The sequence below is a fragment of the Xenopus tropicalis genome, chromosome 2 (genome assembly GCF_000004195.4).
Source record: "Xenopus tropicalis strain Nigerian chromosome 2, UCB_Xtro_10.0, whole genome shotgun sequence".
Classification (NCBI taxonomy): domain Eukaryota; kingdom Metazoa; phylum Chordata; class Amphibia; order Anura; family Pipidae; genus Xenopus; species Xenopus tropicalis.
This window is the reverse complement of record NC_030678.2, coordinates 172,155,261-172,226,064: the sequence shown is the minus strand read 5'-3', so window position 1 is coordinate 172,226,064 and position 70,804 is coordinate 172,155,261. Positions and strand designations below refer to the sequence as shown.

The 70,804-nt window shown below is 45.1% G+C and overlaps 4 protein-coding genes and 4 non-coding genes across 13 annotated transcripts in view; 7 read left to right on the top strand and 1 right to left on the bottom strand.

Annotated features, from left to right (window-relative positions):
• The window catches only part of fchsd2 (FCH and double SH3 domains 2), a 148,479-nt gene extending 138,742 nt beyond the window's left edge, over positions 1-9,737 (top strand). For 4 of the 5 annotated variants that reach the window (XM_031895578.1, XM_031895577.1, XM_031895580.1 and 1 more), the window contains 8 exons: positions 1,677-1,838; positions 3,255-3,389; positions 3,989-4,072; positions 4,600-4,777; positions 5,015-5,235; positions 5,746-5,875; positions 6,343-6,425; positions 6,655-9,737. In XM_031895578.1, coding sequence (XP_031751438.1) covers positions 1,677-1,838; positions 3,255-3,389; positions 3,989-4,072; positions 4,600-4,777; positions 5,015-5,235; positions 5,746-5,875; positions 6,343-6,425; positions 6,655-6,738 — 1,077 coding nt within the window. In that variant the 3' untranslated portion in view covers positions 6,739-9,737. 5 annotated transcript variants of the gene reach the window in all.
• Positions 9,738-24,396: 14,659 nt separating this feature from the next.
• LOC100489685 (NACHT and WD repeat domain-containing protein 2) lies at positions 24,397-33,771 on the top strand. The gene is made up of 6 exons (XM_031896240.1): positions 24,397-24,426; positions 25,672-25,872; positions 27,480-27,612; positions 28,984-29,534; positions 31,058-33,505; positions 33,694-33,771. Exons 1-6 carry the CDS (start codon positions 24,397-24,399, stop codon positions 33,769-33,771), a joined length of 3,441 nt encoding a protein of 1,146 aa, XP_031752100.1.
• Positions 33,772-40,296: 6,525 nt separating this feature from the next.
• Positions 40,297-50,184, top strand: rps3 (ribosomal protein S3). The gene is made up of 7 exons (NM_203788.1): positions 40,297-40,361; positions 42,279-42,409; positions 42,788-42,881; positions 44,908-45,002; positions 47,170-47,357; positions 48,732-48,937; positions 50,113-50,184. Exons 1-6 carry the CDS (start codon positions 40,332-40,334, stop codon positions 48,932-48,934), a joined length of 741 nt encoding a protein of 246 aa, NP_989119.1. The 5' UTR covers positions 40,297-40,331; the 3' UTR covers positions 48,935-48,937; positions 50,113-50,184.
• On the top strand, positions 44,047-44,189 carry LOC116409354. Its single transcript, XR_004221795.1, has one exon. It is a non-coding gene; the product is annotated as a small nucleolar RNA SNORD15 (small nucleolar RNA).
• On the top strand, positions 46,321-46,467 carry LOC116409353. The gene has a single exon (XR_004221794.1). It is a non-coding gene; the product is annotated as a small nucleolar RNA SNORD15 (small nucleolar RNA).
• LOC116409352 lies at positions 47,724-47,870 on the top strand. The gene has a single exon (XR_004221793.1). It is a non-coding gene; the product is annotated as a small nucleolar RNA SNORD15 (small nucleolar RNA).
• Positions 49,030-49,175, top strand: LOC116409351. The gene has a single exon (XR_004221792.1). It is a non-coding gene; the product is annotated as a small nucleolar RNA SNORD15 (small nucleolar RNA).
• A 6,966-nt stretch (positions 50,185-57,150) lies between the features above and the next one.
• serpinh1 (serpin peptidase inhibitor, clade H (heat shock protein 47), member 1, (collagen binding protein 1)) lies at positions 57,151-61,857 on the bottom strand. Of its 2 annotated transcripts, XM_004912223.4 has the most exons (6): positions 61,742-61,857; positions 60,469-60,512; positions 58,889-59,640; positions 58,571-58,669; positions 58,233-58,465; positions 57,151-58,067 (listed from the first exon to the last, which is right to left on the bottom strand). In XM_004912223.4, exons 3-6 carry the CDS (start codon positions 59,604-59,606, stop codon positions 57,765-57,767), a joined length of 1,353 nt encoding a protein of 450 aa, XP_004912280.2. In that variant the 5' UTR covers positions 59,607-59,640; positions 60,469-60,512; positions 61,742-61,857; the 3' UTR covers positions 57,151-57,764. The 2 variants fall into 2 exon arrangements, with proteins under 2 accessions (XP_004912280.2, XP_002937290.2); XM_002937244.5 differs by lacking the exon at positions 60,469-60,512 and having other exon boundaries at positions 61,742-61,856.
• Between the last annotated feature and the right edge of the window lie 8,947 nt (positions 61,858-70,804).

Here is a 70,804-nt window from a genome sequence, read left to right as displayed (position 1 = left end):
CAAGAACTTGCAGCAAAAGTCACTGGTTGCTGATGAGTATTATGTCCCAGTAAGGGTTAAGGCCTTAGGCAAGAATATGAGGACTCTATCTGTCTCTGGTTTCACGACAAAGGGCAATATTCTTTGTCGCCTGATTCTCTTCCTCAGGTGTGACATTGTTTAGCGTCCCTGTGTCTGGTTGCTGCAGGGGTTAGGTTACCGTATGCCCTTTCAGATCAGAAACTTCAACACTTCATTGGCCTGGTTACTTTCCCATGGCTGGGGGAGGCTGTTTCGTAATGCACCTATGACTTTCTGGTCCGGTATTTCCCATACCTAGAGTGTAAAGTCCATAAATATTGGATGCAGATCTACCATCTGTACCGCATTGTTAAATAAAGGGGAAGTAAGAAAGATAATCTAGGCTCTAAATTGCCCTATTGCTGCTGCTTATACCTCAGATTCTTACTTTCATTATCTAACTCGTGTTTCCTTATCTAACTCGTGTTTCTCCAGTTTCCTTAATAAAGATTCACCCAGATCCATTTGGTTTTGCCCAAATGCTCCACGAGCAATTACAATTACTAGCAACCGCTTTCAGGGGGCATTTACAGCTGAGGGCACTAGCGTATCTATATAGGGGGCAAATCCAATGACCTATTTTGTGTTGCCTTTCTAATAAGGTCTATATTTGGATTTGTAATATAGCTGTGAGAACATTAGCAGCATGGTGGCACGCACATGAGGTTGCAGGAAGATACTGGATACCTAGGGCAGCTAATGATTATTTGTGCTTGATTAGACAGTGAGAATTGCCAAGCAAAAGCTCTACCCTCCTACCCTTTCACTTAACATGTAATTTATCTATCTGGTTATAAGTTACTTATCTGTCTTTGGTAACTGATGCCTTGTTATGCTTCATTATTGCTAAGTCTAATGTCCCACAGGGAGATTAGTCACCCACAATAAATTTCTGCTAACGTGGGCAACTGCTCTCCCCTAAATACTTTTCCACCGGCAGTAATGTGAACTGCCGGTGAGAAGGCATACGCATCACTAAGATGCCCGACGTTTCCTCGCAATTGGCAAAGCAAATGTCTTCCCACCAGGAAGCCAGTGATTTCTAATTCAAAATTCAAAGGAAATGTGTCCATAGAAATGGTTAGCACTGCTTCTGCCTCTGGATCCTAAGTTCCTTTGTGACCTGGAAACCATCTGCAAGGAGTTTATGCTTTTTCCCATTGTCTGTATAGGTTTCATGCCAGTACTTTAGCTTCCTCCCACATACCAAAAGCATACAAGCAAGTTAATTGGATGCAACAAGATTGGCCACGTGAATGTGATAGGGACCTTGGAATGTAAGCTCACTGGGGCAGGGGCTGATGGGAATGTGATAGGGACCTTAGATTGTAAGCTCCACTGGGGCAGGGACTGACGGGAATGTGATAAGGACCTTAGATTGTAAGCTCACTGGGGCAGGGACTGATGGCAATGTTATAGGGACCTTTGAGTGTAAGCTTCACTGGGGCAGGGACTGATGGGAATGTGATAGGGACCTTAGATTGTAAGCTCCACTGGGGCAGGGACTGATAGGAATTTGACAGGGACCTTAGATTGTAAGCTTCACTGGGGCGGGGACTGATGAAATATGCCACTATATAAAAAACAATAACAAATAATGTTCTATTCCTGTACAGATTACAAAGCTAAAAGCTGAAGCCCGACTGGATCTGTTGCGGCAAATCGGTGTGTCGGTGGACACGTGGCTGAAGAGTGCAATGAATCAGGTGATGGAGGAGCTGGAGAATGAGCGCTGGGCAAGCCTCCCAACCCTGATGAATAATGGCTCCTCCCATATGGTATAGTCACATTACCTCTATATATAATATAATATAAAATATATTATATTAAAATGCACCTTATTTACGGTTGCAGCTACAGTCACTGCAAAAAAATGGCAACCTGCAGCTCATGAATGACTTCTTTTTCTATTATTGCCCAGTGGGTTCTGTTCCAGCTGTTGCCAATCTCCTATTCGATTGGGCCACATATGTGCTGTCTCATGTGTGCTGGGTATATCATTTGGGTAGTTACTAATACTAAGATCCTTGTCATTCTGTGATTGCATTAAAATGGAAGTGAATTAGGATTTACAGTACTTACTGTAATTAAATCTCGCCATAAAACCACAGGCAGGAACAACCCAAAGCAATGTATTTCCGAGCTGCTGATTGTAAGTTAAATCTATTACCGGCCTATTGCCCTTTAACATGAGGAATTCTCTATATTACAAGTTAATGAGCCAGTGGGTGTCTCACCATAAATCATGCTCCCAGGTTATGAAACGCTGGCCGGCAGTCTGATAAACTGTCTGGGAGGCACCGGCCGATGAGTGGCACCTCATTTACAGCAAATGTAAATGAAAGGAACACAAGGCTGGGAATGTGTAGTAATTGCAGCGTGAGTCTCCGGTGTCACAAGGGGAGCGTCTCGCTTACTCATTAACTCCGGCTTCTTGTGCTGAAAGGCAGAATTCTCTAAATGCCAGTGCTGAAAACACTGCAGTAAATAAATAAAGTTGTACAGTTACACATCTGTTTAAAGAGACAGCAGGCCTTGTACCACAAAGCTTACAGTCCAAGCAAGATAGACACAAATACTGTAGAAGGGCAATAGGTGCTACCATTCATCGTGTACTATGGATATCTGTGGATTTGTCAGGTTTTACACTTTTTTACACTTCACCTTTAAGTATGTTATAGAATGACCAATTCTAAGCAACTTTTTAGTTGGTCTTCATTATTTATTTTTTATCGTTTTTGAACTATTTGCCTTCTTCTGCAGCTTTCAAATGGGGGTCACTGACCCCGGCAGCCAGAAACGATTGCTCTGTGAGGCTCCAGTTTTCTTGTTATTGTTACTTTTTTTTATAACCTTTTCTATCCAGTCCCTCTGCCATTCATATACCAGCCTTCTCATTCAAACCAGGCCTTGGTTGCTATGGTAATTTGGACCCTAGCAACCAGATAGCTGCTCAATCTCCAAACTGAAAAGCTGCTAAACAAAGTCAAATAACTAAAAAAAAAAAATACAAATAATAAAAAATAAAGTCCAATTACAAATTTTATCAGAATATCACTTGCTACATCACACTAAAAGTTAATTCAAAGGTGAACAACCCCTTTAAGGTGAAGAATAGCCACAGCGTTAGGTGTGTTGTTGGTTTTGATGTTCCCCCGACAGAAGGCCTGATTTCTTTGGTTGTTTGCTGACAGGGAGGCACAGATGTGGATCGGGAGGATGGAGAGGAGTTGGAGGACAGCATGGATGCCTTTGATGACAGCAGCTCCAGTCCTTCTGGCACCCTACGGAACTATCCGCTGACTTGCAAAGTCATCTACTCTTACAAGGTTTGTGTGAGTTCTTGTATCCACAGGCCAAATCACCAGCAGGGTTCACCATGGGGCATCTGGCAAGTTATCAGGGTTGTACAATAAGTGGTGCTGGAACCAGTGCTAAATAGGAGTTGTGCTTTAAACAGCAGAAAATGCCATGAACAATACTGAGAATTGCCTCTGCAAAACACACAGAGATAATTATCAGTAAATGATCAGCATTGTCTTTTTTAGTAGCCACGACAAGTAGCTGCTACTAGTAGCTCTGTGTGTCTTCACCCATAGCCTTATAAATGTACAATATTCGCTGTTGCTTCTGGGATTTACATCTGAAGGAAAAAGAAATCATATCTGCCCAAGTACTGTAACATCAAAAAGAACTATATTGCCAGGTTTCCTTTATCATGGTTAAGTCTGTAGGGCAGACTGATTGGACACTATGGGTTTTAGACCTAGGGCCAACTTTGTTCTTGTTACTAAGTTTCATCCTAAAGTATTCATTGGGATCTGGGTATAGAATTGATTTTCTGCTGCCAAAATCTCTGCCAACCCCTGGTAAATGGCAGCAGGTTCTCTATAGGGGCTTCTCTAATCTTTAACTGCTCGCCTTGTAGGCCTCTCAGCCTGATGAGCTGACTATAGAGGAGCACGAAATGCTAGAAGTGATTGAAGATGGAGACATGGAAGACTGGGTGAAGGTACGTTGGTCAGACACATTATATTGGCCACAGCAAGAATATGTATTGATCATTAAAACATTGTAGTTGCTTTAAAATGTATATCAGATATTCTATGTACTACTGAGTCATTGCATACCCTATTATTGTGCACCCAGAATAAATTTGGTATTTATATCTATGGGTGGGAGGCACCATATTGTCTCTCTTTAACATTGCAGTTTAAGGGTATCTAATTGCATGCACGGAACATCACCTTTGTATATTATTTTTTTACATAATGCCATATAGGTTATGTCTGCTAAGGCATTCTCAATAGACATTGAGTAAACCGCACTTTGATAGCCTGGCTTGGTTTCCAACAAAGTCCGTAGGAAACAAACTGTATTGTGTAAGGGTGTAAGTACCCAGATTTTCAGGGGATACTGGTTGGTAGTGTTATACTGTATGTCTCCCATTAACTCCCATTGAAGCCAAACAGATCACAGGGTGAAGTGCTATATTCACAAGGCTAATGAGATTATACAACGTGTTTGTCTCCTTGGCAGGCGAGGAACAAGTCGGGGCAGGTGGGGTATGTACCAGAGAAGTACCTCCAGTTTCCTGCATCCAACAGCCTACTGAGCATGCTCCAGTCCTTGGCTGCACTCGATAGTCGCTCCCACACTTCCAGCAACTCTAACGATGCTGATATGGCCTCAGGGAGCCTGAATGGAGACACCAATGGTAAATCCGCTTTCCTGCTACTTTATGTTCCCAATCAATGTTATTAATCATTACTCTTTATTTCCAGTTTACAGTGCCCTCCTCAGGGGCATTTGAGCTTTGAGGTTTTGGCAGCTTGAGCTATATTTTCATTTAATAGGCCTTATAGGCCAGTAACTTGCTGATATTCCTATTGCTAGGCCACACTGGCTACCCTCCCTTTCAGCATTTTGACTCTGCATTTTCTTTGTTCCTCAGTCTGTTTCGTGAAAGCACTTTATGAGTACGATGGCCAGACCGACGATGAACTGTCATTCCCAGAGGGGGCGATCATTCGAATCCTGAATAAGGAGAACCAGGACGATGATGGATTCTGGGAAGGAGAATTCAACGGACGCATCGGGGTCTTTCCTTCTGTGTTGGTGGAGGAACTCACTGGGTCTGAAAATGGAGACGCCCAGTGGTTTGGCGATGTTCAGGTAAGCAACATTGGCTAAATAAGATGCTATATTTTTATTTCTTGGCTCAGCTGCTCAACAGCACCCTCTAGAGGCCACACACACTATAGCTGGCCATGAGCTCTGGGTGTGGGAGATTCTCTAAATATAGAATTCACTACTAAATATAGAGAAGATGATTTAACTGTCGGCACGTGTAACCTCTTGTTCACAGTGCTGGTCTCCACCCTGGGAAATGACTTTTCTATAGATGCCATAATAACTACCCTCAGAACAGGGGTGTGCTACATATAAAGCAGCTTTTGGGCAGGAACGGATATATCTTCTTCCTCGAGTTGCACCTTTCTTTTTATTTAGAAGCTGAACCACAGATTTTTTTTGCAGCAGGAAGAAGAGTTCCTACATCTAACTTGATCCTAGGCTTGTAAAGGCTGATGGGAGTTGTTGTTCTGCTTTATTGCCCCCTTATAAACATAGGTCAAAAGTATTTTTCTTTTATCCAAAAAATATTTACTTATTTTTGTTTCCCAGATATCGCCATCTCCGAAGCCGCAGAACTCTCTTCCCCCGCTGCCTCTATATGACCAGCCTCCCAGCAGTCCCCTTTACAGCCCAGACAAGAATAACGCCCAGTACTTTCCTCGCTCGCCTTCTGGGAATGGTAAGTATCTAACTCTTTCTATTAGTAAGTGAAATAACAGATATTTTGCCTTATCAGTGTTGTAAACCCTATCTGCCAAGTTGGGCAGGCTCATTTAGGGTGAAGTATTAAAGGAGCAATTTGGTAAGAAATAGGGATGCGCCAAATCCAGGATTTGGTGTGGGATTCAGCCAAGACTTTATCTTTTTTGGCAGGATTCTGATTCGGCTGATTCTGATTCTGGTCACATGAACAGAAGTAAAAAAAAAAAAATGTAACTCTTCCATAGACTTACTTGCATATGCAAGTTATCTATTTTTTTAATTTATTAGGAGTCCAAGTTGGTACAATTTTTGCCGACTCCAGGTACCCACAATTGCTTCCAACTCCACAGCTCTGTATAAAAAAAAAAAACAATGCAGGAATGATCAATTCTGAGTTTGATCTCAGTATTTATTAAAAAGCTCTATATTTCTTTCTTTGTTTAGAAAACAACATGAGTTTGGATTCCCCAGGGACGTCCCACCCACCCAGAAGCATGCCGGAGACTTACCATAGCAAGCTGCGCCCTGTAAGTTATCTTTTCTTCTATCTAGGTTCTCTGTAATACTGATGAATCTAGTTATCTGGACTTACTACTGAAATCTGTCTGCTTCTGTGTGCATCTACCCAGCAGATATTTAATTTAAGAGTAGCTAATGTTACATTAGGCCATCTGCTGGTAGAAGGTAGTATAGCGGTTTATATGAATTACTCCTTAAAGACACACACTCTAACCCGTATTGCTCCTCCAATCACAGGTGCGCGCTGCCCCTCCACCACCCACGCAGGCACAGAGGCGGCCGGCCGAGAAGGCAGAAGATGTCGAAATAACGTTGGTGTAACCACGGGTTTCCCAAACTCTGCTGACATCAAGGCCAAAGGACCTGTTTGGTCGAGACGTTCAGGCACCTTCTGCATGTAGCGATCCATGTCATATCAAGGGAGGAGGATTTTCTACGGCCGCGGACTTACATTGGACATTTTGTGCCTTTTTTTTTTTTTTTTTTCTTCTTTTTAATATAAATGTTATCAAGCCTCTTTTAGCACAAGAAGCAATGAGGTTAAAGTCGTGCAATGTAGGTGAGATCAGCTTTGTACAGAACGGCAGGGGCGTCCCTTACCTGCTTAACATTAGATGGAGACGTTGGGTACCCGTGGATACTGTTAGGCAGTAGCCTCTTCTCTGCACTGAATATTCCTTCTCTGCATGTTTGTACCTGGGAATGGGTGATGCCATAGTGCTTGCCTCTGTAGACTCATAATTCATCTCCTTGCTGTTCTAGCGAAGCTGGCAAGCAAAATGGCAGCACTTGCTCTAATATATAAAGGCTAACAAGCAAATATGTAATTCTGCTTATAAAGGCACCCAAGAAAATGTTGACCATCAGTCCGCCATCTTCTGTTAAGCAGTTTGGGCACCCCTGTTCTGAGCATAGACGAGCCCCGCAGAGGTTGCACCAATGAGGACGCTTGGAAGAAGCACCTCCCCCGGCTCCTGTGCCAAGGCTGTAGAATGACCCAATACATGCAGCATAGTCATAGAATACTTCTATCATGCGCGTTAGTACAGTATATTACTGTTGCCATAGGAATGTGTTAAGACTGTCCGATATCTCCGGTTCTCTGTATATTGAACGGATACAAACTCATGGCACCTCCTTCCTGCCCCCAGAATCCCGCGGTGCATTGCAGAGCAAAGTGCTGCCAACGTGGCAGGAAAGGAAGGTGAATTCAGACTAAAAGGGGGGGCTGGCTCCTCTCGATTTTATTCCCGATGATACATAACACTGTACCGTGTCTCTGCCCATTTCTTCCATCATTAATCATTCAGATACTATGTAACAAAGTGATGTATGGATATTTAAGCAGCTCCAGAGCTTTGGATAGTGTGAGTCTGAGAACCCACTCTGTAACTTGCACGCCTCTTTCTGCTGTTGGACTACGTTTCCCAGCATTCTCTGCTGGTTGAAACTCCCGGGGCCAAAGGCTCTGCCGGACCATAGGAAGCATATATATATATATATATATATTTCAGAGGCTTTCTCTTATCTGCTTGTACTTTATTTTTCTTCCTTCTATTGGAAGCACTTACGGTGCTGCTTGTGTAGGCAAATGACGGAACTCTGCAGAAAAGCATCCTATCAGCATCTGATTGTAACTGTTTCCCATTCCTGCTCCCTTCCGACTTCCTGACAGATTTCCTGACTTATCTGGGACTCTTCTTATTGTTTATTTCCCCTTTATCTCTCATTGGATGAATGCGACTGTGCTCACAGACGCCCCTTTACTGGCGCAGAGGATCCATGGGCACAACTGAAAAGCAAAGAGCCAATCAACACATGGATTTTTTTTTCCGGCTATCTGAATTCCACGTGTTCTGTGCCAACCTGGCTGAATTAACTGCTTTTGTCCATTAAAAAAAACACAAATGGAGGTACTGGTGACATCACAGTGACATCATTGTGACATCATTATACGCAAGCAAGTCTCCATAAGCGTTTTGCACCTTGTGGTCTTAAAAAACATGGAGCAGAGACCACAGCCGGGTCCGGAACCAAGTCCACCAGGGGATAAACCAGTGACGCCAGTATACGATGATAATCCACGTGGGATTCGTTACGTCTAAATTACATTTAATTACAGTGCAAATGTTTTAACCCTGTATATAGGTTTTATTGGAAAAATCCACAGATCGATGAAACTCTATTTCCCCCCCCCCCCCTATTATTTTGTGCCAATTGTAATTTAGGAACATTGGCTCCGCCCCCACACCCCGACCCCCCCCTGTGCTGATTGTAGAGAGCAGAATGTATGTAAGTGGTTGGCCGGCGTGGCGCCAACTGATTGTGCAAGGCTTTTTTTTATAGAGCCAGGATTTTCCTTGTGCAAAGGAACGGCCGTGTTGTTCTAGGTTGATCATTGTTCTAGGTTGATCATTGTTCTAGGTTGATCATTGTTCTAATGCTTGAATGGTATCTTCTTGGAAGATTCACTTTAAAAAAAAAAGAAAAAATATCTTATTTCCCCTCGTTCGTGTCTTATTTTCTTGTCCCTTTATCGACTGCACCTTCTGTAAATGTGTTTATCCGACACGATTTGTACATTAATCCTATAGAATGGAAACGGGACTGCAAGTCCCAGCATGCTTACCCCAGCTGAGCTGGTAGGGGATGCTGGGAATTGGAGTTCCTATTACAGCTGCAGTGCTATTAACTTGTGTCTCTCGGACCCCAGCAATCTACCAACCCCTGTAGAGGATTCTGGGAGCTGTAGTTGCAGCAACCGCTCGAGCGGCACCAGTTAGTGATCAAATTTATAGGCTTGGAAATGGGTCGCCTTCCTGATATTGTCCAACTTCCAGCATCGGGGCAGTGATTGGACAAAATCTAGGAAACGCCCACTACTGCCTAAAGTCGCCCAAACCCTGTTATCCCCCAGTGGCCCTATATCTTGTAATTTCCTCTACTGTCGGTGGGATAGACAGGGCCCCCAGCTTCTCTTCTGTTAATCCCCGGCCAATTCTAGTCTATTCATAGCAACGGTTTTGTCAAAACAAGTGTTATTTGAAGAAAAAAAAAAAGAAAAGAAAAATCTTTATATTTAAAAAAAAAAAAACAAAAAACGGAAAAAAAACATTTCTGTATGAGCTGCTACTTTATTTAACAGAAAGATGTACAAAAGCCTCTTTTTAACCTCACGTAGGACATTTAACCCATTCCCGCCATGTACAGTGTCAATACACCCTTAAAGCAGAGGTGCAATTCTTCTTTGTATTGGCTGTAAAAAGTTTGTATTTATTATGTATAAAAATGTTGAATAATAAAAAAGTGGAATATCTCTATCCGGCCTGCTGTGTCTTTCTATTGGTGGAATAGAGCCTTGCTATTTGTCCTCATTTTTTATTATTTGTGGGTAATATAAGAGTTTTTGTTCAGAAACTCTTCAATTACAGCAACTATCTGGTTGCTAGGTTTTGTTACCTTAGTAACCAGGTTATAACCTGGTTAACCTTGTTATTATTTGTCCTCATTTTTTATTATTTGTGGGTAATATAAGAGTTTTTGTTCAGCAACTCTTCAATTACAGCAACTGGTTGCTAGGTTTTGTTACCTTAGTAACCAGGGAGTGGTTTGAATGAGAGACTGGTATACAAATAGGAGAGTACCTGAATAGAAAAATAAGTAGTAAATAGTAAAAATAACAAAATTGTAGCCTCACAGAGCAATCGTTTTTTGGCTGCCAGGGTCAGTGACCCCCATTTGAAAGTTGGAAAAATATACAAAATAAATAATGGCCAATTGAAAAGTTGCTTAGAATTGGACATACTGAAAGTTAACCTAAAGGTAAACCACCCCTTAGACAAAGGTTGATATTTCGGATACAGTAGATAGTTACAGATAGTTGCCTTGTCAGTAAATGAGAAAAGACAAATGGGTTGGTATTAATACTTGTGATACAGAGTTGCCCCAGGGACTGACTTGGTAGCCATAATGAAGTCAGGGAGGAGTTTTTTTCCCCATTGGTGGCAAACTGGAGACGACTTCAGACTTTGTACCCTGGCCCAACAGGAATCTAGGTAGAAAATATAGAACTTTATGGTTGTGTGTCCTTTGTCAGCCTTGGCTACTAATATGTATCTTCCATTTCTGGCAGTTGATATTGTAAAAGATTAGCTTTTATACGTGTGGTCCTTGCAGTACCTCCTCTTGCCTGTTTTGCCTTCATATCTACCATAGGCAGCAGTGGAACAGCACCCCCATCTGTGATTTGTGCTGCACCCTGAGGCTTAGCTGACTGCCCCTATGTTTTAACCCATTGTACAATAATATTCAAGACCCTTATGGTTAAAAGGCCCCTATTTATTATACCATTTGCATTTGCCAAATATAAAGTCTATTTGCAGATTCTGCCTTGCACTGAAGTGCCATTGTCTCTTTCCCAAACTTCACTCCGCTCACAAGCAGGGGCTGAGTCCTGTTGGCCAAAATAGTGCAGTGAGGACATTTAGAGGTTAAAAGGATTGTTCACCTTTAAAGTAACAGACAGTGATATTCTGAGATAAATTGCAATTGGTCTTAATTTTTTTATTTGCAGTTTTTTTTAATAATTTAGCTTTTTGTTCAGCTGCTCTCCAGGTTGGATTTTAAGCAGCTATCTGGTTGCTAGGGCCCAATATAACCTAGCAACCAGGCAGTGGTTTCAAAAAGAGACTGATATATGAATAGTAGAGGGACAAAATAAAAATAGAAGTACAGGTATAGGACCTGTTATCCAGAATGCTCGTGACCTGGGGTCTTCTGGATAAGGGATCTTTGTGTAATTTGGATCTCCTACCTAAAGTCTGCTAAAAACATTATTTAAACAGTAATTAAACCCAATAGGACTGTTCTGCCCCCAATAAGGGGTAATTATATCTTAGTTGGGATCAAGTACAGGTACTGTTTTATTATTACAGAGAAAAGGGAATCATTTAACCATTAAATAAACCCAATAGGGCTGTTCTGCCCCAATAAGGGGTAATTATATCTTAGTTGGGATCAAGTACAGGTACTGTTTTATTATTACAGAGAAAAGGGAATCATTTAACCATTAAATAAACCCAATAGGGCTGTTCTGCCCCCAATAAGGGGTAATTATATCTTAGTTGGGATCAAGTACAGGTACTGTTTTATTATTACAGAGAAAAGGGAATCATTTAACCATGAAATAAACCCAATAGGGCTGTTCTGCCCCCAATAAGGGGTAATTATATCTTAGTTGGGATCAAGTACAGGTACTGTTTTATTATTACAGAGAAAAGGGAATCATTTAACCATTAAATAAACCCAATAGGGCTGTTCTCCGCCCAATAAGGGGTAATTATATCTTAGTTGGGATCGAGTACAGGTACTGTTTTATTATTAGAGAGAAAAGGGAATCATTTAACCATGAAATAAACCCAATAGGGCTGTTCTCCCCCCAATAAGGGGTAATTATATCTTAGTTGGGATCAAGTACAGGTACTGTTTTATTATTACAGAGAAAAGGGAATCATTTAACCATTAAATAAACCCAATAGGACTGTTCTGCCCCCAATAAGGGGTAATTATATCTTAGTTGGGATCAAGTACAGGTACTGTTTTATTATTACAGAGAAAAGGGAATCATTTAACCATTAAATAAACCCAATAGGGCTGTTCTGCCCCAATAAGGGGTAATTATATCTTAGTTGGGATCAAGTACAGGTACTGTTTTATTATTACAGAGAAAAGGGAATCATTTGGCGGGGTCAGTGACTTTGTAGCAGAAGTCTGTTCTTCTCCAGGTATGTTATTTAGCTATAATGATTCAGAATCAGCAGTGCATGATGGGTCCTGGGGTTATGCTATGGGTGCCCTACATAAGAAATATGCCAAAAATATATATATATTCATTAGTTAATTTCTGAACCCAATCCTAGGTCTCAGCTGCACAGGGACTGTACGTTGCGTGAGTTGCACATATTGTAGTAAAGCCCCTCTCCATCCATAGTGATCCCTTTGTGCCGCCCGCGCAGCCCCGACATACAGTATTCTATTGTACGGGGGACAAAGGAATATCTGCTACACATTAAAGTCACTGACAATGCCCGGCAGTCGCTTCCAGCCATAAAAGGGATTAGTGGCATTTCCATTCCATGGCCAGTAAGCCACCTGCCGCCATAAATTTCTCATCCCCCCCCCACTCCCGGCTTTGTCTCGGGCTTAATTAGAACAACGTTTCAGCCCCCTCTTGTCCTTGTTGAAAGTTTCTCATTCGGGAAAAGATAAAAGAATTGGAGAATTGGTTCTCTGCAATTTCATTTTTACTGTTATATTTTTTTTTTGGGGGGGGGGTCAGCAGCTGCCGAGATAAAGATTTCAATGTTTAAAATATTTCATAATAAACTGTTATTGTTGGGCTTAGCAGTGAAATGAAAAATAAATGGAGGGTAATATGAGGATATGAGTTTTCCTATACCACATTTTAGCCACCAGGGGGCACTGTATTGTGTGTGTGTATATAGCTAAGCCTCCCCCACACCTTCATTAAAACCCACCCATGGTGATAGGATCTATTCATGTTTATCCAAAAGCCTTATTTACAGCACTGCTGCCTGGATAAGCCTGTGACAGATACAAGCATAATCATAAGAAATCAGCAGCCCAAGAGAAGCTCTCTTTCATGAACAAACCCCACCCTTCCCACAGGATTCATTCATGTTTATCCAAAAGCCTTATTTACAGCACTGCTGCCTGGATAAGCCTTTGACAGATACAAGCATAATCATAAGAAATCAGCAGCCCACAGAGAAGCCCTCTTTCATAAACAAACCCCACCCTTCCCACAGGATCCATTAATGTTTATCCAAAAGCCTTATTTACAGCACTGCTGCCTGGATAAGCCTGTGACAGATACAAGCATAATCATAAAAAATCAGCAGCCCACAGAGAAGCCCTCTTTCATAAACAAACCCCAGCCTTCCCACAACTGCAGCCCGTCAGGCTGTAAGATAAGGAGCAGCTCATTATACAGAGGCTTGTTAGTGAGCTGCTCGTTTGATTTGCTTGTGCTTGTAGGAACCAGGAAGTAGAATGTGACTTTACGTTCAGTTTCAGATTTTGCCCTTAGTGCGAGAAATAACAAAAGTAATATTTCTTAAGACAATAAGCAAAAGGTATGTTGGGCCCCGCCAACCCAGACCCGACCCCCTGTCAGGGCTGCCAGTTGACCTCCCTCCCCCGTTCGCGTCTAGTTAAGTATATGGAAGTGTGTAGGTGGCGGGGGCCCCGCACACCCCAGTCTGACCCTGGCTTAGGCGCAGCAAATCACCATTTACGTTACATAATATATTTGAATTCTGAACCTATATCTAAGGAACATTGATGTTTTAGCTGTTTGCAGCGATGCCATTATCCAAGGATTTTAGCAGAAAGCATTTTCTGCTGTTAGTTTTCATGCTATGCTCCCCCTAGTGGCAGAATGCAGAATCTTTTCATTATTTAATCATTAATAATTAATACATCTTACCCTCCTAAAGCCCTGTTCCTATGCCAGCCTATGCCAGAGCCTTTGTGCACTGATATTTCCTGGATGCCGAAGGCATTTCCCTTTTGGGAGTTGAGGAGACATCCTTATTAAAGGCAGACAATGCCAGGAAGAGCGACAAGTGTTAGCCATAAGGCACTCTATGTACATGGGGGTATAGATTGTATGGAGATCTGGCCCACAGAATGGAGGGGAGTGAGGGGCTGCACAGAGCGGTGTTACAGGGGGACTTCACTCGCATCCCTGCTGAGCTGGGGAGGCCGGGGGTGCAGATATTCCTATGTGCTGATCCTGTAGGTGAGTAGGCCTTAGCACTGCATGGCTTCTACCCAATGGAAGTCGGACTGGGGCAGTACTGGGGCAACACTGTATTTAACCACTGCTGATCCAAGCAAAAAAGCAAGAAGCAGAGCAGAAATATAGGTGTGTCACTGAGTACAGCATTCTGATTGGAAGGTACAGTTTGCATATTAACTAGGCACAGAATAGACATACATCACAGATCCCACCGACAGGCAAAGTAAAGAAAACCGCAAACTTTATTTTAAGCAAATTTATATAATAGCCTTACTATGGGGTATTATACATGGAATTGGCACTGTATTTATCCTGCTGTGTGTTCTGGGGTATTATACATGGAATTGGCACTGTATTTATCCCACTGTGGGTTCTGGGGTATTATACATGGAATTGGCACTGTATTTATCTGCTGTGGGTTCTGGGGTATTATACATGGAATTGGCACTGTATTTATCCTGCTGTGGGTTCTGGGGTATTATACATGGAATTGGCACTGTATTTATCCTGCTGTGGGTTCTGGGGTATTATACATGGAATTGGCACTGTATTTATCCTGCTGTGGGTTCTGGGGTATTATACATGGAATTGGCACTGTATTTATCTGCTGTGGGTTCTGGGGTATTATACATGGAATTGGCACTGTATTTATCCTGCTGTGTGTTCTGGGGTATTATACATGGAATTGGCACTGTATTTATCCTGCTGTGGGTTCTGGGGTATTATACATGGAATTGGCACTGTATTTATCCTGCTGTGGGTTCTGAGGTATTATACATGGAACTGGCACTGTATTTATCCTGCTGTGGGTTCTGGGGTATTATACATGGAATTGGCACTGTATTTATCCTGCTGTGGGTTCTGGGGTATTATACATGGAATTGGCACTGTATTTATCCTGCTGTGGGTTCTGGGGTATTATACATGGAATTGGCACTGTATTTATCTGGTGTGGGTCCTGGGGTATTATACATGGAATTGGCACTGTATTTATCTGCCATGGGTTCTGGGGTATTATACATGGAATTGGCACTGTATTTATCCTGCTGTGGGCTCTGGGGTATTATACATGGAATTGGCACTGTATTTATCTGCCATGGGTTCTGGGGTATTATACATGGAATTGGCACTGTATTTATCCTGCTGTGGGTTCTGAGGTATTATACATGGAATTGGCACTGTATTTATCCTGCTGTGGGTTCTGTGGTATTTTACATGGAATTGGCACTGTATTTATCCTGCTGTGGGTTCTGGGGTATTATACATGGAATTGGCACTGTATTTATCCCGCTGTGGGTTCTGGGGTATTATACATGGAATTGGCACTGTATTTATCCTGCTGTGGGTTCTGGGGTATTATACATGGAATTGGCACTGTATTTATCCTGCTGTGGGTTCTGGGGTATTATACATGGAATTGGCACTGAATTTATCCCGCTGTGGGTTCTGGGGTATTATACATGGAATTGGCACTGTATTTATCCTGCTGTGTGTTTTGGGGTATTATACATGGAATTGGCACTGTATTTATCCTGCTGTGGGTTCTGGGGTATTATACATGGAATTGGCACTGTATTTATCCTGCTGTGGGTTCTGGGGTATTATACATGGAATTGGCACTGTATTTATCCTGCTGTGGGTTCTGGGGTATTATACATGGAATTGGCACTTATATCCTGCTGTGGGTTCTGGGGTATTATACATGGAATTGGCACTGTATTTATCCTGCTGTGGGTTTCTGGGGTATTATACATGGAATTGGCACTGTATTTATCTGCTGTGGGTTCTGGGTATTATACATGGAATTGGCACTGTATTTATCCTGCTGTGTGTTCTGGGGTATTATACATGGAATTGGCAACTGTATTTATCCTGCTGTGGGTTCTGGGTATTATACATGGGAATTGGCACTGTATTTATCCTGCTGTGGTTCTGAGGTATTATACATGGAACTGGCACTGTATTTATCCTGCTGTGTGTTCTGGGGTATTATACATGGAATTGGCACTGTATTTATTCCTGCTGTGGGTTCTGGGGTATTATACATGGAATTGGCACTGTATTTATCCTGCTGTGGGTTCTGGGGTATTATACATGGAATTGGCACTGTATTTATCTGGTGTGGGTCCTGGGGTATTATACATGGAATTGGGCACTGTATTTATCCCATGGGTTCTGGGTATACATGGAATGGCCGTTTCCCTGGGTCTGGGTATTATACATGGAATTGGCACTGTATTTATCTGCCATGGGTTCTGGGGTATTATACATGGAATTGGCACTGTATTTATCCTGCTGTGGGTTCTGAGGTATTATACATGAATTGGCACTGTATTTATCCTGCTGTGGGTTCTGTGGTATTTTACATGGAATTGGCACTGTATTTATCCTGCTGTGGGTTCTGGGGTATTATACATGGAATTGGCACTGTATTTATCCCGCTGTGGGTTCTGGGGTATTATACATGGAATTGGCACTGTATTTATCCTGCTGTGGGTTCTGGGGTATTATACATGGAATTGGCACTGTATTTATCCTGCTGTGGGTTCTGGGGTATTATACATGGAATTGGCACTGTATTTATCCTGCTGTGGGTTCTGGGGTATTATACATGGAATTGGCACTGAATTTATCCCGCTGTGGGTTCTGGGGTATTATACATGGAATTGGCACTGTATTTATCCCGCTGTGGGTTCTGGGGTATTATACATGGAATTGGCACTGTATTTATCCTGCTGTGTGTTTTGGGGTATTATACATGGAATTGGCACTGTATTTATCCCGCTGTGGGTTCTGGGGTATTATACATGGAATTGGCACTGTATTTATTCTGCTGTGGGTTCTGGGGTATTATACATGGAATTGGCACTGTATTTATCCTGCTGTGGGTTCTGGGGTATTATACATGGAATTGGCACTGTATTTATCCTGCTGTGGGTTCTGGGGTATTATACATGGAATTGGCACTGAATTTATCCCGCTGTGGGTTCTGGGGTATTATACATGGAATTGGCACTGTATTTATCCCGCTGTGGGTTCTGGGGTATTATACATGGAATTGGCACTGTATTTATCCTGCTGTGTGTTTTGGGGTATTATACATGGAATTGGCACTGTATTTATCCCGCTGTGGGTTCTGGGGTATTATACATGGAATTGGCACTGTATTTATCCTGCTGTGTGTTTTGGGGTATTATACATGGCATTGGCACTGTATTTATCCCGCTGTGTGTTTTGGGGTATTATACATGGAATTGGCACTGTATTTATCCTGCTGTGGGTTCTGGGGTATTATACATGGAATTGGCACTGTATTTATCCCGCTGTGTGTTCTGGGGTATTATACATGGAATTGGCACTGTATTTATCCCGCTGTGTGTTCTGGGGTATTATACATGGAATTGTCACTGTATTTATCCTGCTGTGGGTTCTGGGGTATTATACATGGAATTGGCCCTGTATTTATCCTGCTGTGGGTTCTGGGGTATTATACATGGAATTGGCACTGTATTTATCCCGCTGTGGGTTCTGGAGTATTATACATGGAATTGGCACTGTATTTATCTGCCATGGGTTCTGGGGTATTATACATGGAATTGGCACTGTATTTATCCTGCTGTGGGTTCTGGGGTATTATACATGGAATTGGCACTGTATTTATCCTCCTGTGGGTTCTGGGGTATTATACATGGAATTGGCCCTGTATTTATCCTGCTGTGTGTTCTGGGGTATTATACACGGAATTGGCGCTGTATTTATCCTGCTGTGGGTTCTGGGGTATTATACATGGAATTGGCACTGTAATTATCCCGCTGTGGGTTCTGGAGTATTATACATGGAATTGGCACTGTATTTATCCTGCTGTGTGTTCTGGGGTATTATACATGGAATTGGCACTGTATTTATCCTGCTGTGGGTTCTGGGGTATTATACATGGAATTGGCACTGTATTTATCTGCTGTGGGTTCTGGGGTATTATACATGGAATTGGCACTGTATTTATCCTGCTGTGTGTTCTGGGGTATTATACATGGAATTGGCACTGTATTTATCCTGCTGTGGGTTCTGGGTATTATACATGGAATTGGCACTGTATTTATCCTGCTGTGGGTTCTGAGGTATATACATGGAACTGGCACTGTATTTATCTGCTGTGTGTTCTGGGGTATTATACATGGAATTGGCACTGTATTTATCCTGCTGTGGGTTCTGGGGTATTATACATGGAATTGGCACTGTATTTATCCTGCTGTGGGTTCTGGGGTATTATACATGGAATTGGCACTGTATTTATCCTGCTGTGGGTTCTGAGGTATTATACATGGAACTGGCACTGTATTTATCTGCTGTGTGTTCTGGGGTATTATACATGGAATTGGCACTGTATTTATCCTGCTGTGGGTTCTGGGGTATTATACATGGAATTGGCACTGTATTTATCCTGCTGTGGGTTCTGGGGTATTATACATGGAATTGGCACTGTATTTATCTGGTGTGGGTCCTGGGGTATTATACATGGAATTGGCACTGTATTTATCTGCCATGGGTTCTGGGGTATTATACATGGAATTGGCACTGTATTTATCCTGCTGTGGGCTCTGGGGTATTATACATGGAATTGGCACTGTATTTATCTGCCATGGGTTCTGGGGTATTATACATGGAATTGGCACTGTATTTATCCTGCTGTGGGTTCTGAGGTATTATACATGGAATTGGCACTGTATTTATCCTGCTGTGGGTTCTGTGGTATTTTACATGGAATTGGCACTGTATTTATCCTGCTGTGGGTTCTGGGGTATTATACATGGAATTGGCACTGTATTTATCCCGCTGTGGGTTCTGGGGTATTATACATGGAATTGGCACTGTATTTATCCTGCTGTGGGTTCTGGGGTATTATACATGGAATTGGCACTGTATTTATCCTGCTGTGGGTTCTGGGGTATTATACATGGAATTGGCACTGTATTTATCCTGCTGTGGGTTCTGGGGTATTATACATGGAATTGGCACTGAATTTATCCCGCTGTGGGTTCTGGGGTATTATACATGGAATTGGCACTGTATTTATCCCGCTGTGGGTTCTGGGGTATTATACATGGAATTGGCACTGTATTTATCCTGCTGTGTGTTTTGGGGTATTATACATGGAATTGGCACTGTATTTTCCCGCTGTGGGTTCTGGGGTATTATACATGGAATTGGCACTGTATTTATCCTGCTGTGTGTTTTGGGGTATTATACATGGCATTGGGACTGTATTTATCCCGCTGTGTGTTTTGGGGTATTATACATGGAATTGGCACTGTATTTATCCTGCTGTGGGTTCTGGGGTATTATACATGGAATTGGCACTGTATTTATCCCGCTGTGTGTTCTGGGGTATTATACATGGAATTGGCACTGTATTTATCCCGCTGTGTGTTCTGGGGTATTATACATGGAATTGTCACTGTATTTATCCTGCTGTGGGTTCTGGGGTATTATACATGGAATTGGCCCTGTATTTATCCTGCTGTGGGTTCTGGGGTATTATACATGGAATTGGCACTGTATTTATCCCGCTGTGGGTTCTGGAGTATTATACATGGAATTGGCACTGTATTTATCTGCCATGGGTTCTGGGGTATTATACATGGAATTGGCACTGTATTTATCCTGCTGTGGGTTCTGGGGTATTATACATGGAATTGGCACTGTATTTATCCTCCTGTGGGTTCTGGGGTATTATACATGGAATTGGCCCTGTATTTATCCTGCTGTGTGTTCTGGGGTATTATACACGGAATTGGCGCTGTATTTATCCTGCTGTGGGTTCTGGGGTATTATACATGGAATTGGCACTGTAATTATCCCGCTGTGGGTTCTGGGGTATTATACATGGAATTGGCCCTGTATTTATCCTGCTGTGGGTTCTGGGGTATTATACATGGAATTGGCACTGTATTTATCCTGCTGTGGGTTCTGGGGTATTATACATGGAACTGGCACTGTATTTATCTGCTGTGGGTTCTGGGGTATTATACATGGAATTGGCACTGTATTTATCCCGCTGTGGGTTCTGGGGTATTATACATGGAATTGGCACTGTATTTATCCTGCTGTGGGTTCTGGGGTATTATACATGGAATTGGCACTGTATTTATCCTGCTGTGGGTTCTGGGGTATTATACATGGAATTGGCACTGTATTTATCTGCCATGGGTTCTGGGGTATTATACATGGAATTGGCACTGTATTTATCCTGCTGTGGGTTCTGGGGTATTATACATGGAATTGGCACTGTATTTATCTGCCATGGGTTCTGGGGTATTATACATGGAATTGGCACTGTATTTATCTGCCATGGGTTCTGGGGTATTATACATATATACAGTATATGGGTGAAAGTTGCCATATTGTTTCCTCTTTCTTTGCAGATTAGGAGGAGGTGCCATACTGGTTATATCAAGTGAGATTATTCATCACCAATTTTAGTAAAATCACCATATAAACAATGCGCAGGAGAAATATTCTATTGTCTTTAGGAAGAAACTAGCAGAATCTCACATCAGAGAATAAAATCCTTGGGAATACAATACATGGTTCTGACATTGGTGCTGCCTATTCTAAAATAGCTCGTTATGGAAAGTATAACGGTTTAATGGGCACCCGGGGAATCATTTGTAAAAGACAGACTTGCCGGAGCTTGTAACAGCGTTTGCCATGGGACTGTTCCCTGATAAGGAAAAAGGCAAAGTGAAAGCAATTATCATCCTGTGTGTGTGAGATGCAGCCGTTATCTGCGCTACATTATTCATGGTAACAAATTGCAGGTCATCAAAATAAATACAGTAACATCCACGCCTGCTGCGCTGTCTCTGCACTCACCCCCGGGGGCACCATTATTCCTTCCTATTGAAAAGATTGTTATTGTACGTCTGTATATCTCTGCTCTATAAATGCTTGTTAATCATTATAATATAGAGGAGATTCCAGTGTCAATTTCCGTTACAGTCCATCCTCCATATCAGGTATGTACATAACATGATGCTCATTGTAAGCAGCAGTCCTGCCCTGCTTTATGGCTGAGATTCTAGCTATCTGTATAACAGAGCATTCTGTCACAGTGGCACAGATCCTATCTGACCCCCCCCCATTATAAGCAGCAGTCCTGCCCTGCTTTATGGCTGAGATTCTAGCTATCTGTATAACAGAGCATTCTGTCACAGTGGCACAGATCCTATCTGACCCCCCCCCATTGTAAGCAGCAGTCCTGCCCTGCTTTATGGCTGAGATTCTAGCTATCTGTATAACAGAGCATTCTGTCACAGTGGCACAGATCCTATCTGATCCCCCCCATTGTAAGCAGCAGTCCTGCCCTGCTTTATGGCTGAGATTCTAGCTATCTGTATAACAGAGCATTCTGTCACAGTGGCACAGATCCTATAGTAACCAGAAGGCTTGGCTGGTTAGGTGTATAAATAGCCCTAGGTTATCCCTTGGAAATGTTTGCTTGTGTTATATTTAATACAAATAATCTGATTTATATCCCACCAGAATCTGAAAGAGAAAGAAGAGCCCTGAGGAACAGGGTGTACCCGAAGCTGAGAGAGTACTGTAGGCAGGTGTATGGCCTGGAATTTCAGGTATGAGTCTTTTTGGTCAGAATGGAAGGGCTGCTCTTTTCTATGCAGAACAGTAAGAGCCCAGATATAGCACTTATCATGTCAGAACTAAGTCATGTCAGAAATAATTTGATTGCTAAAGTTCAAGCTATCAGCTGAGCAGGGGGGTTACATGGACAAGAAAACAGTTTCTGGCAAATTCTTACATTTTATTATTTAGCCCTTGGCTAAGTCTGAGTCACTAAGAGGATGTGCCTGTCGGTAACCTCCAGGAACTAAGGGCAAGTATGCACTCCCCGAGGGTAATATGTACGTTGGATCATGCAAAGGTAATAGTAACATACACAACAGCCATTTATAACAGGGATCTGCAGAGTCACTCCAGCAGATTTTAAACTGAGCTACCAGGGTATGCTGGGAGTTGCACACAGATTCAGTATGGTTTGGTTGCTATGGGTTACAGGACCTTGACTTATTTTACCCATATTCAAACCTATCTCCCTGTGTCTGTTTTTGTCCCCCTGTAGGAGCAGGAGCTACTGCCCATATGCCAGCCTGTGTAATTCACAATATAGGGCAGTGCTTATTGGCTGGGGTCCAAAAATGGTCTCCATGATGTTTACAGCAGGTCTTCCTGTAAATACAGTAATATTTCCTTCTACTACAGAAAAATGTAAATACAAGGTGTTATATAATTAATTATACACTTTGTCTTTGGTCACCACAGTGTCTCCTATATCATATTTTGGTCTGGAGCATATGTAACCTGATATTTATTATTTGGCACCACCATCTGGTCACAGTTAGAATTACAGACAAGTTGCCAATACATTAATAAAATAACAATATGTTTGTTATAGTTCCACAGTGTTGTATTTATTAGATCTCTTTGTACAGATCATGGGCTTGTGTAATGTAAGTGGCTTCTTGCTGCACCTATCCCTCTATTGATTTGTAATACAGTATAATGTAGGAACACCTAATGGGAATCATCCTAGGACCTCTCAGTCTGGGGCAAACCACTCTGTACCCCTTCCAGCAAATATTTTTACTGTGTATTAATAAGTATTTCTGTTTAAACCTTTGGGGTCTGACAGAGCAGGGCTACACCATAATTTTAGAGCAAGTACCTATCACTTTTCGGCTTGCTAGGGATGCTGGGAACTGCAGTCCAACAGTAGCTGAAGAGCCATATGCTGTGTATTATTGTGGGGCTGCATTAACTTAAAGTAGGCCAGTCCATGAATGTATATTTCTACCTGTATTTTTTGGCAGGTGGTAGATGCATATGAGGGAATCCATTATGAGGAGTACTACAGCCCCAGGGTTCAGAAGATCCGTATGCAACTGCTGGAGGGATGCCTGAAACAGCCAGTGGGCCCTTGCTTTGTGGTGAGTCTGGCAGTGTTAAAGCAATACTGTCATGGGAAAACATGTTTATTACAAACCCATCAGTTAATAGAGCTTCTCCAGCAGAATCCTGCATTGTAATCTGTTTTTCCCATGGGGCTAGCCATATTCTTCATTTCCCAGGGTGCCACAGCCATGTGACCTGTGCTCTGATAAACTTCACTCACACTTTACTGCTGCGCTGCAAGTTGGTGTGATATCCCCTCACCCCCAGCAGCCGATCAGCAGAACAATGGGAAGGGAGCAAGATAGCAGCTCCCAGTAGGTATCACAATAGCACTCAATAGTAAGAAATCCAAGTCCGGCTTGGGACTCCTCCAGTTACATGGGAGTAGGAGAAATAATAGGTTAGCTGAAAGCAGTTCTAATGTGTAGCGCTGGCTGAAAGCTCAGACTCAGGCACACTTTACTGCTGCGCTGCAAGTTGGAGTGATATCCGCCCCCCTCCCCCCCAGCAGCCAATCAGCAGAACAATGGGAAGGGAGCAAGATAGCAGCTCCCAGTAGGTATCAGAATAGCACTCAATAGTAAGAAATCCAAGTCCGGCTTGGGACTCCTCCAGTTACATGGGAGTAGGAGAAACAATAGGTTAGCTGAAAGCAGTTCTAATGTGTAGCGCCGGCTGAAAGCTCAGACTCAGGCACACTTTACTGCTGCGCTGCAAGTTGGAGTGATATCCCCCCCCCTCACCCCCAGCAGCCGATCAGCAGAACAATAAGGTCCAAACAGTCCCCCACCAGCCCAATAAATAGTGACTGTCTATAGTATCTTACAGCACCCCTGTCTCATTTGCCAGAATCAACAGTTTGTCAGTCTGGGCCTGCACCTATCCCCATTCACAGGGTTGGACTGGGTCGGCTGGACACCCAATGGGCCCCCCTGACCCAGACTCAATCTCCATCTGTCTCTTCCCTGTTGATGATGCTCCGCCGCAGCCTTCCCTCCCCTGATTACATGCAAGGCCTGTGCAGGGGGAAGGGAAGGGCTGGAGGTGGGTAAGCGGACAGGGGCCCCTAGGGTAGCAGCCCCGGTGGGCCTCATACACCCCAGTCCGCCACTGCCCATACACCCAGGTACACAAACAGGCTCAGACAAACATTAGCCTCAGCTGGAAAGCAAAGGAGGAGCAAGATAAAGATGAGATTTAGAGGGATAAAGAAGGTTACGGTATAAATAAAAAAGGGATTGAGGGCAACGGATGCAGAAAACAGGACACAAACCCATAGCAAAGGTCATACAAATGAAGGTACAGGTATCCAGAATGCTTGGGACCCGGGGCTTTCCGGATAAGGGATCTTTCCATAAGTTGGATCTCCATGCCTTAAGTCTACTAAAAAATTTAAACATTAAATAAACCCAATAGGATTGTTTTGCCTCCAATAAGGATTCATTATATCTTAGTTGGGATCAAGTACAGGTACTGTTTTATTATTACAGAGAAAAGGGAATCATTTAACCATTAAATAAACCCAATAGGGCTGTTCTGCCCCCAATAAGGGGTAATTATATCTTAGTTGGGATCAAGTACAGGTACTGTTTTATTATTACAGAGAAAAGGGAATCATTTAACCATTAAATAAACCCAATAGGGCTGTTCTGCCCCCAATAAGGGGTAATTATATCTTAGTTGGGATCAAGTACAGGTACTGTTTTATTATTACAGAGAAAAGGGAATCATTTAACCATTAAATAAACCCAATAGGGCTGTTCTGCCCCCAATAAGGGGTAATTATATCTTAGTTGGGATCAAATACAGGTACTGTTTTATTATTACAGAGAAAAGGGAATCATTTAACCATTAAATAAACCCAATAGGGCTGTTCTGCCCCAATAAGGGGTAATTATATCTTAGTTGGGATCAAGTACAGGTACTGTTTTATTATTACAGAGAAAAGGGAATCATTTAATCATTAAATAAACCCAATAGGGCTGTTCTGCCCCAATAAGGGGTAATTATATCTTAGTTGGGATCAAGTACAGGTACTGTTTTATTATTACAGAGAAAAGGGAATCATTTAACCATTAAATAAACCCAATAGGGCTGTTCTGCCCCAATAAGGGGTAATTATATCTTAGTTGGGATCAAGTACAGGTACTGTTTTATTATTACAGAGAAAAGGGAATCATTTAACCATTAAATAAACCCAATAGGGCTGTTCTGCCCCCAATAAGGGGTAATTATATCTTAGTTGGGATCAAGTACAGGTACTGTTTTATTATTACAGAGAAAAGGGAATCATTTAACCATTAAATAAACCCAATAGGGCTGTTCTGCCCCCAATAAGGGGTAATTATATCTTAGTTGGGATCAATTACAAGGTACTTTTGCATCTAGCTACCCAAGAACGAAAAAGGCTTAATGTCCTCCCCAGATGAAGAATAACCCCCCCATTTCTTTGCCTTTCCTTCTAGGCCCTTATAGGAGAAGAGTATGGCCAGTTCAGCCTCCCCTGGAAGATTGAAGGAGAAGAGTTTGAGAAGATCCTTCTTGCTGCCGAAGAGAGCAGAATCAGCACCAGGTCGTTGGAGACGTGGTACCTACGAGATGAAAATGGGGTCCCTCCAGCTTATCATCTGCTTGAGAAAGAAGAGGGGCTCCCATACACACAAACAGTAAGAACACTTCTTATATAACAAAGCCCAGGTCAAGCCTTGACTGGCAAACTGTAGAGGGGCTACTGTAAGATGCCATAGACCAGCGGTTCTCAACCTGGGGGTCGCGACAGTCCCGTTTTTTACAGCGCATCCCGCTGTCCCGGATTGTTCAATGAATGTCCCGCATTACGGAAATGCAGAACATTCATTAAACAATCCAGGCCAGTGGGACGTGCTGGCTGCAGCCTACCGCTCCGGCTCCTTCTTCTTGGGCTCCTGCTCCTTATTCGGCTCCTCGTACGGCGGCGACAGGTCCTTTTATAAGGTTGCGCCTGTGGGTGTGACGTCACACGTACGCACGGGCGCAACCTTATAAAAGGTCCTGTCGCCGCCGTACGAGGAGCCGAATAAGGAGCAGGAGCCCAAGAAGTCTATGGGGGCTGCCATGTATGGGGGAATTTTCTATTGCAGGTACTCTCTATGGGGGCAATTGGGGGGCTCTGTGTATGGGGGGGTACTGTGTATGGGGGGCACTGTATGGGGGGACACTGTAAGCAGGGCTACTGTGTATGGGGGGGCTCTGTGTATGGGGGGGCTCTGTGTATGGGGGGCTCTGTGTATGGGGGGCTCTGTGTATGGGGGGCTCTGTGTATGGGGGGCTCTGTGTATGGGGGGCTCTGTGTATGGGGGGGCTCTGTGTATGGGGGGTACTGTGTATGGGGGGCACTGTATGGGGGGACACTGTAAGGAGGGCTACTGTGTATGGGGGGGCTCTGTGTATGGGGGGGCTCTGTGTATGGGGGGGGTACTGTGTATGGGGGGCACTGTATGGGGGGACACTGTAAGGAGGGCTACTGTGTATGGGGGGGCTCTGTGTATGGGGGGGCTCTGTGTATGGGGGGGCTCTGTGTATGGGGGGCACTGTATGGGGGGACACTGTAAGGAGGGCTACTGTGTATGGGGGGGCTCTGTGTATGGGGGGGCTCTGTGTATGGAGGGCTACTGTGTATGGAGGGCTACTGTGTATGGGGGGGCTCTGTGTATGGGGGGGCTCTGTGTATGGGGGGGCTCTGTGTATGGAGGGCTACTGTGTATGGGGGCATTGTGTATGGAGGGTACTTTCTATGGGGGCTACAGTCTGTCGGGCAATTGAGGGCATGGTCTATGGGGGGGTACTGTTTATGTGGGCAAATGAGGCACTGTGTATGGGGGGCACTGTATGGGGGGCACTGTATGGGGGTGCTGTCTATTGGGCCATCGTGGGTACTATTTTAACTATTTTAAAAATGGGGTGTGGCAATTGGGGCGTGGCCACAAAGTGGGCATGGCCAAAAATTGCCGTGCTGCACGCGCCAGGTCTTTTTGTGGGGGTCACCACAACATGAGGAAATGTATTAAAGGGTTGCGGCATTAGGAAGGTTGAGAACCACTGCCATAGACCATCACTTTTTACTGGGCCTATAGGGGGCTATTTGGGCCTGTGTGTACCTGAAATGCCATGGCTTATATCTAATATCAGCTCAGACCTCTGTTGTGAGATTTCTGGGTCACACAGGGTTCCCACTTATCAACAAAAAGGAAATTATAGTATTATAGAACAGATACAAGTTTGTTGCACTTTGCAGAACAGAAGAGGAGCCACTGACCCCCCACCCATGATTTACCAAGAAATCAGGAAGGTTCTGGATGTTGCAGTTCCTCTGTGTGTCCAGCAGGGGAGCATTTCCCCTCAGCAAGCTGAGAAATATTTCCGATCAGGTAACTAAATGATCCAAGGTGAGATTCTTTGGAATCCAAAAATGGATTTAGCATCATCCAAGGTTTTGGTGCTCTACTCCAGCATTTTATGATAGAACATTCCAATGATGGTTGCTAAGTACAGGTGTTGGACCCCTTATCCGGAAACCCATTGTAATAAACTGCTGGCTAGCAGTGGGTTAATACTTCTGCTGTGTTAGTTCAGGTACAGATACACACTGGAACTTTTGATATATTTATTAGAACATGGCAGGTAGATCTGGCCTGCTCCATGCTTGCTCTCAGCTTAACAGGAAGCACAAAACAGGAACAGGAATATCATCATCATCATCATCAATTAATGGCAAAACAGCAAGAATGCCATTAACCAAAATGTCTATACAAGCAGGTTACTACACCCATTATCCAGAAAGCTCTGAATTACGGAAAGCCTGTCTCCCATAGACTCCATTTTAATCAAATAATTCAGATTTTTAAAAATGATTTCCTTTTCCTCTTTAATAATAAAACTGTACCTGTACTTGATCCCAACTAAGATATAATTACCCCTTATTGGGGGCAGAACAGCCCTATTGGGTTTATTTAATGGTTAAATGATTCCCTTTTCTCTGTAATAATAAAATAGTACCTGTACTTGATCCCAACTAAGATATAATTACCCCTTATTGGGGGCAGAACAGCCCTATTGGGTTTATTTAATGGTTAAATGATTCCCTTTTCTCTGTAATAATAAAACAGTACCTGTACTTGATCCCAACTAAGATATAATTACCCCTTATTGGGGGCAGAACAGTCCTATTGGGTTTATTTAATGGTTAAATGATTCCCTTTTCTCTGTAATAATAAAACAGTACCTGTACTTGATCCCAACTAAGATATAATTACCCCTTATTGGGGCAGAACAGCCCTATTGGGTTTATTTCATGGTTAAATGATTCCCTTTTCTCTGTAATAATAAAACAGTACCTGTACTTGATCCCAACTAAGATATAATTACCCCTTATTGGGGGCAGAACAGCCCTATTGGGTTTATTTAATGGTTAAATGATTCCCTTTTCTCTGTAATAATAAAACAGTACCTGTACTTGATCCCGACTAAGATATAATTACCCCTTATTGGGGGCAGAACAGCCCTATTGGGTTTAATTAATGCTTTATTGGTTTTTCAGTAGACCTAAGGTATGAAGATCAAAATTACGGAAAGCCCCCCTATCTGGAATACCCTTGGTCCCGAGCATTCTGGATAACGGTTCTTATACCTGTATAACATATAGGTGGATAAACTATATCTTACTGTATGTATGTTGGAAAGCTGCATTAACAATGCTGATAAACCCTGACCCCATATTTTTCCTGCTTTTGTTCTTGCAGCTTTGGAGGAAGAGCTGCTCTTTGCCCTACAGGACCGGCCCCGGGCCGTGCACGAGAGGTGCATCTGTTATATACACAGAGTGCCATATAAAGCCTACCTGCAGCGCAGGAAGTCAGAACATGGTGAGACTGTCAGACCCAGGAGCTACGCAAAGCTCTGCCACGTACGGGATGTATTTATACCCACCTTGGCACAACACGGGCCCCTGTGCCTGTACAGCACCACCACAACATGCAACATTAAAGTTGGGTACACTGAGGAAAAGCAAGAGAAATACATTGACGGTCTCTGCACCCAGTTCTACAGTGACATATTGGGACTGATTGAAAAGGACGTCCCTGCCAGCCCCTTGTACTGCAGCAACAGGACTGGTGAAGCCATGCAGCACCTCTCTCTCTGTAGTATGTATGCGTCCCTCCAGCAGTTCCGCTTCAGAGAGGAGCAAACTATCCATGACTACATAGTGCATGGCAAGTCTCCGAAGCCAATGGTGGTCTTTGGAAGGTCAGGCTGTGGGAAGACTGTATTACTTGCCTCATGCGCTAAAAAGGTACAAGACCACTTAATGCTACTATACGCACCATCTCTCCCTACTATACCTGCTATCCCACAGCCCCAGTCCCTTCCCAGAGGCTATTATCCCACTGCTACTATAGGCACCATCTGTCCCTACTATACCTGCTATCCCACAGCCCCAGTCCCTTCCCAGAGGCTATTATCCCCCCACTGCTACTATAGGCACCATCTCTCCCTACTATACCTGCTATCCCACAGCCCCAGTCCCTTCCCAGAGGCTATTATCCCCCACTGCTACTATAGGCACCGTCTCTCCCTACTATACCTGCTATCCCACAGCCCCAGTCCCTTCCCAGAGGCTATTATCCCCCCACTGCTACTATAGGCACCATCTCTCCCAACTATTCCTGCTATCCCACAGCCCCAGTCCCTTCCCAGAGGCTGTTATCCCCCCACTGCTACTATAGGCACCATCTCTCCCTACTATACCTGCTATCCCACAGCCCCAGTCCCTTCCCAGAGGCTATTATCCCCCCACTGCTACTATAGGCACCATCTCTCCCTACTATTCCTGCTATCCCACAGCCCCAGTCCCTTCCCAGAGGCTATTATCCCCCCACTGCTACTATAGGCACCATCTCTCCCTACTATACCTGCTATCCCACAGCCCCAGTCCCTTCCCAGAGGCTGTTATCCCCCCACTGCTACTATAGGCACCATCTCTCCCTACTATACCTGCTATCCCACAGCCCCAGTCCCTTCCCAGAGGCTATTATCCCCCCACTGCTACTATAGGCACCATCTCTCCCTACTATACCTGCTATCCCACAGCCCCAGTCCCTTCCTAGAGGCTATTATCCCCCCACTGCTACTATAGGCACCATCTCTCCCTACTATACCTGCTATCCCACAGCCCCAGTCCCTTCCCAGAGGCTATTATGCCCCCACTGCTACTATAGGCACCATCTCTCCCTACTATACCTGCTATCCCACAGCCCCAGTCCCTTCCTAGAGGCTATTATCCCCCCACTGCTACTATAGGCACCATCTCTCCCTACTATACCTGCTATCCCACAGCCCCAGTCCCTTCCTAGAGGCTATTATCCCCCCACTGCTACTATAGGCACCATCTCTCCCTACTATACCTGCTATCCCACAGCCCCAGTCCCTTCCCAGAGGCTATTATCCCCCCACTGCTACTATAGGCACCATCTCTCCCTACTATACCTGCTATCCCACAGCCCCAGTCCCTTCCCAGAGGCTGTTATCCCCCCACTGCTACTATAGGCACCATCTCTCCCTACTATACCTGCTATCCCACAGCCCCAGTCCCTTCCCAGAGGCTATTATCCCCCCACTGCTACTATAGGCACCATCTCTCCCTACTATACCTGCTATCCCACAGCCCCAGTCCCTTCCCAGAGGCTATTATCCCCCCACTGCTACTATAGGCACCATCTCTCCGTACTATACCTGCTATCCCACAGCCCCAGTCCCTTCCCAGAGGCTATTATCCCCCCCCACTGCTATTTAATTGAAATTATTTTCTCATTTCAGGTGCACTCATGGCTGGAAACTTGTGACCCAATCTTAGTGGTGCGCTTCATCTGCCCTTTCAGGGAACCCCTGCATTTAAGTAGATTATTAGGGGGCCTTTGCTATCAGTTATCAGACATTTACCAGAGAGTGATTCCAAGCCACCTTGATGATGTTGCTGAACTGAGACAATGTTTTGTGGACCTAATATCACTCTCTTCCAAGCAAGCCCCACTCATTTTAATAATAGATGATGTTGATCATGTCCCCATAGATTGGTTACCCTCTCCTATCCCCAAATTCACAAAAATCATTGTGTCTGTGAAACACCAACAAAATGTGATTTCTGACCAGGTAAAGTCTCAGAATAAAGGCCAGTTCTTATTTCTTGAGATTAAACCTCAGAGACGAGAATGCAATGATAACTTAAAGCATTGCCTACTGGGGTGTTACAGAAAAATAACTTCCGGACAGCAAATGTACGTGAACAGGTCCTTGGAGACCAACACGTCCCCATTGCAGGTTCATCTGCTCTTCAAGTTAGTGGCAGAATGGAAGTCCCATCAAGACGTTGATAATCAAACCCTTGGAGAAGATACGTATGAAGCTGCTGAAAGATTATTCCACAAACTTGAGATCAAATATGGCCGTGAGATTGTCTCTCGAACTTTGAGTTACATAACACTGTCCCAATCTGGCATTGGAGTAACCGAACTTGTGGATCTGTTGACAGCAGATGACCTAGTCCTTGAGAAGTTCCATGAGTTATTTGGAACTGAAAACATCCCAAGAATACCAGACTGGATAGTGACTGGAATTCTTCTAGATTTACAGGGTTGCCTTGCCGACAGAATGAGCGCGGGTTGCAAGCTTGTGTATTGGAATAACAGAATGTACCAGCAGGTCATAATGACCCGCTATCTCAGCAGCCCAGAAACCGTTCAGGAGTTGCATACAGCCATGTATTATTTTTTTAGTGGACGTTGGACGTGTGGAAAATTTATATCCAAGGCTGTTCAGAAATTCAAGTCTCTGCTTCCCAACAGACGACTGGCGAACAACAACCACACACCTAACCGACATTATTTGGATTATCAACCTCCTTCTCAGCCGTGGTTTTATAATGTGCTCCCAGTCTGCCAAAGAGCTGTCACTGGTAACGTTAGGAAGGCTCTCGAGCTTCCCTTCCACCTCAAAGAATGTGGGAAACTGGAGAAACTCTACAATGAAGTATTTATGGCGTTCCCTTATTACAAAGTTCTTGTCCAAGCCGGTCAGCTTCATCTGCTCCTCAACAGCATTGAAGATGCAGCTGGGATAATGGGTAAACAAGAGCTGTACTTTCTATATGACATGCTGAAAGAGGTTTCATGTCTATTAAAGGAGAAGCCTGATTCCCTAGAGATGATCTTTCAGTCCAAAATGTTACCACTGGTTTTAACATACCCCCCTCTTTCGAGGATAGCCACCCAAGTGCATGGTGAAGGAAGAAGGAACTCCACCATAAAAGTTTTGCATTCACCTCTTATTACAGTTCCATTGTTTAAGATCTACTTCCCAGAAGTATCTTCTGTTGTTAGGGTCTTGGAAATGGAAAGTAACATGCAATTAATGGTGGTGTTTGGGAATGGCAGTGTCTACACTTGGGCTGTTGGAAAGAACCTAGCACTAAGGTTTCAGGGTTCCGTGCATATCAAGGATGTGGCAGTTGAGAATAAGAGTAGGTATCTGGCTCTGTGTACCATGAACCATTCATTCATATTTCTTGATTGTGTCTCCTGGACCACTTTAAATAATCTTATGAAGAACGTCAACGAAAATGGCCTCATTCCTAAACACTGTTCATTCTCAGAGACAGGACTAATGGTGGGCTTTGAGAATTCTTGTACAGTAAGGATTTTCGGGGTTCCCTCTGGGGAACTGATAGAGGAGATGACTTTCCCCCATGAAATAACATTCATTTCATGTGATAACAGGGGAAAATATACAGTCATGGAGCAAATGAACCATATTGTCATTTATGATAACCAGGATTTTTCCGCTAAAATTTCTCTTCCTGTGGACCTTATAAAAAACACAGTGTACAACATTCATATTCACGAGTCCCTGGTGTATATTATTGGCAAGGCCTCTAACATTAGTGTTTGGGGCATTTTTAATCCAGCTCAGCCTCGGCTTTTGGATGAACTTTATTCTGAAGGAGATTATGGAGAGGTGGTCTCTACAGAATATTCTCCACCTTGGCTCTTAACATGCAGGGCAAAATACATAGAAGTGTGGCATACAGAGTCCTGGGAAAGGCATTGTTTTAAACCTCCACATGGGAAAATGCTGACTTTCTGTGTTTTTTCCCAAAGTTGTGAGGAAGTCATTGCAGCAGTGGAAAACCTTCCCTTTCTTTTTGTCTGGAACAGGGAGAGCGGCCAGTGTATTTCCAGACTTTATCTTGAGCTGGCAACAGTCTCCATGGTAACTAAGTGCCACCGGTCGGGTCAGTTGGCAGTTGTGATAGAGGATAAAGCCTTAATGTTATGGGATTTAAAGTCAGCGGTCATCCCAACGTCTTACTTTCAAACTGGTCGCCCAATTGATTCTTTGATCCTCTGTCCCCAAGGGAATCATGTATATACTTGTGATGGTTCTGATCTGGTATGCAGGTGGGACATTACCAGCTGCTGTATTACCGACATATACCAGCACTGCAGTACTGTAGAGACAATGGCATTAGCTGCTAAGGGGGAGAATCTGGTTACCTCCGTAACATCTGGGAGGCTTTATATCTGGGTCACTCGCACAGGAGAAAATCTCCATTTCATCCAAACCCACCCTGTATCTCAGGTTCTCATCACCCCTAATTCTCATTTTGTGGTTACTTTATGTGAAAACGGAACTACCAAAGTCTGGAGGCCAGCCACAGCCACTGCAGTTTGTACTCTTCAGCCTTATCTCCAGCGGGCCTCCATAAACTCAGACGGCACATTTATCATTGGCCTACAGAATGGTAGTCTTCTCGCCGTCAGCCTGTGGTCAGGGGAGGTTTCTAAGAGATTCTGCTGTGATGAAGGGTCTGATTCTGTGCTGGACTTTAGAAGCCTGAATGGCCATCCTGTTTTTATAGTCTTGATCACCTTGAGTTCTAACCTTTATACATGGAATATAGCTGAAGGAACAGTTTGCCACCAGTTCAGGTTGCCTTTGTGTATCTCACAGCCATGCAAGTTCTTTCAACTTTCATCAAACGGACGTATCATGGTAACAGCCCAGGGTGGAACCATTAATGTCATAAACACCCAAAATGGCCAACACAGTGTTTTACGCACTCCCAACCCAATACTATACCAACATCTGACTAAGGATGGTATCTTCCTCCTTTACATATGCCATATCAGTACAAAGGAATGCCACTGTGATTTCCACATAAACCCTGTTCTGCATCTTATCAACGTTTCCAGTGGGGAAACTATTGGCCAGTGCCACCTTGGTAAGATGCCAGGTACCATGAGTGTTTCCGAAGATGATAGGACTATTTGCGTTGGGTTTGAGGATGGCACACTTGGATTGTACTCGCTGGGTGAGGTGTACAGGGTGGCAACAAGGAAGGCAAATGCTATTTCTTTAATAAAAAATTTAGATAATTCAGCAGTGAACATATATAAGGGCAAGTCATCTTCTACCATAATATGGGATGATACTATATGCTCAGAACAAAATGGGTGCTGATTTCTAAGGAAATAAGGGCTTGAGATATGCCCTATGTATAGACTGAAATTGCATTATAAAATATCCTTTGTTCTTTGATCTGCCCTAGCTAAGGACTTCAATAAATACAGTATACTATAATATGGGGGATAGAGTAACATGGCATACTCGGTGCAAAGGCCATTCTCTTGACCTACCCAGGGCACTTCCAGTTATATATACCCATATCCCCAAAATAGAGTGACATATAAGGAAACCCACAGCAACTAAACAGAAGTTGTATTCATTCATGTTCTCTCAGGGGGGCTATTTACTACACGTTGATGACAAAATCAGATTAGATTATTTAAATGTCAATTTGAACGACACCTGAACAAATGGATATACTGTATATTCAGGCTGGCAGGAAGCCCCTCTCTCTGCCGCTCCCCCTGTAGGACCGATGCCTCTGACAAATAATAAGAGGTGGTGGAAAAGCCAGTGGTCTCCATGATCCAAGGGAACTGCCATGAAAATCTTTATTGTCTGAATGTTTTGTTGAATAAAGTCCTTGTCCTGTTCCAAAAAATCTGCAGTTATTGTTTTCATTTTTTTCAATATGAATTACTCAGACCTGGCGAATGATATACTGTAGCTGCTTAGTGATGATTATCTCCCGCTGTCTGTCCTCCCAACACGGCACAAAACAGCAGTCCCATCTTGCTTTGTGGCAGCATTTTATATTCAATCAGAGCATGGGAGAGGTATGCTTTACATGCAATAAAAAAAGACACCATAGCTTGAGTGGTGGAAGGCCCCAGCATTTATTAAAACTTAATAAAATGTAACTGCAAATGAATTAATGCCAAATAAGTGTATAAAACCAGATAACTGAATCTGTATGTATTATGGCAACAACACCCAGCCAGCCTCAATCCATTTACCAGGCCGCCTATTGATTGACTTTTTGTAAACGTAAAAGTCCTCATACACAGGCTGCCAATATCGGTCCCTTAGACAGATTCGGCAGCTAATCGGCCCGTGTATGGGCACTACCGACGGGCCTATCTGCCCGACATCTGGCTTGAAATCGGACAGATCTCGATCGGGCAGGTTAGAAAATTTAGTTGGATCGGGGACCGCATCGCAGGGCCGGAACTAGGGGTAGGCAGAGTAGGCGCCTGCCTAGGGTGCAATCACTGGGGGGCGCATTTTAAAAGGATTTTTTTTTTCATTTATTAAAACTAATTTCCTTGGTAGCCTTGGCCTTCCAAAACAGACCCTCCCCAACCCTCTCTGTCATGTGTGTTGACCAAGGAGCGCACCCCACCCTCTCTTTGCCAGCATGTACCTTATACCTCTTATTGCGCTGGCGCTGCGCATGCGCAGTAGGGGGTAGCGCGATTCGAACAGAGAGAGCTGGCGCGTTGCAAACTGTGGAAAGTTGTGAAGCTTGTTGCTGGCATAGGTAGAGATTGGGGACTTGGTGGCAATGAGAAAGATTGTCCGATTCTGGCACAGGTTCAGATTGGGGGCTTGGGGGCAATATGATGTTTTTAGAAAAGCTTGTTCAGGGAATTCCCTTTTGAGGGCGGACTCATGCCACCCGGGCCATCTGTTCAAGGGCATCCCTTTGGGACAATTCATCCGTCTTCGGAGGAATTGCAGTACAGATAAAGCATTTTTGGATCAATCCCTGCTATTGCGGGACAGATTTTTGGAACGGGGTTATACCCATCAATCTTTATTGCTAGCCTTCACAAAAGCCCTACGTACTAGGAGAGTGGATTTACTCACCAATATCAACGAAGCAAGGGTTAAAATTAGGAACAACAAAGACACAATAAAGTCGGTCAATAATAGGGACTTTATCGAAAAGAACAATGACAACTTTAATCACAATGATCAAACAAATTTAATGGTCACTGGAGTAGAGAGAATAACTCCAATTTTTGTTACCAGTTTTAGCAATCAATTCTACACGATTAAACATATTGTTAACCCTCTTATTCCTGTATTATATAACGACCCGGATTTAGCTACATTTTTGCATGATGGCTGTAGAGTAGTAGCACGAAAGGCCCCAACCTTAGGGAATATTCTTTCCCCGACGTTGTGGAGTTCACAACCTAAAAGACACAAAATGACATGGTTAGAAACAAAGGGTACTTATATCTGTGGAGCGAGGAAATGTGTTACTTGTGCTTATATAAAACAATCCACCAATTTCCAGAGTACTATTACCGGTAAAATCTTTGAGATGCCCTTTTATGCTAATTGTAATACAAAATTCGTGGTGTACCTTTTGACCTGTTCAAATTGTTACATTCAATATGTTGGTTGCACAATTCGTCCTCTTAAGAACAGGATGCGCGAACACATTAGACATATAGTCTCCAAAAATGAAAGCAGTCCAATAGCAAGACATTTTATGCAATGTTGCAATTTTGATGTATCCAAGTTACAAATACAAGTAATAGATAGGGCCCTACCAGATGAAAGGGACTCAGACAGGCTCTCCAAACTCTTGCGTTTAGAAATAAAATGGATCTTTGCTCTTAACACTCGCCATCCTGATGGCTTGAATTCGGTATTTGATATCAGCTGTTATGTTTGAATTCAGTCTATTTTAAATAGCCATATATGTACTTATCATTATTTCAGTTTTACCATTATTGTTACAAATTTATAGCATTAAGCTGCTATTTAGTTACTTATTTATTTGTTTCAGCATTTTAATGTATTATGAACTTTAGACTTCACCATCATTACTAATTTGGCAATACTAAATGACTCATATTAACATTAACTGTATGGAGTATCTGTACATATGTTCATATAACTACATGTTCCTATAGTTTTAGATAATTGATTATTTATTGATAAGTGAACATGAAAGGGATCTGTCGAATTATGTCTTCTATTGCTTATTCCACATGTCTGTATGTTTTTAACATAAGGGAGGAGGCGTGGTTTTATTTTTACCTCGCCCCCACGTCATTGTGCCTTTGCTATTTAAACCTTTTCACCATTGTTAGAACTAGCCTATGATTATGTGCCCCATACGCACAAAACGCGTCAGGCATTTGTTTTTAAACATGTTGGAATAAAGTTCGAGTTTTACAAGATCCCTCAGAGTCCGGAATGCTTGTCGTCCTTTTTCAAAATTCAGTGATTTCTCCCTTCAGCTGCGGGTTCGGGGCTGCAAGCACCCGGACCACTACGGAATTTTGGTGAGCATTCGTTGATTTCTTTACCTCTGAACCACCTGCTTACTATATTCAGACCTTAAGCGACAGACTCGGGGTTTTCACACCCGAGTCAGACTAATTATTTGGTATTTACCTTTCTTTTTTTCTTGTTTATTTTTCATTCATTAAATTGGTGGTTAGGCTCTATCCGGTGGCCAGGGTGTGCTTATTATAGCCAATTTGGCCGGCTGCTTGTTCATGTCTTAATTTAATATATTAGTTATATTTATTTATTTTGGAGAAACTCAACACAAGTTCACGCTCTCAGAGCGTAATAATTTTGTATAGTGCAAATGAATTAATGCCAAATAAGTGTATAAAACCAAATAACTGAATCTGTATGTATTATGGCAACAACACCCAGCCAGCCTCAATCCATTTACCAGGCCGCCTATTGATTGACTTGTTGTAAACGTAAAAGTCCTCATACACAGGCTGATTCTAGCTGCCAATATCGGTCCCTTAGACAGATTCGGCAGCTAATCGGCCCGTGTATGGGCACTAACGACGGGCCTATCTGCCCGACATCTGGCTTGAAATCGGACAGATCTCGATCGGGCAGGTTAGAAAATTTAGTTGGATCGGGGACCCCATCGCAGGGCCGGAACTAGGGGTAGGCAGAGTAGGCGCCTGCCTAGGGTGCAATCACTGGGGGGCGCATTTTAAAAGGATTTTTTTTTTTCATTTATTAAAACTAATTTCCTTGGTAGCCTTGGCCTTCCAAAACGGACCCTCCCCAACCCTCTCTGTCATGTGTGTTGACCAAGGAGCGCACCCCACCCTCTCTTTGCCAGCATGTACCTTATACCTCTTATTGCGCTGGCGCTGTGATGCATGCGCAGTAGGGGGTAGCGCGATTCGAACAGAGAGAGCTGGCGCGTTGCAAACTGTGGAAAGTTGTGAAGCTTGTTGCTGGCATAGGTAGAGATTGGGGACTTGGTGGCAATGAGAAAGATTGTCCGATTCTGGCACAGGTTCAGATTGGGGGCTTGGGGGCAATATGATGGCTGCTGACACAGGTACAGATTGGGGCTTGGGGGCAATATGATGGCTGCTGACACAGGTACAGATTGGGGCTTGGGGGCAATATGATGGCTGCTGGCACAGGTACTGATTGGGGGCTTGGGGCAATATGATGGCTGCTGACACAGGTACAGATTGGGGCTTGGGGGCAATATGATGGCTGCTGCTGGCACAAGTACTGATGGGGGGGGCAATATGGTGGCCACTGGCACAGGCACATGGTGGCAATGGCTGTTGGCACAAATACATGGGGCAATGTAATGGCTGCTGGCACAGGTACATAGTGGCTTTATGATGGCAACTGGAACCAGTACATGGGGGCAATATGATGGGGCAATAAAAAGGCTGCTGGCAGCCTGGCACAGGTACATGGGGGCAATCAGGAAGGGGGGGGCACTCATTGAAGCCCTTGCCTAGGGTGCCAAAATACCTTGGCCCGGCCCTGCCGCATCGGCTCGTTGATGAGGTTCCCGAAACAGCTGCATCTATTGCCGGCATTCTTATTCAATTGTTTGGCCCCAGGGCCAAGTCAGATATTCTTCAGGACTGCTAATCATCTGCCCTGCTGCTACATAGTTTCAGGAGTCAGAACCACCATGGCAGATAATATAAACAGCAACAGCAAGAGGGATACTACTTTCAATAGTAATTACATTCACAAATAACTGAAAAATATCATGAATTTGTAAATATAACATTTTTTTAATCTTCCTGAAGTAAATTTTATTTCTATAAGGACCTTTGGAGAACTGTCAAATGCCAGTGGTGGGGGGCCCTATATGATTGGACAAGGGGGAAGGGCTTCCTCAGAATGGGGCAAGGGGGGTCCCTAGTGGGACCAGATCCGACATTCAGAGGTGACAGGCAGTTTCCATGTATCTACATGAGAGATGGCACACAGTGCTTCCTGCAGACTGAAATGTTACCTGAGCCATCGGCCTTTATTATTTCTGATTATATTAACCCTTTACATGAGTGGTTATTGCACTTTGCTGACAGACGACTAAATGGCAAAGTACAGGAAGTGTTAGGCGTACATTGTTTGGCTGAGAGTTGTAGTACAACAAGAGCTGTTGAGATATATCTATAAAGTACCAACTACTAAGAAAGGCAAATTTAGAAATTTGGGAACACATTTTCAAGAAAATCAATATTTTTTGCAAAATGTTTCCCCTACGGCAAACAATTTCCTACGCAAAAATCACCGGTGAAACTCCTATGCGCTAAAACTACATATCCCGTGGGGCATTGCGCGCTGAACGCACACTTTCCTGTCACACTCTAGGTATATAGCAGCTTCCGCCGGAAGTGGCCTCCCTTTCCTTCCAGCGGCGCTTCGCAAGATGGCGGTGCAGATCTCTAAGAAGAGGAAGGTAGGCTTAAAAAAAGCGCTCTTTTATAGTGTGCGGTGGGACATTGTAGGGCAATACAGTTAGCGCTGGGTCCAGGGGGCTCCGGAGGGTGCAGGGAAGCATAGAGCGGGCAGATGGCTGTGCCTGCGGGGTAGATGGATGGAGATTGAGTCGGGCCTGAGAGTCCGGAGCTGACATGGCTGCGCGCTGTTTGGCCCCAGGCAAGCCGGGTATGTGTGTGGGACTGTGATACTGAGATAGGAACGTCTGTTTCCTATTGGCTACACCTAGTTGGTATAGATAGGGTTAATGAGACTCTCTGTACCAACTATTTGTGTGTAAGTTACCCCTGTATTACTGTCTGTCTGTCTCCTATTCACTATTATTGCCCTGTACCCCAATGTCTCTATCTGTAACCTTGTTATGGGCTAAGGGGGCCCAGCCTGAAGGCCAGTTAGGGGGGGATTTGGGGTGAGTGTTTATTTGTGCCCTGGGTACCCCTGGAACTATAGCGGGGTGACTGTTACCCCAATGTTTCTATATATCTGTAACCTTGTTATGGGCTAAGGGGGCCCAGCCTGAAGGCCAGTTAGGGGGGGATTTGGGGTGAGTGCTTATTTGTGCCCTGGGTACCCCTGGAACTATAGCGGGGTGACTGTTACCCCAATGTTTCTATATATCTGTAACCTTGTTATGGGCTAAGGGGGCCCAGCCTGAAGGCCAGTTAGGGGGGGATTTGGGGTGAGTGCTTATTTGTGCCCTGGGTACCCCTGGAACTATAGCAGGGTGACTGTTACCCCAATGTTTCTATATATCTGTAACCTTGTTATGGGCTAAGGGGGCCCAGCCTGAAGGCCAGTTAGGGGGGGATTTGGGGTGAGTGCTTATTTGTGCCCTGGGTACCCCTGGAACTATAGCAGGGTGACTGTTACCCCAATGTTTCTATATATCTGTAACCTTGTTATGGGCTAAGGGGGCCCAGCCTGAAGGCCAGTTAGGGGGGGATTTGGGGTGAGTGCTTATTTGTGCCCTGGGTACCCCTGGAACTATAGCAGGGTGACTGTTACCCCAATGTTTCTATATATCTGTAACCTTGTTATGGGCTAAGGGGGCCCAGCCTGAAGGCCAGTTAGGGGGGGATTTGGGGTGAGTGCTTATTTGTGCCCTGGGTACCCCTGGAACTATAGCAGGGTGACTGTTACCCCAATGTTTCTATATATCTGTAACCTTGTTATGGGCTAAGGGGGCCCAGCCTGAAGGCCAGTTAGGGGGGGATTTGGGGTGAGTGCTTATTTGTGCCCTGGGTACCCCTGGAACTATAGCGGGGTGACTGTTACCCCAATGTTTCTATATATCTGTAACCTTGTTATGGGCTAAGGGGGCCCAGCCTGAAGGCCAGTTAGGGGGGGATTTGGGGTGAGTGCTTATTTGTGCCCTGGGTACCCCTGGAACTATAGCGGGGTGACTGTTACCCCAATGTTTCTATATATCTGTAACCTTGTTATGGGCTAAGGGGGCCCAGCCTGAAGGCCAGTTAGGGGGGGATTTGGGGTGAGTGCTTATTTGTGCCCTGGGTACCCCTGGAACTATAGCAGGGTGACTGTTACCCCAATGTTTCTATATATCTGTAACCTTGTTATGGGCTAAGGGGGCCCAGCCTGAAGGCCAGTTAGGGGGGGATTTGGGGTGAGTGCTTATTTGTGCCCTGGGTACCCCTGGAACTATAGCGGGGTGACTGTTACCCCAATGTTTCTATATATCTGTAACCTTGTTATGGGCTAAGGGGGCCCAGCCTGAAGGCCAGTTAGGGGGAGACTTGGGGTGAGTGCCACTAATGGAACTGTATATATATATCGGGCAAATGGCAGGTGTTATTGGTAAGGGACATGTGCGAGGAGTTAGTGACATTTGTATATTAATTAATGGCTCTCTTTGCAGTTTGTCGCTGACGGCATCTTCAAGGCTGAACTCAATGAGTTCCTTACTCGGGAGCTGGCTGAAGATGGCTACTCCGGTGTAGAGGTCAGAGTCACCCCAACCCGGACTGAAATCATCATTCTCGCTACCAGGTAACAAGTTGGATCTTTATTTCAATCACTTTTATATTATCTCACATTATCTGTAGTTGCATTCATTTTGGTGATGGTGACGTATAGATATGATATATAGGATACAAAGCCAAGACCTGTTATTATCCTGATTAGAAACTGTGCATTAGAATTTACTGCAGGTAGGATAATGGCTGCGTAGGGTTTATCATCCTTCCAGAAGACTAATACACAGTTCTCCCAGGATTGTGGGTATAAGTAGAATATATGGCGAAGCAAGCTGGCAGTGATATTCACTATGGGGATATCCACAATTTCAAATAGTTCCCTTCCAGAACAGCTTGTGTTTGGTTGTGTGCATTGCTGCTTTTGTAACTCCGTTCCGTTTCCCACATGCAGAACCCAAAATGTTCTGGGTGAGAAGGGCAGGCGCATCCGTGAGCTGACTGCAGTTGTTCAGAAGAGGTTTGGATTCCCTGAAGGGAGTGTTGAGGTAAGTGATCTCTCTGCCCGTATTAACTACAGAGCATTTAAAGGGTAGGAGTGTGCTATTTACATAAGGGCCCCTGTAACAGCCCCCTTTCCCCACCACACCACCCACACTCCTCCAACCCACTACCCCCCATACCTTATAATAAAAGGCAGAGTAGTTGGTGGTGGGCATTGCTTGACAAGTCAGGGCTGGATCAGCTGCAAATGTGCCTGGCCCTGGGCAGCCATCCCCCCCAGAGAGCAAAGCAGTGTCGGCAGTCAACTCTTCTACTCAACTCTGCCTTTCAAACAGGGTAGAGTTGGGGTCCGTATAAGAGAGTTAACTTTTCATGTAATAGAACAGTGATCCCCAACCAGTGGCTCAGGGGTAACATGTTGCTCCCCAACCCCTTGGATGTTGCTCTCCGTGCCCCCAAACCAGGGAGTTATTTTTGAATTCCTGACTTGGGGGCAAGTTTTGGAAGCTGATAGTGTGCATAGAGGTTGCCTAATAGCCAATCTTAGCCCTTATTTGGCTCCTCCATAAACTTTTATGCTTGTGTTGCTCTCAGTCTTTTTACATTTGGCTGTGGCTCACTAGTAAGAAAGGTTGGGGATCCTTTTTATAGAATGTCCTTCCCTTAGCAAATCTCAATGGTTCATGATTTTGAGTACTTTTGCTTACTTTACAGTTTTCATATTGGTGTCTGACCCCAACAGAAAACTCTTTGAGGCTATACTTTTATTATGAAATGTTATTTTTCTTTGTTTAGCCACTTTCCTATTCACTGCCTGGTTACTAGGGTAAATTAGACCCTAGCACAGGGCTCTCCAACCTTTTTCATCCATAAGCCACATTCAAATATAAAAAGATTCAGGGAGCAACAGCATAAAAAAATGTCCTGGGAATATCAAATAAGGGCTGTGGACTATGTACACTTTTTTTTTTTTTTTTTGGGAACATCCAAGGGTTTGGGGAGCAACGTGTTGCCCCCGAGCCACTCTCCAGATTGGAGAGATTTTGTACAAATGGCAAAACCACAAGTGACCAATCGCAGATTGTTTCAGAATATCTGTCCAGATAATTGTATAAACTTCAAAGATGCACTTTAATAGGGTTAGCTGTAGCTCGACTGCTAGCCCGCAGGCAAGCAGTGTTCTAATGCAGTGGTTCCAGGTATAGGATTCTTCAGTGATGATTTGATGACGAGTCGGACATTCTCCTCTCGTGCCCCAGTCGGCGGAAGGAGCTGCGTTCTGCCGCTGCTTTTGCTGTTGGGTTCTCATGAGAAAGTTGTGTGAAGAGTCTTGAGGCATTTGTCTGAGAAGAAAACCTTTTTCTGTGTTATGATCCTGTTGCCAGTGAATGGACTCCATGTTTTTGTTTAAATCTGGAAGTACGTGGCTACTAAAATGCTTAAGGGGCCCTTTTACTAAAAAAAAAAAAAAAAAAAACAGACATTATTGATGCAGTCTGATAAATTGCAGTTTTCTCTGTCCCCATTCCTTCATTTACTCTTATGAGCCCAGGACCTCGGACGGTGCTTAATACTCTTTGAAAGCAGTGGGTTTTACCCAACGAGCTGCAGACACTGCTAGTTGCTACGCACTGGCTCATTGGTACAGTGCATTCTGTCTTAAGGCATTTTTGGGTTTGGTTCTGGTGGGAAAGTCACATAATCTTCCTGTAACAGGAGATAAACTATAGGGGAGATCAACTGATGGGGGTTCAGTCATGGGGCAACAGTGCGTTTGATGGCAAGCAACCAATTTCCAACCTACCTAAAAAGAATTTAATGTACATGTAAATTTGAATAAACTCTTAACAGAATCTTAACTGAGAGGCTCACAAATAAAGGTCATCTCACCCCCTGCAGAGTGCTTTCGGCCTGATCCCTCGAGAGTGATATTTATAAACCAAATACAGTTTTATCTGGAATTTTATTTGCTTTTTCACAGATTTAGACAAGATGATTTACTGGCTCAGTTCTCCTGAGCTTGGGGATTTATTTCTGTATCTGCTCACGGTGATGGTTTTCTCTTTGTAGCTCTATGCTGAGAAAGTTGCCACAAGGGGTCTGTGTGCCATTGCCCAAGCCGAATCTCTCCGTTACAAACTCCTGGGAGGTCTGGCTGTGAGGAGGTGAGTCTCATTTGAGGAAAGGGGATTTATTAAAGCCAATGGGTTGTGGTTTTTGGGAGCAGTTTCTCTTTTATTTCCGCTCTCAATTAAATCACCCTTGGAGCTGTGCATTGTAAAGGAATCAACCCTACTATAGTTTATATAAATACCCCGCTGTGTAGCCCGGGGGCAGCCATTCCTGCACTGGTACAGCTGGGGTGTTTGCTACAGAAACCCTACTATAGTTTATATAAATACCCCGCTGTGTAGCCCCGGGGGCAGCCATTCCTGCACTGGTACAGCTGGGGTGTTTGCTACAGAAACCCTACTATAGTTTATATAAATACCCCGCTGTGTAGCCCCGGGGGCAGCCATTCCTGCACTGGTACAGCTGGGGTGTTTGCTACAGAAACCCTACTATAGTTTATATAAATACCCCGCTGTGTAGCCCCGGGGGCAGCCATTCCTGCACTGGTACAGCTGGGGTGTTTGCTACAGAAACCCTACTATAGTTTATATAAATACCCCGCTGTGTAGCCCCGGGGGCAGCCATTCCTGCACTGGTACAGCTGGGGTGTTTGCTACAGAAACCCTACTATAGTTTATATAAATACCCCGCTGTGTAGCCCCGGGGGCAGCCATTCCTGCACTGGTACAGCTGGGGTGTTTGCTACAGAAACCCTACTATAGTTTATATAAATACCCCGCTGTGTAGCCCCGGGGGCAGCCATTCCTGCACTGGTACAGCTGGGGTGTTTGCTACAGAAACCCTACTATAGTTTATATAAATACCCCGCTGTGTAGCCCCGGGGGCAGCCATTCCTGCACTGGTACAGCTGGGGTGTTTGCTACAGAAACCCTACTATAGTTTATATAAATACCCCGCTGTGTAACCCCGGGGGGGCAGCCATTCCTGCACTGGTACAGCTGGGGTGTTTGCTACAGAAACCCTACTATAGTTTATATAAATACCCCGCTGTGTAGCCCCGGGGGCAGCCATTCAAGCTGCAGAAAAGGCACAGGTTACATAGCAGATAACTGATAAACTCTGCAGAATACAATGGAGTTTTATCTATCTCTGTAGCCTGTGCCTTTTTTCCTATTGAATGCTGCCTCCATGGCTACACAAAAGGGTTTATATAGAAACTATATAGTAGGGTTTCTGAAGCAAACACAACTTTTACCAATGCAGGGCAACAGTACATTATACTTTTGATAACTCATTTTACTCATTTTTTAGGTGTTACCCTTTAACTTGGCTATCTTCCCAGAGACTTGAATTGAGTTTTGCTCTGGTTTTCATTCTTCCCTGGTTCTTTTGCCTTGTCCTGTATCAGCCCTTCAGTGATGAGACGATGACGAGTCAGACAGGACAAGCAATGTAGTGTTTCCTGCACGGGGGCACGTTCTGTGTCGCTGGGCTTGGCTGCACTGCATGAGATTTGTCCTTCTTACTGATCGATATTGAGGCATTTGTCTGAGAAGGGTTGGCATTTGTTTTAAATAAGCGGCTCAGTTTTTATTTTAAGGGGGAGAAAAGGTGCAGGTTACACAGCAGATAACATATAAACTCTACAGAATACAATGGTGTTATCTATGTAACCTGTGACTTTTCTCCTTTTGAATGGCTGCCCCCAAGGCTACATAGAAAGGTTTATATAGAAACTATGGGAGTCTTTCTGAAGCATACACACAACTTTTACCAGTGCAGGGCAACAGTACATTATTAATTAGTTTGATACATTTACATTTTTTGGTCTTACTGTTCCTTAACTTAGTTAGACTTCAATTGCTGTAACCCTTAACCTGCCAGCAGTGCCACCCACAGAGGGAAGAAACATTATTCCTATTGCAACAGCAATTTAAACTTATAGTAATCTTCATATCTTAATCGTATGTATATAGTGCATCCGCTCCGGGCCTCCCATAGTGTAGCTTCTGAAAATGCGGAGCAGCCTCATAGATGGATCAGTAACTGGATTGGTACTTTTTATTAGAACCACTTATGTTTTAGCACTTTAGCCAAATCTGTATTGCAGCTCCAGAGGAATGGTACAGACTTGATAGCAATTTTGTGACAAATTTTATCCCATTATGCCATGTAGAAAAGCCTCCAGCTTTCTGCGTTTTGTTTGGTTTCAGTAAAGGTTATATGTAGTAACTAAGCCTGACTCTCTCCCCTCACTAGAGCTTGCTATGGTGTCCTCCGTTTCATCATGGAGAGTGGAGCCAAGGGTTGTGAGGTTGTCGTGTCCGGAAAACTAAGAGGCCAGAGAGCCAAGTCCATGAAGTTCGTAGACGGCCTGATGATCCACAGTGGAGATCCAGTTAATTACTACGTGGATACTGCTGTACGCCATGTGCTCCTCAGGCAGGGTGAGTGGGTAGAACTTGTGCGCTCCTATGTCCCTAGGCACACAGTGGTTTCTCTGCTTCTCTCAGCCTGTGGAACCTGTAGTTTTCATTGCAGACACATGGAGCAGCGCAGGGAAAAACGTGGCTGAGAGAAGCAGACAAGCAGTTCCATGTACCCAGGGCCTTAATGAAAGTGTGTTAACTATTGATTAGCCAGCAGTGAGTTTAATTTTGGGCTTGATTTTCCTTGTTTCCATTTTTGGTTCTTTACTTTGGCAGTCAGTTTCTTAGGTCAGTGCATTTAGCAGGAAGGAGGTCTCTAACAGACTGGAAAGTTTAGCTCTGTCTTCATTCTACTCTGGTTCCTTTGCCTTGTCCTGTGCAGCCCTTCAGTGATGAGACGATGACGAGTCAGACAGGACAAGCAATGTAGTGTTTCCTGCACAGAGGCACGTTCTGTGTCGCTGTACTTGGCTGCACTGCATGAGATTTGTCCTTCTTACTGATCGATATTGAGGCATTTGTCTGAGAAGGGTTGGCACTACCTAATTGTGGGCAAAAACTTTGTTACCCTCCTCCTGGTTGCTATGGGACTAGCGGTACTGCTAATTAATCATAGCCCATAGCTTCACACAAAGACTACCAAAAATGATTAAAACCAGTAGCTCACTAAGTAATTTAATTGGTCCGGGTTTGAAACCCCCAGACCCTCCTCATCCAATTCAATGTTTTATGCAATATCAACAAAATCAAAGAAAATCCGCACTTACCAAAAAAATATAGTGGCCTGGGTGAAGCTCCCCAAACCAGTAGCTTGGGGGTGTAGCATAGAACCGAACTGTAGAAAGCTGGCAATCCTTTATCCACTATATAACATGTCTTTTTATTTTAAAGGTCTAGCACAAAATTGTTTTTTCTTTTAGACCTCTACAATAAAGACATGTTTTATAGCAGATAAAGGTTTGCACGCCAGTTCTGTACAGTTTGGTTCTATGGAATCTGCTTTGCTGTGTTTTGGGTAGGATCCTCAATAGTTTTATGTACAGTGCTTTATATTTACTCTAAAGGAGGGTTTTGTTTATAAAACGTTATCATAAGGGACCTGAACTGTAAAAAAGTGCCCACCTGTGTCTGGCAATTGGGGGTAAAGGGGAATATGTCCACAAAGAAACTCTGTCCAGTCATTGTAAAGGATATAGTGTTGCCTGGCAGTGTAAATTGTCTATCAAAGCTTCATGGCACTGGGTAGCACACTGGATATAGCAAAATGCACAGCTGTTGAGAAGTGTCACTTATTTGTTGTAGCCCGAGTCCTAATCATTGGTTTAGGTTTTTTCCATAAAGTCTCAATCTTGGTTCTTTAGTTTAAAAATGCATTTTTATTTTTAACTGCAGGTGTCCTTGGAATCAAGGTAAAGATTATGCTTCCCTGGGATCCAAGTGGAAAGATCGGACCCAAGAAGCCCCTGCCTGACCACGTCAGCATTGTTGAACCCAAGGAAGAGATTCTGCCTACAACCCCCATCTCTGAGCAGAAGGGAGCCAAGCCAGATCAGCCACAACCACCCGCCATGCCACAGCCTGTGCCCACAGCATAATAGGTATGTCTTACTGACCTGTGCAAACTTAAATTCCATTTTATTATACCCTAAACATATACAGTACAGGCCATAGCCATATTTGAATGAGAGCCCTTCTGTGATGATACGATGACGAGTCTGATTGGGTAAATCCTTTTCCAGTGGTCCCTGTCTGCATCACGTTCTGTGCTGTAGGCTGAAGCCCACTGAGTCAAGGTTGCCCTTTGCTTGATGTCCATGAGGCATTTGTCTGAGAAGGTGAAAGTATTGGGCTTTTATATGGGTCGTGCTCTCTGCTCCAGCATGGCGGCCAGCTATTACTGGCATTCTCCCCTTCAACTGGGAAATAGTGTTTGGCTCATACAGACAGTGGAAATCTGTCCTCTTTCCTGTGCATTGTTACACTGAGCTGCCATCTGTCTGTTTGCAACGTTCTCTGGTAAATTTTGCCACTGAGGAAATGTAATATGGCAGCTCAAATTCTATTTGCAAATACACAGTGAAGGCGTTTTTGTGCTCTGACTTGTACACTTATAATTTGCTAAGTAAAGGGATGCTCTACAGCAGTGATCCCCAACCAGTGGCTCAGGGGCAACATGTTACTCACCAACCCCTTGGCTGTTGCTCCCACTGCCCCCAAACCAGGGAGTTATTTTTGAATTCCTGACTTGGGGGCAAGTTTTGGTTGAATAAAAACAAGATTTCCTACCAAATAAAGCCCCTGTAAGCTGATAGGATGCATAGAGGCCCCTAATAGCCAATCACAGCCCTTATTTGGCTCCTCCATGAACTTTTATGGTGCTTGTGTTGCTCTCCAAGTCTTTTTATGTTTGACTCTGGCTCACGAGTAAGAAAGGTTGGGGACCCCTGCTCTACGGGTATGGGATCTATTATTAGAATGCTTACAAGCTGGTGTTTTACCTCCTACCAGGGCTGCTAACAATCATTTAAACATTAAATAAACCAAATGGGATGATTTTGCCACCAATATGATTCGTGCAGCTTAGTTCCTATAAAGTACAGGGTGCTGTTTATAATAAAACAAATAATTTTTTAAAATTAGAATTAATTGCTTTAAATCAGCTTTGGAAGGAATAATGGAAGATAAATGTCATTTGTATGTTGATACATTGAGTCGCTGATCTACGATGTGCAGCCTATTTGTAAGAATTAAAGTTGTGTTTTTTTTATTATAGGCTGAAGTCCTGGATTCAAAGATTTTGGATACAGTATCAGAACATCTAAAATAAAAAAAATTAAAATCCAAATTGTGGTATTTGTGTTATTGTCTGTGTGGTCTGTGTGTATGCATTTGTGTTGGGCGCCCAAATAGCAGGATTTACGGTTTCCTTAACCTTAAAGGTATATTACAGCATGACGTGTAATGCAGCAGTGAGACTTTATCATTCGCTTGTGTATTGGGCATTAAAAATTGACACCCCCCTACCCCCAGCCCCAATCTTCAGTGGTTTTACATTCATTTGAAATTGCTACTGAAAGTAATCTGTGTCCTTTCCCAGTCACTGCACTGTGGGTTGGGATTACTTGAACCATTCAAAGGGGTTTTCTGCCTTAAAATAAACTTCTAGTATGATGTAGAGCTTTGTATTCTGAGACAATTTTCAATAGATCTTTACTTTTTATTTTGATTTAATTATGTAGCTGTTTGTTCAGCAGCCTTTCAGTTTGGCATTTTGGCTGGTATCTGGTTGCTTGAGTAAAATTACCCTAGAAACCAAGGAGTAGTTTGAATGAGAAACTGGAATATGAATGAGAGGGAGGATAGGTAATAAGTATTACAATAAAACTGGAGTATCACAGAGCAATAGCTTTTGGCTGCCGGGGTCAGTGACCCCCATTTGAAAGCTGGAAAGAGAAGAAGGCCAAGAACTATAACTACTCATGTAGTCAGTACCTGCAGTGCAGACAATAGAAAGGGACAGGCCAGTTAGTGCTTTCCACTGTAATTAACCTTTAATGTGTGTTGTTACTTACAACAAAGTGCTTTCTTTTTGTACCTTTTGTGTTTAAAAACCCCAAAAGCAAATCTTTAGAGGTCAAAATAATTCTCACTTTTTTTCCCCAAAATGAGTCAATTTTATTTTTTTTCTGACCTACTTTGCCCTGACCGTCCCATTCTTTTCCCTGCATCAGTTTAGCCCTATAGAAATCTCACTTTCACTTCCAATGGTTATTGGTTAAAATAAGTGATGTATTGAAATAACAGATTCTGATTTGACAATGTAAAACAAAGCCAGTTTGCAATTTTTTTATCCACTTTTTTTTTTTAACTTAAAAATTTATTTTTTGGGTGGAGAAGGAGAGGTGTCGTTAACCTGACATGATCAAAGAATCTTATTTATAACCTTCTCTACTATGTTTGCTTTTAAACAGGTGACCAGTAAATGCTGCCTGCTGATTGGCTGCTATGAGTTACTGCTCCTGGGCAGCAGCGCTAACAAGTGAGATGCAATATCAATACCTATTGTTATTAGCAGGTTTTGTGGAGTCATGTGATGTATCTCTGGTCAGGTCTAAGGATTCTAAGCAGAGCAATGTTGCCAGGCTGCTTTTCTCAGGAAAGTAACTGGGGGCATAACCAGCAGGTGGCGCTCTATTCAAATGAGTTGTATCTGTTTAGAAACTATTATTTTGAAAAGTAGAGGAAAAAAAAGAATGTAAATTGCTTGAAAGTGCACCCTGGGCAGTTCACATTCATTTTTGAGGGTTTAAGGAGATACTGACACCTGAAATGAAACTGTTTTTTAAATATATAATTACACTATGTTTGCATGAACTTTAGAGTTTTGCCATAAAGCTATTTGGCCAATGCTTTTGCATTATATATCCAATCCTCATGTTCCTCTATGAGGCCATATTGGTGCAGCAGGACTCGGCACCCCGATGCCCCCATGTGCAATGGATAGGGCTGTCATGAGTTTTTGCTTGGTAATAGAGGCCCAGGTTAAAGGCTAGATAGGGGCAGATCTGACCCCCCCCCCCCCCCCCCCCCCAATATACTTGAAACGATGTGATGGATCTCAAAGGAGAATTGTGATCCCCGGAGATAAACCAGGAATAAGCACAGCAAAATCCTCTATTGTAACTGTAAGATCTACAAGTTGCCACTAGATGGAGCTGTTACATATGTCAAGAGTTTTCCTTCACTGTCCTATTACTTGAGCAGAAGGGGCAATTCTCAGTACAAGTGAGGGAATACAGGGGTAGGGGAGATAGCTCTCAGTACAAGTGAGGGAATACAGGGGTAGGGGAGATAGGTCTCAGTACAAGTGAGGGAATACAGGGGTAGGGGGGATAGCTCTCAGTACAAGTGAGGGAATACAGGGGTAGGGGAGATAGCTCTCAGTACAAGTGAGGGAATACAGGGGTAGGGGGGATAGCTCTCAGTACAAGTTGCCCCAGAGACTGGTCCCACTGCCATCTTGGAGTCAGGAAGGAATTTGTTGTGGACAGAAATAAATTGGCCTGTGTTTATACATTTACCCAAATAAACCCCACAGTGAGACGGGTATTCAGCTGCAGTATTCATACGGGTAGAAGAGCTTCATGGGTGGTTGGGGGGTCCCTCACTGGGGTGTTAGCAGTTGCCCCTCTTTGGAACCTGCCCCCAGAGACAGGTCTAGTTACCCCTTCTCTCTCCCTCTATACACTTTATATATAAAATCAATAAAAGTAGATCATGTTTAAATTATAGTCCAAACTGCTCCCTCTATAAGTTGTACTACAACTCCCAGCAGCCTCCATCAAAACCAATATCTCCAGCAAACAGCAGCCTGTTCATTGCACAGCAGCTTTAGCATTTACTCTGCTTAAGGGGACAATTCTTGGCCACAAGGAGGTCGTTCTGTCACGGCTGTAGAGCTCACAATTAAGTTAATTGTTTTATTGCAAAGGTTCCACTCTGTACAAAATCCTCAGCAGAACCTCAGGGATATCTGTGATAGGGCGGGGCTTTAGCATCAGGGAGGAGCTTGGTGAGTGGGTGGGATTACAGATTATAGCTGGAGAGGGAAGGTTTTATGTCTGTGGGCGAATATTACAGTAAGGTTATAGAGCGATTGGCTAAAAAGAACCATTAAACACCCCTGGAAAAAAAAGATATAGAGTTGCAGTATTAATGCCAGGACTTATTATATTTTAGAGGAGTTAAAGCTGTTTGGGCAAAAAGCAACCCCTCTTCTCCCCATACATTACCCCTAGCAACATGAAACTAAGAAGGATCCATGGGTCTGACTCTGGCTTCGTGTAGCCCCCTTCTGCAGAACAGCTGCCTTATTAACCCTGTAAGTGCCAGCTGGGTGGCATGGTGGTACCCATACTATGTATATGTAGGACTGGGTTATGTAGGGGCAGGTTAGGATAATGTAAGGTGGGGCGCAGGCCTGGACAAGCAATCTGTAGGGGGGCTGCTGTAAGATCCCATTCACTGTCATTATTTATTTGGAGGGGGGCTGTTTGGTTCTGTGGGCTTGAAATGGGACATGGTGGGAGGGGACGAAACACTCTGAGGGTCTTTTGTTTAATTCTGGGAGAGGCTGCCTGTAGCTCATTGGCCTGTGTGTGATGGAATGGGGTTGGGAGGGAGGTGGCAAACAAGGGGTTAATTGTCCAGCTGTGTTTGGCTCTCATTGACTTATACAGGAAATGGGGGGGGGGGGGAGTGACACTCACTTAATTACCATGGGGGGGGCAGCGGGGATGGGAGAGGGGGAGAGTATATTGGTGGGAAACTTTGGCTGGGGAAGGGGGGTCTTTGTCAGATAAAGAGAGAGAAGGAAAATCTAACTATCACAGATTGAAGATTATAACAAAACAAAAACTGTAGTGCCGTGTAGCCAGTGTCAAAAATAATTAAAAAAAAAACACAAATACAAGAGTAATGTATAAATGATACCCATATTGGCTAACAATAAAAATAAAACTGCATTGCCGAGCTCTAAGGCCCCTTCCGTATTTTGCCTAATAAAGCTCTGAAAGCTTGCAATGTGTTTTTATTGTTAGCCAATATGGGTATCATTTCTACAATACTCTTGTATTTGTGTTTTTTTATTATAGATAAAAAGACAGATGATAGATAGGCAGATAGATAGATAGACAGACAGATAGGCAGATATAGATAGATAGATAGATAGATGATAGATAGATAGATGATAGATAGATAGATCAGCATGCAGATATGATCAGATCCCCCAAAGTCAGTGTGTAAAGGGAGAATAACAACGGCCCAAGTACAGAGCCTTGGGGTACCCCCGCATTAAGTACAGAGCCTTGGGGTACCCCCACATTAAGTACAGAGCCTTGGGGTACCCCCACATTAAGTACAGAGCCTTGGGGTACCCCCACATTAAGTACAGAGCCTTGGCGTACCCCCACATTAAGTACAGAGCCTTGGCGTACCCCCACATTAAGTACAGAGCCTTGGGGTACCCCCACATTAAGTGGAACTGGAGATGAGGTTCTTTTTGCATAAGAGACAGCGAAGGATTGGTCAGAAAGGTAAGAAAGGATCCAAGATGCAGTCTGATTACAGAGACCAAGTGAATACAGGACGGGTCCAGCTTGGCCTTTATAAGAATAGGCTTGACACAGGCCTGATTGAATAGACATTACCCGCAGTTAGTGGGCACAGTGCCATCCTGGCCCAGAAGGTAAGAAGCTACGGATCACAGGAGCAATATCTATACTTAAATATTTACATGGTAAATAATGTTATTTACATGGCATTCTGCTGCCCAGGTACTAGAGGAAACATTCCCTGGGGCATTTACTTTCCCTTTACATTTTGTAGAGCCCTTTGCAGTGGCTACAATGAGCCCCTATCCCTCTACATCTTCTATTAACCAGTAGTATGTGCTTTAGTACTAGTAACCCACAGCAGCCAATCAGTGGGCAGCACAGAGTGATCTTCTGTTTGAAAGCAAACATCTGATTGATTGATCTGCGTTACTGTAACTGGAGCAAACTTTGTACTTTTATTAGATTATCACTTTAAGAATGTTCATTCCTGTTCCTGTAGGTGACTTGGTATGTGTTGTTCTTCTTTACTGATTATTAACTTGCTCTTATACATAACAAATTATTAACACAAATCTGAGTTTGCTTCTTGCTTTGGAATCCTAAAGCCTTTTGTTTGTAAGGTACAAAGCCTGACATGCAACTCAACATTTTGTGCCAGATAGGAGTATGGCCTGCTGAGTAACAGTCACCCCGCTATAGTTCCAGGGGTACCCAGGGCACAAATAAGCACTCACCCCAAATCCCCCCCTAACTGGCCTTCAGGCTGGGCCCCCTTAGCCCATAACAAGGTTACAGATATATAGAAACATTGGGGTAACAGTCACCCCGCTATAGTTCCAGGGGTACCCAGTGCACAAATAAGCACTCACCCCAAATCCCCCCCTAACTGGCCTTCAGGCTGGGCCCCCTTAGCCCATAACAAGGTTACAGATATATAGAAACATTGGGGTAACAGTCACCCTGCTATAGTTCCAGGGGTACCCAGGGCACAAATAAGCACTCACCCCAAATCCCCCCCTAACTGGCCTTCAGGCTGGGCCCCCTTAGCCCATAACAAGGTTACAGATATATAGAAACATTGGGGTAACAGTCACCCTGCTATAGTTCCAGGGGTACCCAGGGCACAAATAAGCACTCACCCCAAATCCCCCCCTAACTGGCCTTCAGGCTGGACCCCCTTAGCCCATAACAAGGTGACAGATATATAGAAACATTGGGGTAACAGTCACCCCGCTATAGTTCCAGGGGTACCCAGGGCACAAATAAGCACTCACCCCAAATCCCCCCCTAACTGGCCTTCAGGCTGGGCCCCCTTAGCCCATAACAAGGTTACAGATATATGGAAACATTGGGGTAACAGTCACCCTGCTATAGTTCCAGGGGTACCCAGGGCACAAATAAGCACTCACCCAAATCCCCCCCTAACTGGCCTTCAGGCTGGGCCCCCTTAGCCCATAACAAGGTTACAGATATATAGAAACATTGGGGTAACAGTCACCCTGCTATAGTTCCAGGGGTACCCAGGGCACAAATAAGCACTCACCCCAAATCCCCCCCTAACTGGCCTTCAGACTGGGCCCCCTTAGCACATAACAAGGTTACAGATATATAGAAACATTGGGGTAACAGTCACCCTGCTATAGTTCCAGGGGTACCCAGGGCACAAATAAGCACTCACCCCAAATCCCCCCCTAACTGGCCTTCAGGCTGGGCCCCCTTAGCCCATAACAAGGTTACAGATATATAGAAACATTGGGGTAACAGTCACCCCGCTATAGTTCCAGGGGTACCCAGGGCACAAATAAGCACTCACCCCAAATCCCCCCCTAACTGGCCTTCAGGCTGGGCCCCCTTAGCCCATAACAAGGTTACAGATATATAGAAACATTGGGGTAACAGTCACCCCGCTATAGTTCCAGGGGTACCCAGGGCACAAATAAGCACTCACCCCAAATCCCCCCCTAACTGGCCTTCAGGCTGGGCCCCCTTAGCCCATAACAAGGTTACAGATATATAGAAACATTGGGGTAACAGTCACCCCGCTATAGTTCCAGGGGTACCCAGGGCACAAATAACCACTCACCCCAAATCCCCCCCTAACTGGCCTTCAGGCTGGGCCCCCTTAGCCCATAACAAGGTTACAGATATATAGAAACATTGGGGTAACAGTCACCCCGCTATAGTTCCAGGGGTACCCAGGGCACAAAGAGGCACTCACCCCAAATCCCCCCCTAACTGGCCTTCAGGCTGGGCCCCCTTAGCCCATAACAAGGTTACAGATATATAGAAACATTGGGTTAACAGTCACCCCGCTATAGTTCCAGGGGTACCCAGGGCACAAATAAGCACTCACCCCAAATCCCCCCCTAACTGGCCTTCAGGCTCGGCCCCCTTAGCTCAGTGTTGTATAACAGTAGTTCATCCCTAGGAAAGGTTTTTGTTTCCCATGACAGATAGTTAATATATTTAGCTGACAGAGGGGATAGAAACAGTCACCATGTTGGATTTATTTCTTTTGAGACTTCTAGGGTTATGGACATAAATGTGCCCTAGCCCTGTAGTAACCAATGAGCAGCTAGCTTATACAGGTCTAACTACAAGTCAAAACTTCATGAAGAATTTGATTGGTTGCTATGCAGAATTATTCATGACCATATGCTGATACAGACACGCCCAGGAAACAAAAACAAACGCTGTTATTTTTCAAATGTTTATTGCAAAAAACAAAAACACACACAGGTCAGTCCCTTTCAGACAACATTGTAACTTTTACAAAATAAAGATTTTGTGAATCCACATGGTGAAAGTAAAGCAAAATCATTTTTTTTTTACGTTTTTAAAAAAAATTATTTAGATCCATACACCCCCCCCCCCCCCCCATTCATCCATTCTCGTATCTCGTATCTGGCGCCAGCAGTTTAGCCCTGTGTTAGATCTCCCCATCCTCCCACCACAACTAACACAATCCATACCCTCTAGGCAGAGAGAAGAACCAGTTGGTACCATTGGTACCCAAAATATTCCGAGATTTCCTGTACTACAAAATAGTGGATTCGGAGCTTCCCTACAATAAATATCTCCAGCCCAAGGACACTTGCCGAGTACTTAATATGGCCGCTAGGAATGATCCCCTATAGCACCAGTTGGCACCTATGGAAGGTGAGCCCAAAGGAATTTAGTGCAACCTCCTACGTTGGTGGAATGCTCTGCTGAAGTAAACAAGAACCTAACGCGTTGTGATCCATTAACCAACAGAAATTGTTTTAAAAACTACCCTCCCCGCCTCCCCGCCCTGTAACTCTGTAATATACTATAATTCATCACGTATTTTGTCTCCCTTCGGTCTCACAAGCCTGCCGATAAAGAGAATGGAATCGGTCTTCTCGTCCTTGATGAGGAAGACAAAGGGATGGTCAACGTAGAAGAGCTTGGGAGCCCTGAGCTCCTCTCGGCTGTAGATATCGGAGTCGAATGGATTGCCGTCGGTGTCCCACTCCAGGGCGGCAGCGTGGAACATGCTGGCCAGGTAGAGGTCCTTCTTGCCGGAGATTTTGGAGAGGTCAGCTTTGGTTTTGTCAATGGCCTCAGTCAGACCAAGGTCACCTAGATGTTTCTGGATGAGAAGAAAGGGAAGGAAGAGTTTACTATATGAGCAAAGCAATATAAATTTAAGAACTATCAACCCTTCTGAGGGTTCACCAAGAACAGTAAGTACAAAGCCAATGGTGTGCCAAACACTATACCAGCCATTATGTGAAGGAAATTCTAGGTAACTCACCTGGAGATCATGGCTGACTTCCAAGCTGACTTTAGGCAGAGACACAGCCACCGCTTTCTTGGTCATCTTTCCAACCCATGTTTTGACCTGTTCTCTTGTCAAGAGCTTCTCTACCCTCTCCAAGGGCTCTACGTGGTGGGGCATGATGAAAAGCATGCTGGAAAGCTTGTGGGCTAGTGGCATCTCCAGGATCTGGAGGCCATTCTTCTCATCCTCAAGGTAGTTGTACAGACCTTAAAAATGTAAGACATGGGTGGTTATCTCACTCAGCTCTGGTTTCTCGTCGGTCTTCGGGTATGGCAATGCATAAGAGAAAGCAGAGAAATACAAGTACATACCTGTGCGGTGCATCATGGGAACAGACACAGTGAAGGAACGAGTCACCATGAAGCCACGGTTGTCAACCATCTGATGGTGGAATCGTTCATCCCAGTGAGCTAAAAAATAAAAAGGAAACATTTACCTGGTTACTTAACTGTATTAAAGAGTCATTATAGGACCATTTATATTTCTTGTAAAGAAGCTAAGGCCATGCCACCCACTTGGACATAAAACAGGTGAGTACCGTAGACATCTTGGTATCAGTTACCCACTGGGGTTTTCTATGGGGATTAGTTCAACTACTAGAGAGCAGGTAGCACCACTGAGACACTTACGCTTGAAAAACATAGCGTTGACAATGAGAGCTCCGTCAGTCCTCTCCATGTCACTGGTCACCTCAGGTAGCTTGCCGTCGGTGGCCTGGGAAGCCCACTCGTTGATGGATCTCAGGGTACTTCTCTTGTCTCTGAAGTTGATCTTGGAGTGTTCGTAGTTGTAGTGCTTCTTGCTGTTCTTCACAAAGTCATCGGTGAAGCTGATGGAGCTGGGGCCGTACAGGCGGTTTCCTATCTTCCAGGTGACATTGCGGGCAGTGGAGTTGCTGACTTCGTTGAGCAGCTCGGCGAGGCCAGAGTGGATGTGCTCGTCGCTTAGTTTGTCTGCACTCAGAACGGCTTTAGCTTGGGCTGCTGTGCTGGCTTGTCCGCCCAAACTCACCAGGCCGAGAGAAGAGGCAACCACTACTGGAGAGAGGAGGATGTTCTCCACGTTCTTATCCTTGGCCATGGTTTGATAGAGGTTGAAAGCCAGGCCTGCACTCTTGTCGGCTAGCACATTCGCATGTTGGCTAATCTTTTTCTCTACTGGAGGCTCTGCTACTGGCTTCTTGTCTGCGGCTACTGGCTTCTTGTCTGCGACTACTGGCTTCTTGTCTGCAACTACTGGCTTCTTGTCTACGGCAACTGGCTTCTTGTCTGCGACTACTGGCTTCTTGTCTACGGCTGCGTCCACAACCAGAAGGATGCTGAGGGCTAGAAGCTTGATCATCCACATGGTGGCGTCGGTAATAGGGGGCAAGCTGGCACTCCTGCAATAGACAAAACAAATTTATGGAGTAAAAATCCAACGTCCTTACTACGTCCTTACTACAAGTCAAAGCCTTGTTACTCCAAGGTTCCTACTTTCCCTAGCTGGGCTGTTCGGGGCTGATCAGGGCTGTTTGGGCCCCTGTGTACTTGATATTCCAAGGCCTATATCAGTACCAATCCAGACCTGCCTGTATTTTGAAATGATTGGGCAGAGAGTCGGATCAGGACTCCCCAAACTCTGTTGTGATGTCATTTCCCCACCCACAAAGAGAAAATCCAGCTCCTCCCCTTCCACATTCCTTCTTTGTTCCAGACAATAAGGGAGGGTGGGGCAAAAAAAATTCAGTTGTCAGAAGAATAAAAATAGTGACTTCTGACTCGGGGCAACCCGTCTTTCTATACAACGGCGCTACTGGGATTTTAAAGGGTAAGTAAACCTGTAAACAAAGTATTACTTAACGTAAGAAAATCAAATTTAAATCAACTTTCCAATACACATGGTGTTGGGTTTACAGCAAGTAGAACCTAGCTTTAGAGTCAGGACCCCACCCAGTTTTTCAAGCTTAGCCTGAGGCTACACTGTCTGTGAGGGTGGGGCTAGAACCTGCGTAATAGCAAACGTTACTGCCGCCCCTAAACAACAATTAAAGGGGAAGGTAAAACGTCAGCACTATCACTGCCATCTTTTCACTCTGATATCCCTCAGCTGGAAGGCCTCGGGCGGGTTTGGAGGTGTTACTTTTCCTTTACCCAGGACCTGAAACTCAGCAGACTCCTAAACCAATCAGTAAAGTCTAAATCGGTAGTAACGGAATTGACCAAAATACCTTGAAACTGTTTCATAGTGAGATCAACGTTTGCAATTTTCATTCTGAAAGAAACAGACACATGAAGCAAATTCCCAATGGCGACAAAGACTTAGCGCATCTGACGCTGCTAGAAATTTATTCTGCATGGCTGCATGGTAACCTGTGCAGGCTGCAGCAAAACGACTCCTGGTTAGCAATGCAGTGCGAGGGGTTAATATGTGTCTGGTTTTATATACTGAGGTGGCATTACTAAATTAGACGTCTATTCTAAGGGTGGCATCTACATGACTGTAATATGGGAGAGAGACACCCATTCCTATTGGGTGGAGGCCGAGGAGGGGGGTGGGAGGTGCTGATGTGGCGGTGTCTGTTGCCAAGATCATAATGGTTTAACCAGTTAGATGTGGGGTAACTATATCTAGCTTAGGGTCTATCTACACTGCACTCCCTTGACTTTTGGAAAACTACAACTCCCAGCATCCCCTTTGCTCAGCTGCAGATAAAGAGCTGCAGGTTGGATATGGCTGGGGACATCAAAATAATTAGGGACATAATTAGGACATTTTCCTACACACAATGCCAGGAAGCTTACTCACTCCCAAGGTGCACGGTGGACAAAGGGAGGATAATGGCCCCTTCCCAAGATGCACAGGAAACCACTAACAAACAGAGCTGCAGGAAGGGGGTGTCTATTTAAAGAATTTTGGGGCCCCAGTCTAGGCTAACAATGAGGTAGATCCAGCTGCTGTTTAACTACAACTCCCAGCCTACAACTGTTGTTGAGAATTGTAGTTCAACAAGGGTGGCGTAACAATAATATATCATTCTGTGGCCAAGGGCTGTAGTGCCAGTGCCTGCAATACCCCCAAGTGCCCCCTGGCACAATCAGTAACCAACTCATATTCCATAAGGGAATGCATAAGCACGGATCTGGTTAATCCGCAACCAGGCAGGGCATTAGCTGCCCAGGGAACCGTACTCGCTGGGGATTATATAAGAACCTGACCCATTGTATGCCATGCAAGTGGTTATATGTGCAGGACTTTCCCACACTGGGCTACTGTATTTATATATATATATTATTACATATATAGGCTATAAGAATTCCCAGCAGCAAGGGAAGTTAGAAGCCCAGTTACTGGGTCAGACAGTGGGTGCATTAGATACCAACTGGTACCAAGGGCTATAGGAATCTCTCCCACAAGCAGTATAAAGGCAGCCAAGGATGCAGTTGTTACACACACACACAGCATCAGGCATCGCAGGTAGGTACATAGCATATGGCACTTACCTAAAGAGCTGGGTTGGCTGCACTGGTCTCTCCCAAGTGTTCCCTTTGCGCTCTGCCTGCAAGTCTGACTCCCTGCACTCACAGCCCGGGGATATATACCCTGCAGAGGAAAGTTCTGGAAATTTGGAAAAGTTTATTTAAATGAGAGGGGCATTAACGCCCCCCCTTCTGGTGGAAATCTGACTTCTCCAGCCCTCCCCCCCCCCAGTTACCCTTCCCACAGGATGAGACAGCCCCTGACATTTTTTGCACTGACTGCTGGGTCCTACTGCTGCCCTGTCTGCTCAGCATGGGGGAATGGCTTCAGCCTGAGAGTCCTGGGTCAGTGCACCCCAAATTCTACCAAATTATTACCACCCCAAATATCACTGCCCCCCTAGTTACATAAGAATGTAAGTAATATTCAATCAGCTGCTGCAGCAGGGAGACTGGGGCAGTTCTGCATGGGGCCCTTATACTGAGTGTTGAAGAGCTGAATTGTGGTACATTACATGCCTATAGTAGCAGTGGGGGGATAATAGCCTCTGGGAAGGGACTGGGGCTGTGGGATAGCAGGTATAGTAGGGAGAGATGGTGCCTATAGTAGCAGTGGGGGGATAATAGCCTCTGGGAAGGGACTGGGGCTGTGGGATAGCAGGTATAGTAGGGAGAGATGGTGCCTATAGTAGCAGTGGGGGGATAATAGCCTCTGGGAAGGGACTGGGGCTGTGGGATAGCAGGTATAGTAGGGGGAGATGGTGCCTATAGTAGCAGTGGGGGGATAATAGCCTCTGGGAAGGGACTGGGGCTGTGGGATAGCAGGTATAGTAGGGAGAGATGGTGCCTATAGTAGCAGTGGGGGGATAATAGCCTCTGGGAAGGGACTGGGGCTGTGGGATAGCAGGTATAGTAGGGAGAGATGGTGCCTATAGTAGCAGTGGGGGGATAATAGCCTCTGGGAAGGGACTGGGGCTGTGGGATAGCAGGTATAGTAGGGGGAGATGGTGCCTATAGTAGCAGTGGGGGATAATAGCCTCTGGGAAGGGACTGGGGCTGTGGGATAGCAGGTATAGTAGGGAGAGATGGTGCCTATAGTAGCAGTGGGGGGATAATAGCCTCTGGGAAGGGACTGGGGCTGTGGGATAGCAGGTATAGTAGGGAGAGATGGTGCCTATAGTAGCAGTGGGGGGATAATAGCCTCTGGGAAGGGACTGGGGCTGTGGGATAGCAGGTATAGTAGGGAGAGATGGTGCCTATAGTAGCAGTGGGGGGATAATAGCCTCTGGGAAGGGACTGGGGCTGTGGGATAGCAGGTATAGTAGGGGAGAGATGGTGCCTATAGTAGCAGTGGGGGGATAATAGCCTCTGGGAAGGGACTGGGGCTGTGGGATAGCAGGTATAGTAGGGAGAGATGGTGCCTATAGTAGCAGTGGGGGGATAATAGCCTCTGGGAAGGGACTGGGGCTGTGGGATAGCAGGTATAGTAGGGAGAGATGGTGCCTATAGTAGCAGTGGGGGATAATAGCCTCTGGGAAGGGACTGGGGCTGTGGGATAGCAGGTATAGTAGGGGGAGATGGTGCCTATAGTAGCAGTGGGGGGATAATAGCCTCTGGGAAGGGACTGGGGCTGTGGGATAGCAGGTATAGTAGGGAGAGATGGTGCCTATAGTAGCAGTGGGGGGATAATAGCCTCTGGGAAGGGACTGGGGCTGTGGGATAGCAGGTATAGTAGGGAGAGATGGTGCCTATAGTAGCAGTGGGGGGATAATAGCCTCTGGGAAGGGACTGGGGCTGTGGGATAGCAGGTATAGTAGGGGGAGATGGTGCCTATAGTAGCAGTGGGGGGATAATAGCCTCTGGGAAGGGACTGGGGCTGTGGGATAGCAGGTATAGTAGGGAGAGATGTTGCCTATAGTAGCAGTGGGGGGATAATAGCCTCTGGGAAGGGACTGGGGCTGTGGGATAGCAGGTATAGTAGGGAGAGATGGTGCCTATAGTAGCAGTGGGGGGATAATAGCCTCTGGGAAGGGACTGGGGCTGTGGGATAGCAGGTATAGTAGGGAGAGATGGTGCCTATAGTATCAGTGGGGGGATAATAGCCTCTGGGAAGGGACTGGGGCTGTGGGATAGCAGGTATAGTAGGGAGAGATGGTGCCTATAGTATCAGTGGGGGGATAATAGCCTCTGGGAAGGGACTGGGGCTGTGGGATAGCAGGTATAGTAGGGAGAGATGGTGCCTATAGTAGCAGTGGGGGGATAATAGCCTCTGGGAAGGGACTGGGGCTGTGGGATAGCAGGTATAGTAGGGGAGATGGTGCCTATAGTAGCAGTGGGGGGATAATAGCCTCTGGGAAGGGACTGGGGCTGTGGGATAGCAGGTATAGTAGGGAGAGATGGTGCCTATAGTAGCAGTGGGGGGATAATAGCCTCTGGGAAGGGACTGGGGCTGTGGATAGCAGGTATAGTAGGGAGAGATGGTGCCTATAGTAACAGTGGGGGGATAATAGCCTCTGGGAAGGGACTGGGGCTGTGGGATAGCAGGTATAGTAGGGAGAGATGGTGCCTATAGTAGCAGTGGGGGGATAATAGCCTCTGGGAAGGGACTGGGGCTGTGGGATAGCAGGTATAGTAGGGAGAGATGGTGCCTATAGTAGCAGTGGGGGGATAATAGCCTCTGGGAAGGGACTGGGGCTGTGGGATAGCAGGTATAGTAGGGAGAGATTGTGCCTATAGTAGCAGTGGGGGGGATAATAGCCTCTGGGAAGGGACTGGGGCTGTGGGATAGCAGGTATAGTAGGGAGAGATGGTGCCTATAGTAACAGTGGGGGGATAATAGCCTCTGGGAAGGGACTGGGGCTGTGGGATAGCAGGTATAGTAGGGAGAGATGGTGCCTATAGTAGCAGTGGGGGGGATAATAGCCTCTGGGAAGGGACTGGGGCTGTGGGATAGCAGGTATAGTAGGGAGAGATGGTGCCTATAGTAGCAGTGGGGGGATAATAGCCTCTGGGAAGGGACTGGGGCTGTGGGATAGCAGGTATAGTAGGGAGAGATGGTGCCTATAGTAGCAGTGGGGGATAATAGCCTCTGGGAAGGGACTGGGGCTGTGGGATAGCAGGTATAGTAGGGAGAGATGGTGCCTATAGTAGCAGTGGGGGGATAATAGCCTCTGGGAAGGGACTGTGGCTGTGGGATAGCAGGTATAGTAGGGAGAGATGGTGCCTATAGTAGCAGTGGGGGATAATAGCCTCTGGGAAGGGACTGGGGCTGTGGGATAGCAGGTATAGTAGGGAGAGATGGTGCCTATAGTAGCAGTGGGGGGATAATAGCCTCTGGGAAGGGACTGGGGCTGTGGGATAGCAGGTATAGTAGGGAGAGATGGTGCCTATAGTAGCAGTGGGGGGATAATAGCCTCTGGGAAGGGACTGGGGCTGTGGGATAGCAGGTATAGTAGGGAGAGATGGTGCCTATAGTAGCAGTGGGGGATAATAGCCTCTGGGAAGGGACTGGGGCTGTGGGATAGCAGGTATAGTAGGGAGAGATGGTGCCTATAGTAGCAGTGGGGGGATAATAGCCTCTGGGAAGGGACTGGGGCTGTGGGATAGCAGTATAGTAGGGAGAGATGGTGCCTATAGTAGCAGTGGGGGGATAATAGCCTCTGGGAAGGGACTGGGGCTGTGGGATAGCAGGTATAGTAGGGAGAGATGGTGCCTATAGTAGCAGTGGGGGGATAATAGCCTCTGGGAAGGGACTGGGGCTGTGGGATAGCAGGTATAGTAGGGAGAGATGGTGCCTATAGTAGCAGTGGGGGGATAATAGCCTCTGGGATTTGTAGCTGAACAATAGGGGCCAATAGTCAGTATATTCACCCCAATAATCTGCACTAAATGATATATGGACAGAAATGTATTACACTCTCTTCATGATTTCCTCCTTTTTGCCATGAATCAGATTTCTCATTAACTCTTATTGAAGCTCTGTGTGTGTGTGGGTGCTGCCATGGAATACACAATTCCCCCCCAGAGCTAACAATCTAATATTTGTGACACCAGGAACTGAGCAGAGTCCCAAACAAATGTGCCCCCTGAATCTCCTCCTCTGTGTTTGTGGCGGGGGTGGGGGGGGGGGGGGGCAGTTGGCCCAATCCTGACCCCCCGCAGCCGGCCTGGGACATGGGTGCTTGGGTTGGCACGTCCCTGTTTATTTGATCACCTGACGTTCCTTCTCTCTGGAATCTGCCCCTGGGGGGGGGGGGGGGGGGGGGGGGGAACATTCTAGATTTCTTTGCTCCACACTTGGGCATATGAACATGGGGGAGTTACACTGAGGATTCCCAGGAATACCCTTCCCTCATTAATCAGCAATGTTTATGGCTGGGGGGGTAGAGACTGCGGGTTGGACAGGCTAAATATAAGATTTACTGTCACCATTTTGCCCAATTTGCCCATAATCTCACACTTACCCCCTGCTGACATGGGGTTTGCCCCATAGTTACACCACTGCACAGATATACCCCCTCCCCTGACACCATCTTGCCTTACTATACACACTGTCCCACAGTTACAGCCCCTTCCCCTGACACCATCTTGCCTTACTATACACACTGTCCCCCAGTTACAGCCCCTTCCCCTGACACCATCTTGCCTTACTATACACACTGTCCCCCAGTTACAGCCCCTTCCCCTGACACCATATTGCCTTACTATACACACTGTCCCCCAGTTACAGCCCCTTCCCCTGACACCATCTTGCCTTACTATACACACTATCCCCCAGTTACAGCCCCTTCCCCTAACACTATCTTGCCTTACTATACACACTGTCCCACAGTTACAGCCCCTTCCCCTGACACCATATTGCCTTACTATACACACTGTCCCCCAGTTACAGCCCCTTCCCTGACACCATATTGCCTTACTATACACACTGTCCCCCAGTTACAGCCCCTTCCCCTGACACCATCTTGCCTTACTATACACACTATCCCCCAGTTACAGCCCCTTCCCCTGACACCATCTTGCCTTACTATACACACTATCCCCCAGTTACAGCCCCTTCCCCTGACACCATCTTGCCTTACTATACACACTGTCCCCCAGTTACAGCCCCTTCCCCTGACACCATCTTGCCTTACTATACACACTGTCCCCCAGTTACAGCCCCTTCCCCTGACACCATCTTGCCTTACTATACACACTATCCCCCAGTTACAGCCCCTTCCCCTGACACCATCTTGCCTTACTATACACACTATCCCACAGTTACAGCCCCTTCCCCAGATGCCATCTTGCCTTACTATACACACTATCCAGAGTTACAGCCCCTTCCCCTGACACCATCTTGCCTTACTATACACACTATCCCCCAGTTACAGCCCCTTCCCCAGATGCCATCTTGCCTTACTATACACACTATCCAGAGTTACAGCCCCTTCCCCTGACACCATCTTGCCTTACTATACACACTGTCCCCCAGTTACAGCCCCTTCCCCTGACACCATCTTGCCTTACTATACACACTGTCCCCCAGTTACAGCCCCTTCCCCTGACACCATCTTGCCTTACTATACACACTATGCCCCAGTTACAGCCCCTTCCCCTGACACCATCTTGCCTTACTATACACACTATCCAGAGTTACAACCCCTGAGTCTGACACTATAAATCCCATGGGTAAGTTATGTATTAAGCTCCAATCTAAAGAAACTCCCAGCATCCTTCACCAGCAGCACCAGCCTCCAGGGGCCACAGAAAATGAACATATTTTGATTGATTCCAGTCGTTTCTATGGGAATGAACTCTCATCTTATGCAATTTGGATCTTTTTTGGGGGGTTCAGAATGGTTTTTCCTGATGGCTGCACTCAGGGTCTGTATGGGGAAGCAGGAATCTATTCTAGAAGCAGTCAGGCTGCCCCCCCCCCTCCCCATACTGCCACGTAGTACAGTCTGCAGGCCTGTGGGATGCTGCACTCTCCCCCCCCCTCAGGAATCTCTCTCTTCCCAAACTCCCAACTGTCTCCATGTTGGATTCCTGCCCGGCTACAGTCTGGGCAAAGCATCAGCGGCAGGCATGGCCTCTCCTACCCCCCCGCCCCCCGCCCTCTGCTGTATCATTCAGCCACACTGCCCGGGCATTAGTAGGGCAGTTAGTGCCAGCCTGGTGTAAGTGAGGCGTTTGCTCCCCAATCAGTAATAAAAACAATATTCCATAGACAGTTAAGAATGAAGGTCGCTTGGGGCAGTGAGGGGTGTCACACAGTGCAGCAGTTTAGCACCAACCTGTAATGTGGCGCCAATGTCGGCCCATGTTTAGTAAATCCAACTTACACAGAAACAAGTCCGGCGGCGGGATACGCACAGGAGCGCCCCACATGTTACATGAGCTTTCATCTCATTGGGGCAGGAACCTGTAAAGAGTGGGCTTGTACTGAATTTTTCAGCTGTCAGTGGGTCACAGGCAGGACAACAATGTAAAATCATTATTACTGTCACTATTTTGTCCTCTGTCTCTATGTCACCCCAGTGTCACTCTCTTACAGTACTGTCACTGCTTTGCACTGCAGTCTCCATCTTGCCCTACTGTCTCCATCTTGCCCTACAGTCTCCATCTTGCCCTACTGTCTCCATCTTGCCCTACTGTCTCCATCTTGCCCTACTGTCTCCATCTTGCCCTACTGTCTCCATCTTGTCCTACTGTCTCCATCTTGTCCTACTGTCTCCATCTTGGCCTACTGTCTCCATCTTGTCCTACTGTCTCCATCTTGCCCTACTGTCTCCATCTTGCCCTACAGTCTCCATCTTGCCCTACTATCTCCATCTTGCCCTACTGTCTCCATCTTGTTCTACTATCTTGTCCTACTGTCCCCATCTTGTCCTACTGTCTCCATCTTGTCCTACTGTCTCTATCTTGTCCTACTATCTCCATCTTGCCCTACTGTCTCCATCTTGTTCTACTATCTTGCCCTACTGTCTCCATCTTGTCCTACTGTCTCCATCTTGCCCTACTGCCTCCATCTTGTCCTACTGTCTCCATCTTGCCCTACTGCCTCCATCTTGTCCTACTGTCTCCATCTTGCCCTACTGCCTCCATCTTGTCCTACTGTCACCATCTTGCCCTACTGTCTCCATCTTGTCCTACTGTCTCCATCTTGCCCTACTTTCTCCATCTTGCCTTACTGTCTCCATCTTGTTCTACTATCTTGCCCTACTGTCTCCATCTTGTTCTACTGTCTCCATCTTGTCCTACTGTCTCCATCTTGTCCTACTGTCTCCATCTTGCCCTACTGTCTCCATCTTGCCCTACTGTCTCCATCTTGCCCTACAGTCTCCATCTTGCCCTACTATCTCCATCTTGCCCTACTGTCTCCATCTTGTTCTTCTATCTTGTCCTACTGTCCCCATCTTGTCCTACTGTCTCCATCTTGTCCTACTGTCTCTATCTTGTCCTACTATCTCCATCTTGCCCTACTGTCTCCATCTTGTTCTACTATCTTGCCCTACTGTCTCCATCTTGTCCTACTGTCTCCATCTTGCCCTACTGCCTCCATCTTGTTCTACTATCTTGCCCTACTGTCTCCATCTTGTCCTACTGTCTCCATCTTGCCCTACTGCCTCCATCTTGTCCTACTGTCTCCATCTTGCCCTACTGCCTCCATCTTGTCCTACTGTCTCCATCTTGCCCTACTGCCTCCATCTTGTCCTACTGTCTCCATCTTGCCCTACTGCCTCCATCTTGTCCTACTGTCTCCATCTTGCCCTACTGTCTCCATCTTGCCCTACTGTCTCCATCTTGTTCTACTATCTTGCCCTACTGTCTCCATCTTGTCCTACTGTCTCCATCTTGCCCTACTGTCTCCATCTTGTCCTACTGTCTCCATCTTGTCCTACTGTCTCCATCTTGCCCTACTTTCTCCATCTTGCCTTACTGTCTCCATCTTGTTCTACTATCTTGCCCTACTGTCTCCATCTTGTCCTACTGTCTCCATCTTGTCCTACTGTCTCCATCTTGCCCTACTATCTCCATCTTGCCCTACTGTCTCCATCTTGTCCTACTGTCTCCATCTTGTCCTACTGTCTCCATCTTGCCCTACTATCTCCATCTTGCCCTACTGTCTCCATCTTGTTCTACTATCTTGCCCTACTGTCTCCATCTTGCCCTACTGTCTCCATCTTGCCCTACTGCCTCCATCTTGTTCTACTATCTTGCCCTACTGTCTCCATCTTGTCCTACTGTCTCCATCTTGCCCTACTGCCTCCATCTTGTCCTACTGTCTCCATCTTGTCCTACTGTCTCCATCTTGTCCTACTGTCTCCATCTTGTCCTACTGTCTCCATCTTGTCCTACTGTCTCCATCTTGCCCTACTATCTCCATCTTGCCCTACTATCTCCATCTTGCCCTACTATCTCCATCTTGTCCTACTGTCTCCATCTTGTCCTACTGTCTCCATCTTGCCCTACTATCTCCATCTTGCCCTACTGTCTCCATCTTGTTCTACTATCTTGCCCTACTGTCTCCATCTTGCCCTACTGTCTCCATCTTGCCCTACTGCCTCCATCTTGTTCTACTATCTTGCCCTACTGTCTCCATCTTGTCCTACTGTCTCCATCTTGCCCTACTGCCTCCATCTTGTCCTACTGTCTCCATCTTGCCCTACTGCCTCCATCTTGTCCTACTGTCTCCATCTTGCCCTACTGCCTCCATCTTGTCCTACTGTCACCATCTTGCCCTACTGTCTCCATCTTGTCCTACTGTCTCCATCTTGCCCTACTTTCTCCATCTTGCCTTACTGTCTCCATCTTGTTCTACTATCTTGCCCTACTGTCTCCATCTTGTCCTACTGTCTCCATCTTGTCCTACTGTCTCCATCTTGCCCTACTGTCTCCATCTTGCCCTACTGTCTCCATCTTGTTCTACTATCTTGCCCTACTGTCTTCATCTTGCCCTACTGTCTCCATCTTGCCCTACTGTCTCCATCATGTGCTGTGTATCAGTGTAGCAATTACTTGTGCCCTATCCATTGCCAACAGGCAGAGACATTACGGCTGGGAATTATATTTAGATCCAGTTATTTTCACTTGGTGACA

Excerpts from the sequence above, each read along its gene's own strand:
- LOC100489685 (XM_031896240.1), top strand. The coding sequence starts at position 24,397 with ATGAGATTTAGAGGGATAAAGAAGGTTACG. Across the intron at positions 25,873-27,479 it reads GGCTCCCATACACACAAACA|AACAGAAGAGGAGCCACTGA; the intron begins GTAAGAACACTT and ends TGCACTTTGCAG. Across the intron at positions 29,535-31,057 it reads TTGCCTCATGCGCTAAAAAG|GTGCACTCATGGCTGGAAAC; the intron begins GTACAAGACCAC and ends TTCTCATTTCAG.
- rps3 (NM_203788.1), top strand. The coding sequence starts at position 40,332 with ATGGCGGTGCAGATCTCTAAGAAGAGGAAG. Across the intron at positions 40,362-42,278 it reads AGATCTCTAAGAAGAGGAAG|TTTGTCGCTGACGGCATCTT; the intron begins GTAGGCTTAAAA and ends CTCTCTTTGCAG. Across the intron at positions 42,882-44,907 it reads TCCCTGAAGGGAGTGTTGAG|CTCTATGCTGAGAAAGTTGC; the intron begins GTAAGTGATCTC and ends TTCTCTTTGTAG.
- serpinh1 (XM_004912223.4), bottom strand. The coding sequence starts at position 59,606 with ATGTGGATGATCAAGCTTCTAGCCCTCAGCATCCTTCTGGTTGTGGAC. Across the intron at positions 58,466-58,570 it reads TCCCATGATGCACCGCACAG|GTCTGTACAACTACCTTGAG; the intron begins GTATGTACTTGT and ends TACATTTTTAAG. Across the intron at positions 58,068-58,232 it reads AAGTCAGCCATGATCTCCAG|AAACATCTAGGTGACCTTGG; the intron begins GTGAGTTACCTA and ends CTTCTCATCCAG.